The sequence below is a fragment of the Vigna radiata genome, chromosome 7 (genome assembly GCF_000741045.1).
Source record: "Vigna radiata var. radiata cultivar VC1973A chromosome 7, Vradiata_ver6, whole genome shotgun sequence".
NCBI classification, from domain to species: domain Eukaryota; kingdom Viridiplantae; phylum Streptophyta; class Magnoliopsida; order Fabales; family Fabaceae; genus Vigna; species Vigna radiata.
Genome location: NC_028357.1, coordinates 9,026,698 through 9,087,377, shown reverse-complemented (window position 1 = coordinate 9,087,377; position 60,680 = coordinate 9,026,698). Strand labels below are relative to the sequence as shown.

The window sequence follows — 60,680 nt, the reverse complement described above, 5'->3', positions numbered from 1 at the left end:
CCTTTATTTCACACACTCAAACAAAGAGATTAGAGGTAAAAACAAGCATATACTAAATAAACACAAGAAAACTAGAAAACACACTAAACGTGAGGATAAAACAAGGTTATAAGCTAGAAAGGAGATTATTTTGCTACTAAAATGATGCTTAGATAATGGTAAGAATTAGCATTATCACTAGTCTAAACTAAAATTTGGTTGAAGAAAAAAAATGCAAGAAAAATTTAAACTGAAACCTAAACTAAAGCTAACTAAACAGATACCTAGAATTACATGAAACTAAATGCTAAAGTATAAAAGAAGTAAATCAGAAACTGGAAAAATGCATTAAACCTAAGGTGAAACAGTAGAATGATAGTAGCAGATTCCAGAACACAACTGCAATCAAAATGTAGAATTCTAAACTTGCAGAGAAAGTAAATGGAAACCAAGAATATTACAATGGAAACTAAGAAAGCATTTAAACTGCAGGAAATCAAAACCTAAAGTTACAATCTATATTCAACTATAAAATGTAATAAAACCTAATGACAATGAAAGTAAACTCTAGAAGCAATTAAAACATCACGAAAAATTAACTGGAAGTAGAGAACATAATCGCAATAAGAGAATCAACAGAACTTGAAATTGCATTGTAGGTAAAATGAAAATTACAAGAGATTACTACCGTAAAAGAAAAGTCGAGATACTCACGGGCTGTCACTCACTGTGAGTCTCGTTCACCAATCAAAGAGCGTCAGAATCTATACTATGAAAAGCTTGAAAACCTAGAACTAAGAACATGAAATCAGAAGAACACGAGAAACCCTAAGCGTGCAACTTCTGTCACCCACTGCTCTCATGGAGTCTGTCACCCTCCACACGCTCTCCAACTCTCGGAATCTCAGTCTCGTTCGCGGAGTCTGTCACCCTCTCGCGATTCCCACTCAAAAATCTATACAAGTTTCTTTTTTATAGGCAAAATGAAAAGGAAAAAAATAGGAAAGTGGAAGAAGGCCTCTTCGACGTTTCGTGCTTCATGATCCAACGGTCGACACTTCATCTGCTTCTATCTTCCTTTCTGACCATCCGATCATCTCCAGCGGTCAGTTCCGGTCAGGGTCCGGTCAGTGGCAAGACGTAAGCTTTTCTTCCTCCTTCATTCTCTCTCGCGAAACCCTAAGGCGATGGTTCTCTTTTCTTTTTTCAACCGCTTGAAATTACTCCCTTTCTGCCAAATGAAGTGTAAAGCGAGACCCCTTAGAAGTTGCAGGTGAAACGCACTGTTTCACTTAAGCTGCAGTCCAAGTCCAGTAACAACAACGTTACAATTTTAGCAGCCCAAGCTGCTTTCTTTTTCATCATATCAGCAACGCTCAACTCTTCTTTTCAGCATTAAGGCCCACTTCAACCCGTGCAATGGCAGTCCTTCAATTCATCAACGCAACCCAATTATAAGCAACAACATTCAGCATGATTATTTAATTAATTTCAAATGGTGGTAGCGGCTTCTAGCACGTAACAACCATTCTAAAAAAATGAATTTATAGAAGGGTTAAAAAGGAATTAAAGGAAAGTAACCTACTCTAGAAAAATTATTTTTATTAAAGAAAAAGATTAATTTCCTAATTATTTACAAATGTACTAAAAATACACTAAAAATCTATTTTTGACTAAAATTATACAAAACTAAAGAATTTAAAGAAAAACCTAAAACTAACCTAATTCTAGACAATTAAAAACAAAAATACACTAACAAGGACTTGTTGACACAAAGAAAGATGCAAAATTGGAGAGTTATCAAGGAAGTCTTGTAATGTCATATGGTTTGTCCCAATTGGGTACAAGCTTTCATTTTGCTAAAAGTCTTGAGCATCATTGAAGTTTCTCCAAAGTAGGTCTATCTTCTAGAGTCTGTAATGCGATATGATTCGTTCTAGTTGAGTACAAGCTTTCCTTTTGCTTAAAGTCTCAAGTATTGTCGAACACTCTCTAAACTAGGTCTACCTTTTTTAACATTCTTTCTTGAACTCGAATGTTGTAACGCCTAGTTATTGTGTACTTAACCATTACTTCCTTTGCTGATTGCTATTTTCCTGACATGAATTAGCGGCGCAAGGATGTCCCACTAGCTATTTTCCTGACATGAATTGCTATTTATACTCGGGTTTTGAAACACTAAGTTGCTTTTATACTCTGGTGTTGGAATGCCAAACTACTCTTGAATCCTGTACTCGAGTATTGCCACACTGAGTTACTTCTATACTTTGGTATTGAAACATTAAGTTAATCCTATACTCAGGTATTATCACACTGAATTGCTCTTTGGTTGATTAGGATTGTGCACCCGTTAGTTGGCAACAATGATAATGGTAACCTTGGATCATATTGCTTATGGTTAAGAACTATGGTTGATGTAACCTGATAAACCTCTAGCTGCATAGAGATTCAATAACAATCCTAGTTTGACCCTAATAAAGTAAAGTGAACTACTTAAGCGTCAATCCAAAGAGATTGTAAGGATGTTGAGTGCATGAACTTAATATACTTTTTATGGGGTAAATCTAACTAAACTAATCTAGACAGTCTAACATCAACCTAAGATGAGTCCTAACATGATGCATTGTTATAACTCTACACAAATCAACCTAAAATGAGTCCTAACATCCTTATTGATTAAATCCATTTTGAGAACTAAATGGAGATCCATGAAGGGATCATCAACTTAAGATAGGGCTAGGAGATTGGAAGAAGAAGAAGGACTTTCAAGCTTGTTCTTGCTTTCCCTTAAGCCTTAGAAGACATTAAACCTCTCATAAAGAGCCATGGTCAAAGAAGATGGAAGAAGAAGATGGAGCTTAAAGGATTCTACTCTTGTGGAGGGTCACATTTTAGTCTTCTTCTTTATCTTAAAACACTTTTTGAAAATATGTAATATAACTCATTTTTTAGGCCTTGTATTTGGCAAGACACTTTGTTTAGCTTTGTTTAGAAGGCTTGGTAGCTTTAAGAGAGAGCTAGTGCATCATTAGGTCCTTAGTTAGAAGGTAGCACCTAAAATGTGTTAGAAATAGGTTAAAAATGGGTTTTTGGAAGGAGTTACTTGCAAGAAGCCTTTGCATTAAATGCTTTGATTAAGTTAGTTACAAAACATAAGACTCCTCATAGAGAAACATTAATGTTGTTGTATAGAAACACTTATGTTGTTGTTATCATAAAAAACAAAACATACAGAGAATTTAGTTTACATTGCTCCCCTATCAACAATCTTCCCCTTTTTTTGATGATGCACAACTAGAACACAACCAAAAATTGTTTTACTAGTTATTTCGAATTTCACCAATTTCTCTAGTTTCTAATTTCACTCTAATTTCTCCAATTTCTCTAATTTCTCCCTCTTTGGGCATTAGCAAAAAAGATATGAAGAAACATAAACAAAAGTGCATAGAGAGATACATCAATATATATTTTTACAGATCAATATTAGAAATTGATGCTCCCCCTATCATTATGCAGTAGCTCTATTTAAACATTTCAAATACAAAACTTAGTTCAGTATCAAATACATTGTTTCAGGCATGAAACAGATTAAGAATTGCAGGATTAGTTTCAAGCATGTAATCATGTATCAAAGTTAAAAAGTAATGCTTGATGTCAATGCATTTTTGTGAGAAATATTCAGAATACTCAAAATGATTAACAACGAATATGAAATAGCGAGTATTAGAATGCATGAAATCATACAACATCAAAATGAATGTTTCAGAATGTATGATTTAGCAGAAAAGAAACTCAAACCACATTCTTGATTGTTATTCGATTTCACTGTTTTTGTAATCGATTAACTCGTGCAGAGCATTTGTTAATCCATTTTAGATCAGTGGAATGTTCAGTTAAACATATCATATTCAGTGATAGACCTGCAAATCACAATTTTCTCAACTTTGTTGAGTGTTAGTACAATGATAAAGTACAATTGTAAAACAAAGAAAAATAAAATCATCAAATGAGTATGATATGCAATGATGTATATGACAGTGAATTGGCAGTTTGCACTCATACAACATATATCCAATCTTATTTTATACAACTTTGGTCAAGTATACCAAGTTCATTTCGTATAGTATAAAATCTCTCTTTAGCAAAGGGTTTCGTGAAAATATCGGCCCACTAATGTAATGTATTAATAAACTCAATTTTTATTTCCCCTTTTAAAATACGATCCCTTATAAAGTGGTGCCTTATTTCAATATGTTTAGTTTTGGAATGCAAAATGGGGTTTTTGGTTAGATTTATGGCACTAGTATTGTCACACTTTAAAGGTATATGATCCAAGTGAATACTATAGTCTTCTAACTAACTCTTTATCCAAAGAGATTTAGCATAGTGACTTCGTGCTGCAATATACTCGACTTTTATAGTGGACAGTGCCACACATGCCTGTTTCTTTGAATTCCAAAATATCAGAGAACTACCTAGTAAATGACATGCACCACTAGTGCTTTACCTATCAAGCTTGCAACCACCAAAATCTGAGTCACTGTATCCTTCAAGGAACAGACTCGTTCCACTAGGATACCATAATCCGAGACACCTAGTTCCTTTTAGATATTTTAAAATTCTCTTAACAGCAGTAAGATGAGACTCTTTTGGATTAGATTGGAGCCTAGTACATAGGCAAACACTGTGCATGATGTCAAGACTACTGACAGTAAGATAGAGTAAAGAGCAAATCATACCTTTGTACATCTTTTGATCAACAACTTTACCTTTTTCATCCTTGTCAAGATAGCAGTTAGTTGTCATAGGTGTTGTTGCTTCTTTTCACTCACTCATTTTAAACTTCTTTAGAAGGTCAGTGCAATATTTTGATTGATATATAAAGATGCCCTTTTCTTCTTGTTTGACTTGTAGTTTTCTTCTTTAGAAGGTCAGTGCAATATTTTGTTCCCCCATCATGGACATTTAAAACTCTTCTTGCATAGTTTTTGAAAAATCCTTGCATAGAAGTGGATTAGTAGAACCAAATATAATATCATCCACATATATTAGTACATATAATTGATCTTTTCCAAATTTTTTGATGAAAAGAGTTGAGTCAACTTTACCCCTTAGGAAACCTTTATTGATTAGAAGTTCACTCAATCTTTCATACCATGATCTTGGTGCTTGCTTCAATCTATACAGAGCTTTTCTCAGTTTGAACATATGGTCCGAAAATTTAGTCCTGGAAGCCAGGGCACTGTTCAACAAACACTTCTTCCTTGATGTAAACATTCAAGAAGGCGTTTTTCACATCCATTTGATATAACTTGAACTTCATCATCGATGCAATAGCAAGGAGAATTCTGATAGCTTCCAATCTAGCCACAAGAGCATACGTCTCATCATAATTGATTCCTTCCTCCAAGCAGTGACCTTTTGCTACTAATCTGACTTTGTTCTTAATAGTTCTCCAGTCATCCATCTTGTTGCGAAATACCCATTTAGTTCCAATGACTTGTTAAGTCTTTTCCCTTGAAACAAGTTCCCAAACATTATTTCTCTTGAATTGATTCAACTCATCTTGCATGGCCATGAACTGGTTTTCATCTGACAGTGCATCATTTACATTCTTTGGCTCCATCCGTGACATAAAAGCAATATTCATACAAATCTGGTTTAGCTGTCTTCAACACATAAGGTTCGTTTATTATATACTTTATAGGCTTTTCTAGTAAGAGAATAACTAATGAAAATAGCCTCATTGGCTATTGAGTCAAATTTACCAAGACTCTCTTTACCATTGTTGAGCCCAAAGCACTTGCTGCCAAAGATTCTTAGATGAGTGATGTTGGGTTTTCTTCCTTTGAATAACTCATAAGGTGTAAGCTTCAACATTGGTGTAATGATTGTTCTGTTGAGCACGTAAAACGCTATACTGACTGCATCTGCCCAAAAGTATTTAAGCATATCCCTCTCATTTAGCATGATTCGTGCAAGCTCTTATAGGGCTCTACTTTTTCTCTTTACAATGCTATTTTGTTGGGGAGTCCTTGGAGTAGAGAAGTTGTGAGATATCCCCATTTCAGCATAGTAGTTGTCAAAGTTTTCATTCTGGAATTCCCTACCATGATGACTTCTTATTGACTTGATCTTGAGGTCTTTTTCATTTTGTATCATAGATGAAAAATTCTTGAATATCCTGAAAGTATAACTTTTGACAAAAAGAAAAAAAGTTCAAGTATATCTGGAGAAGTCATTTACAATTACCAAACCATAAAGTCCAAGTATATATAGAGAAGTCACTTTTAAAAATATTTTCTGAAATCAACTAAAACAAATTTAACTTTTATTACAACCATGCATAATAATTCACATAAACATATTTTAAATCTATTCTCTAAAGCAATAAAATAATCAACTAAAACAAATCATAACACACATAGAATAAAACATAAGACCACAAGTCCAAAAGGAGCTCTCACCAGCTATGCAACTCTTATGGAAACCATAGTTTTTTTTTTTTTATTATTATTAATAAACATCTAATACATTCACATCATCCTCTTATTATATTAAATTTTTCCAAGTCTTGCATGTAGCATATAAAAATTTTGTGGAATGTAATTTAACCTTTCGTCGACAAGTTAAAATTTCAAAATTAAACGCTATTTTGAAGTATAGGTATGCTTTTTTTAAATTTTGATGAATATAGGTTAAGGTCAACGAATCATAACCTATACTCATATACCTAAAATATATGCTATATTTTTATCTGAACCGTAATTTATACTTATGAATAGTTTAAAAAATGTCACTGTTTTTTAATAGGCTACATTTTTTTCCCATCATCTTAGGCTATAATACATAGTTAAATACGTTATTTAAGGTAGTGAATTCATTATAAATTGTACGATATTGTATGGTTAAATATTTTTTATTTGTTTTTTTTGATAATATTTCAACTTTCTATGTTTAAGAGTTATTTTGTTCTTTAGTAGGAGTTTTTATTTTTTTTTTACGTGAGTTTGGTTTGGTTATTTTATTTTTTAATAAAATTTTCATTAATAACAAATAATTGATGTGTTAAAATATTAGCATAATTGAAATGGAAAAATACATGATGATATAAGTTTACTAAATATCAATTATGAATTGTTACAGTTTTATTACTACTTATATATCACTAGCTGCTTAGTTACTAATGACAGTATCTCATATGGTATTCACTTATTAGTTTATAGTTAAATATCAAGTGGTTTTATATTTTAAATATGATCAAATATAATAACATCAAAATATAATTTTCATAACATAATAATACCGGTTTTTTATTTACTCATCCTAACATAGATGTATTAAATAATATTACAATCTAATATTTATATATTGCCACCTAAAAAGAAACAATACTAAAACTATTAAAATTTGAGTACTTTGCTAGAAAGAAAAGAGAGTAAAAGAAGCATATATGACTTCCATTCTCAACTGAATGCATCTATTTCTTATTATGTCAATAATAGTATAATGTTTAAGAATATAGACTACAAAAAATGAAATATAAACTTATTAATACTTAAATTTATGTGCTATTCCAAAAAATTTAAAAAGTATAATCTCCTCATTTATATTATTCCTAGTGATCACAGAATAATTTGAATTGGATATAACTAATAGTATGTTAAATATTATCACAAGAACTTGACATGATTAAACATTATATTATTCATTCAATCTTTTCTGTTTTAATTCCATGATCAACCTATTCAAATTTCTAATCAATATCTAAATCAACATTTGATGAATTAAAAAATATTGATTATCTTTTTAAATGTTAATGCAATAAACATTTAAAAAAATTAATGTTATTAATAAAATAAATTAATTGTGGTGATAAAGAAGTTAATAGTAATCTACAATATTACGGAGTTATTTCTTTCATGTAATACACATGTTGTAAAAAGTCAATGTCCTCAAGTGCACCTTTAAATCACCTCTAAATTACAAGTACATTGAATAAGTCATCTAATTGATTGTTAACATTTTTAATTGGAATGACAAGAAATGCATCACATCGTTCTAGAGTACTTGTTTCAAACAAAAATGTTGACTAGGTCACCAAAACATTAAAAACAAAAATTACCCACATGAAAATATGGAATTAACAAAATGCCTAATACTTGTGAGGGAATGAAGATCTTCTGTACATTTTTATTTCTCAGTTTTAATTTTAATCTCTATAAAGTGAGCAAGAGTGTGTAAGTTAATATAATAATAACTAATTATTTATTATATATGCATAATAAAATTAATTAAATAAGATATGTATAGATGGGTATCTATAGTATGCTTAAGGGTGGACTTAATTATTTACATATTGAAAAAAAAAAGTTAATTTTTTGTTAAAGAAAAATGAAGCAGGTGAAAGAAAAGTTGAAAAATGTGAATTTGTCTTAAAAGGATGAGGGAGAAAGTAAGTGTGAGATGGAAGGGATTGAAAGCAAAAGAGCATCTTAATTTAAAAGGAAAAACTTTTTTTAACAATATTTTTTAACAACTTTTTGACAGCGTATATGTGACAGTTTGTGATTGGTCTGTTTTAAATATTTTTTAAACATAAATTCAAATAGACCAATAAAATGATGACACGTATCTCGTTGTTAAAAAAATTGTCAAAAAATATTATCAAAATATCATATCCTAATTAAAAATAAGTAATATCCTATCTACACATAAAGGAGGTAATTGAATTATGATAGTGAGAAGAAAAAGTGGGACCAAAAGAAAGAAAACCCTAATAGGTTTGGTAATAAAGGAAGCAGCCCTAATATGTATGACAACCACCACATAGAAGTCACAACTACCTTAATGAATTGAAGATATAAAAGTGATTGAGCTAAAACAGAAAAGCAAAACCATGTGACGCTATCCACTAATCAGAAGAACTATTTAAAAAAGATGCATATCTGTGGTCCTCGTCTTCCATTTGGTCTGTCCATATGTCGTTGTTTTTCAACCAAATACACCAAAGACAGAGAAACAACCCAAAGCTAAAGACAAAATGAGGACACACTCAACTCATTCCACCAACCTTCTCAATTTATATACCCTTTTTATTTCGTATAATTACCACACATTATCTCAATGTAGGATCCAAACCACATGCAAACATTATCTTTATTACCTATTTTAACCACCATTAATCAAATCCAACCTAACTTCAAATCCTGTCAAACATCATCACACACTTTCTAGTAACGCGCTTCTATACTATTAACAAATTTCATTTAGATTCTCTCATCTTATTATTATATCATTAACAACATATTACTACCTAATTCAATCATAACAAGGTTTTACTAACTAATAAAAGTTGATTAGGACAATCCATTGCCATATCAAATGAATGTTAGTAGTATCAATAATAACATGAATAAGGAATTATTATATTGGATCAACAGTATGATCTTTTTCTGTCAATAATCATCTGTGAGTAATTATATCAAGTTGATTTTGTATACATAAACGTTTTACACACTTTCTGTATTCAAGTACTAGCGTTGACATTGTAACATTTAATTCTCTTTTTTTAATTCAATGATTTAGATTTTGAGAGGATAATACTCTGCACAATTTTGAAATAAATACTATTATTAATTATTGGTTATAAAAAAATTACTTTTAAGTTTGGATATAATATTAGAAACTTTGAGGGCCTCGTTTTAAAACTTTGATTAATTTTTACCACTTTTTATAGTAAAATTATATATATATATATATATATATATATATATATATATATATATTATGATGAATGTGACTCAAATCCAAACAACATTATTATCTCACAGTTGTGCAAAACTTCAAATTGTAAACTATGTATTGTATTATAAAAGAATGAATTGGGCAGTAATTTAGGATTTAGATAGTACTAGGAGACAGATATTTTATCGCACAAATTATATATGGTAAAAATCTATCTTTTTTCCCCCAAGAAGATGATATTTCATCCAAGATCATGCCAGTGGTATTTTTTTTCCAATAATAGTTTAACTTGTAATACAAATTTTTGGACAATGCGTTTAAAATTTCAAAGGACCATTATGTGGTCCCATTTGATAGCAGTTATAATATGATTAACAAATGTAAACCCTACAGAGTGCGAGGGAGACAGAGAGAGAAAAGAGTCATTGTCAATAGCTGTAAGAGGACCAAAACCTACCATTAAATACTCCCTCTTTGGCACAGTGAAAGAAAAGAGACATTGAACTGCGGCACAGGCATTCATATGGATCGGTGGAGATAAGAGGATCACGAGACCCTTCTTTTAATTACTCCAAACATGCATGGCCTGTTCCCTTTTTTGCTAATTTCTATGCATCAACATATCGCTACCTTCATCACAGGAATGGAGTTTCTTCTCTTTTCATAAGTATGTTGGTTTGAGAGGTTGAAGCTGCCAGCATGATCTGGTAATCAACCATACTCTTTTTCCCTTATTTCATGCCTGATTTTAGCCACTACCCATTAGATGAAATAACTGTTAAAATTGGTATCTACTCATTTTTTAGTTCAAATTCAAGGTTTCTGGTGTCAATCAGTGGTGAAAAAAGAGATGAATTTTTTTGGAACAGGTTTTAAGTTTACCTGGCTTGTTCTTTTGTTTAATCTTTTGTTCTTTCAAAAAAGACTTGTTCTAAACTGGAGTTAGAAAACCTACCAAAAGGGAAAATTTTTGCTGTATAAGATGTGGTTCCATCAGGTCATCTTGCAGCTTCAATCACTCAATAACCAACAGAGTATTTCTTCACCGATGATTTCTTGTGCCTTTTCAACCGCAGTCTCCATTTCAGGTACTAGTCTTTCTCTTACTTCTTTGAATTTCAACTGTATGTGTTTAAATACAAGTCTTCTAGTATCTTCTCAGTATTAATTATCAGTCACCTTCCCATGCATACATATTCAAGCACAAATATTTATCTGTTAATAAGGGAAGAAAGTGGTGTCTGTAAAAATTAGCAAAAAGAAGAATATGGAAGAGTATATGAACATATATAAGACAAAGTATCTGTTTGAGTGATAAATAGACAGTGAATAATTCATGACCTCAAAGACTTTAACATGTTCTGGATAGTACTATACTACATGTATTTGTGTGGTTCTACAAAACATGAAAGTGATCTATCTAACAGAAACAATCCTTCACGTAATTGCTTACAGTCGTACTCATTTGTCTCATAATCTCAACAACCTTTCTTTAACTTTTTTTGGGATGCGTTGATGTGAGTTAGAGACAAACAGAAGCGGTTCAATTTGTTAGTTTCTGGGTAGACAACTGTATGTGGTCCAATATTAGCTAGAAAACTTGAGATATTCATGTGTAGATATAAAGATCTACCGACTGAAAGATCTGAAGTGGATTCAATGCAATGGACTATTGTGCATTTTCTGTTTGTTTTTGCCTTAAATTTTGTTTAGGTTGATGGGTGTTGCTTCTCAATCGATTCAAGTCTCATGCTATAGACGCATACACAGTTTTAAATGATGGTACAGTTGCATTAATTTGGAACTGTTACGAGTTGATATCATGTGCTACAAGTATGGTCCTAAAACATGACCTCAGGCTCACTCCTGCTAAGAAAATGTTTATGAACATTAAGATGAGACACCTAAAAGTTGTCCTTCTTAATATATTTTTGAGATATGAATATATATATGCATAAAAGGTTAAAAATAAGCAAAAAGATAAATATAGTTGTATTCAGTGTTTCATGCAGGTAATGTTAAAAAAATTAAACTACTGCAGTTAAGACATTTTGCAGCAACATCATGTAACAATGCAAGTCTGCTAAGAAACTGGCTATCCATTACAAACGTAAAAGAATGTTCTGAAAAATTCTATTTAAATATCTTAAGATTTCATTCAGATTGATGGCAATTTTACATGACAGATTCTTCAATTAAATGGTCATCCATATACATGATTCTTAATTTCAGTATAATGTAGCTCTTTTGAGCTTGTCCATGTGCTGTTTGAAGAAGCCAAGACGTCTTAAAATCAAATTTCTATACTTCAACTTTGCTTGGAGATTGCTAATTAAGTTTTCATGACTATTAATCTTGCCCTAAATTGCATTTAATTAAAACAAAATATTTAAAAGTTGAAGTAATTTATTTATGTGGCTATGCGTTCCTCTCATCCGATTACATTGGGAACTCTTAGTTTGGCATGGATTCTTATAATGTGTGTGATATCCTATTAAATTCTTACAGCTGTTGTAGATGGTTGCTTTTATTTTAGGTATATGACAGAGGAGAATTAATCAGTGAAAATGGCGTGACAAATAGGTTGTGTTTTAAGGTACTAGGTGGTTATAATTAGCATGTATTGCTTGCCAGTGGTTGGTATAATTAATAATGTGTGAATCTAAATTTCTTGCTGATAGATATGTTCTCTCTTAAAATGTTTTCCTGCAAGCTACTGACGTAAATATCATTTGGGCTAAATAATACAAAATAAAGCAAAAATGTTCTTAAGCAAAAGATTGGTCCTAGTTCAAATCATGCATCTATGCTTATTTGCTTTTAAGAAGTTAAAACCAGGTATATTTCAAATTGAATTATAGTTTCTGCTAAATCATATATACTTCACATTATTTGAGTTTTCTGAATTTACTTTCTGACATTTTCTTTGCAGACATATTGCATCGTGAGATGTGCTGCTTACACCAAATTATTGTAATGAAAAATTAAAGAATGAACGAAATACTGCAACAAGCTAAAAGTCTGTATTCTACTATAATGTAGGATCATTTTATTTTTTAGTTTGTTCTATATTTGTTTCCCATCTACTGTGCCAAGCCGTCAAATTCATTGCTAATCCATAAAAAAAAAAAAAATCCCTGGTAAAGAACGATCTCTTTTAATGTGTCGAAAAATAACAATGACATAATAATTTGTTTTATATATGAATTTATTTTATTATAATCTAATTTAGAGTATGTAACATGTTATATATATATAACAAGTTCTGATTCTCCTTGGAGCACTTCAATGGTTAGATGGAACCTCCACATTGTTGTATTCATTCTTCGAACTGTGGGTGATAAGTATTTAATTGCTTTGTATGATTCAGTTGTACCATTAATTGGAGTGATAAATGGTTATCGGTGAAAATGGATAATAAAAAACTTAAATTTGTTTTTAATTTATTTCAATAAATTTCACAAAGATACCAAAAGTAGCTGTGAATGAGCTCTTAGTTAATAAAAGTTATTATTGTAATAAATGATTAGTTAAATGACATGCAAGTTATAGAAACTTATAAGAAAAACATGAAATCACATGGCAATGACCTGAGAAACGTTATGATGATTTGTCAATTGTCAATATGCAACTAAGTATTAGTTATCATATTGGATGCATTGATGTATAAAGCTCCATAATGTTCTCTATGGTCTAATTTTGCACTGATTGCAAATAGTTATTATTTTTTAATGGATTTACTTGATTGGTGAAAAAAGAGGTTCCACAAAACGAAACATTTATGCTCTTTTAAAAAAATAAAAGAAAAGAATTTCAGGAGTAATAATGGAATGAAATTCATTTGCATGAGGCATTATGATCATGAACACAGGATTTTTTTCAGATTGAATATATTGAAATGCAATAAAGCAATGGAGTTGATAAAAAAACACAAATTCTCAATATAGCACATGATTTGCAATTTCTTTGGTACTTTTTGTATCCATAATTTAAGGGTGAGTGTATTTTCAGGACAGGGTTACGAATAGGGTTGAAAAAAAAAATGTACCTGCGGATATTTGCGGGTAAAATCCGTTTCGGGTATTTAGTACCTGCGGATAAGATGTACTTGCGGGTAGTGGGTATTTTAATACTCGCTTATTAACTGGTGACCATCGCGACGTTGATGACCTCCACATCGCTCGAACCCCTCCGTCATCCTTCATTGACGCTCTTGCTCAAATCCATGGCGGCCCGTTCTTCCTCCTTCACGCGTGAACGTCTTCCTTCCATCCTTGGATCGACCGCTCACATTCTGCCACCAAAGGCCGCTAGACACGACTCCTTTCACCAATCAAAATAAAATCACTAGCGACGATGATTGACGCAGGAGGAGGAGATCAGACCTTGTGACTCTGATTGTTGGGTTGCGAGGCGGCGACAGAGCGGTTAGAGGTGAAAGAGGAGGCCATCATCTCCATATCTGCTTAAGTGAAGATGGTTCTTGCTTTGTTATATTTTTTTAGAGATGTGGTGGAGTTTGGTGTTCCTAGTGATGTTTAGGGTTTGCTAGAGGAAGCTGCCATTGAGAACTTCTCTGGTACTAGAAAGAAAAGAAACTTAGGGTTTGCTGCTTTTGAAAACCCAAAAATTTAGGGTTTGTTGCTTCTCAAATTTGGGCATCCAATTCTGATTTTGAAAATTATATGTTTTTTTTAATTTAATTTGGATCGTTTTAGAAAAGTCATAAAATAATTTTTTTCTTAAATATTTACAGGTTGAAAACGCGTATCAAACGAGTATCCGCAGGTTGAAAAAAATCTGTGGATATTTTTTATACGGGTATCCAACAGGTAGCGGAGCGAGTAACGAGTATGTTTTTTGCATACAGGTCGGGTTCGGGTATCACACTATTCGTGTCCGATCCGACCCGTTGTCATCCCAGTTACTAAACATAACTTTTGTAGAACTTATGAGTTGTTGTGTGACAAATGTTTAACCTTGAACATAGGAAATGAAATAGGTTTGACAATGAGAGCAAAAACAAGTGTTCTATATTATACAAAGAGATGAAAAAAACATTTGATCTTGAAATCAAATAATATTTTGACAGTCTCTCATATATATATATATATATATATATATATATATATATATATATATATATATATATATTCAAATGACAACCCAATTTAATAATATAATAATATAAATTAGAATTTTGAGTTAAAAAGTATAATAAATTTAATTAAAAATTAGGTTTAAACTCTTGGATCGTCCTCGTATTTGTTGGGGAATTCTCGTTTTTAAACTGTCAAAATTGGATCCATATACTTGTAAAATTGAGCCAATTTTTTCCTCTCCGTTAAGTTTTGACATGACATTGTGTATTAAATCGAATGGGTTATGTAATGTAGAATCAACAATTCCACGTGGAAAACTTAATTCTTACCATCAGAAATTTCCATTCACAAAAAAGTACAAAAATTCTCCCACTCTTGAACTTCGTCTTCTCCATAGAAACCCTAGTCATCATTAGCCATGCACTACCACCATCCTCGCCAAAACCACCACCGTGCTACACAACCATCAACACCGTTAAGCCACAACCTTCCACTGTCAATAACCTCGCTAGATCCACCATCTTCTTTTGACCCAACCAAAAAATGCGCCACAAAAGAATAGAACCCACCAAGGAACCTTCTTCTCCATCTTCGTCAACCTGCAAACTCAAACCAAAGCCAGAAAAAACCTTAAATCCGAAGTTGCTCCTCAATGACCTCCATGCGAAGCCTCCATCATCTTCCTCGTGAGAACGTGAAACAATAAACCATTAATTCGCCTTCATCGCACAGATCACGGAGAAGCCTCATCCCTCCATCAACAATTCACAACATCGCGACCTGCAAACCCAAAAGAAAAACACCTTCACACCTTCTTCACTGATCCAACCTGCAAATAAGAAATTACAGAACCAGACAATAGGAAAACCCTTGAATCGTGAGTCGACCGCGGGAGCTTTAGCCGCAAATCGAACCTGCAAATAAACCTTAAAATCCAAAATCGTGAACTTCAAATCAACACCACAACTTTGCGTCTCAAGAGCCACCATGAAAAATCATCACCAATCTTCGAACCTGTCAAGCAGTCCCACTACTCAAATTTCAAAAGCCCAAGACTTTACTCATCGATAAATAAATAGCTTTTTTTTTCTATTTGAGAAGGTTTAAAATTTGAATTTTGAGTTCAACATTGACCTGAGAATGAGTTCGAGAAGAAGGGTTTTTGAGTTCAGGGTTTGCAATGTCGGGCCCCCCCAGAGTCTAATCCATGAACTTCCCAGTCGCCGACCCCGACGCGCGTCCAATGCTTGTCTCGGCAGGCAACAAAGTTCGACCCACAATTAATGGACGCAAGCTGGTGAAGAAATTGACGTCAGAGACCCAAGACCATAAAGAATTTACTTTTCCACGTGGAATTATTAATTCCAACACATAACTCATTCAATTTAATACACAATGACACGCCATTTGAAAAAAAAAAAATATAGCTCAACATCTCTCAATGAAAACTTAACAAAAAAGACAAAATTTGTTCAATTTTACAAGTATATGGATCCAATTTTGATAGTTTAAAAAACAAGAACCCATTTGAGATTTTCCAACAAATAAAAGAACAATCCGAGGATTTACACATAAAAATTATTATTTTGAGTTGTTAAGTATATATTTTTTATTTTATAAATGTCAACATATTACCACTTTTCAAACTATATATATATAACAGGAAATATCAAATTTTCTACTAAATATTAGCGCCGACCACATCTCTAATAAGAAGTAAATAATTAATTTTTTTAAAAGAATTAAAAATATAAAACTATTTTTAAATATTTTAATAAATAAATATTTATATTAGTGTAAGATTAGCTAAGTTAAACAATTAATGTTCAAAATCTGTGAGTGTCTTGCATATTTTTTTACCATTCTTGTAAATCAATTTAATCACTAATTACTAATTCTTTTGATAACTAAAGTTTAGATAATCAATATTAGAAACTAATTTAAAAATCAAATTCACAAATTAATAATAATTTTTTATTTATAATAGAGGTTATTTAGATATTAATATTTTTTAATTTAGAAATTAGTATTTAAATTAACCAATATAATAATTAATTATTTTTTGTTACTACTATTTAAAAACTTTCTTATGATACAAGACTTTTTAAATTTTCTAGAATTGTCCGTTGGTAATTTCTTTACAAAGTTATACTATAATTAATAAAAAAAAACGTGAAAATTTATATGGAAAGTTTATATCATATTGAGGTTTAACGAAAAATTAAAGATAGAAAATGATTTAAGTTTTGGATGGATAATGGAGTCTCATCAACAATCAATCAGTTTATCGCCGTCTTAATCTTTTTTTTTATATAACAAAATAAATATTGTCAATGACTTAGTAACTAATTTAGAAAATTTGGGACTTTACTATGTTATTAATAATATGGATGTTATAGAAATATAAATAATAATGACATAAAAAAATAAATTATCAGAAAACATAAAAGGATATTGAATGTCATTACAAAATTATCGGCGACAACATCTGTGACGAAAAAAGGTCACTGGCATAGATAGAGACATTACAAAATCACCACAAACACATGTTTTTCATCACAAAGTAATAATATGCATTAAATAAAAATTAAAAATGTTTTCTATTGCAAATTGTGACAGTAGGATTCATCACATAATTGTTTGGTAGCTTATATGAGTCGCTTAAACGAGCTTGAATTGGACAAAAATTCTATCATTTTAAATGGAGAAAAGGTATTCAAAGAAAAAAAAAACACTTAAAAATAATTATACTTTTGAAATACATAAATTTTTTACATGATATCACTATTTTTTATTTTTTATTTTTTATATATTTTCTTTCTTAGAAGTATAAAAGTTTATTTTTTTTATAATTATTTTTACTTTTATAATGTGTGTTAAATAAATGTAACTATGTCACCCTATCATTACTCTTTATTCAAAGTGATATAACCTACTATTTAAGTGACTCCAAACACATATCTATTAATTAGGACTGGGTAAAAAGAATTTATTTGTACTGTGTTATAGATAATTGTACTATATTATATTTAAAAAAAAAAAACTTATTCACCCTTACTAAAAGTTCTGTATACTATTTTATGGTTCAATTTTTAAAAACTGAACTTATAACAGTTTTGGTTCAGTTAACTATGAGCACGGTATCTACTCTTTCCTCTTCTCTAGTTCTCATTCAACTGCTTCTTCTTACCAATAAAACGTAAATTATTTTAAAATAAAATATAAATAAAAAATAATTTTAAAATAAAATAAGTAAATAAAAAGATAAAATAAATTATATACACATATAAAACAAAAATATATAAACAAAAAATTAAAAAAATAAATATAAAAGTAAAATAATATTCATGAAAAAATAAATATAAATAAAAAATAAAATAAAATAAATAAATAAATAATAAAATAATTTCCATACACATATAATAATAAAAGAAATATAAATAAAATAGAAAATAATAATATCAAATAATTAAAAAATTAATTTATAAGACACTTATGAATAAAATAAAATAAATATTTAAATAAATTTCAATCAAAATGAACATGTATTGTTATACTATTTAGTTTAAAAATTAGTACAATTCAATTTAAAATTAGTACAATTCAATTTAAAATTAGTATAGTTAATAGTTGAGTTCAGTTTATATTGTAGTTTAGTAGAATTTAGTATAATACAGTTCAATCCAGTTTGATAAAACAAAAAACAGTTCAGTTTAATTTGTCTGAACTGTTTTACAGTTCACTTCAGTTTAAACAAATTAGTTTTTAGTTCAGTACAAATTTTAGTAGTATAGTGCAGTTCAGTTCTATTTGTCCACCCTAACTATTAACATGAGCTAACTCTTTGCTTAAAGCGAAAGATGAAATGATATTTGGTAAGTGTTTGGAAATCATTCAAGTGAGCTTAAGTTTCATATTAGATAAAAATGACAGATAAATTCCATATAAAAAGAATCCATAAACTCAACCTCTAAAGATTTTGAGTTAAAAAAAGTTGTACCAATTTCTAATATGGGTTAGGTTCATGTCACATTTTGATGCAAAAAAATGATCGTCATTAAGAACATCAATATCTTTACCCTCAAGAATCACCCTACTAATAGAGAAACAAAATCAACACAATCAATTTTATTATTTAGTGACAGTCAACTAATAATACTATGTGAAAACTATTACAACACATAAACAACTCTCAGATGTCCTTTGAACCCTAGTACACCCCTACTCTCCAAAGCAAGAATTTAACCCAAATCTCACAACACTATACTACAATAGTATAAGAAAAGTCAAATACAAGCTTAAAATGTCTTTTACTAAGGTAAGAAACAACATGAACTTAGGTCCATTATATAACGAATATCATCCACTCCCTTGCTTATCCTAGGTAATGTCAGACTTTCCAAGATATATTATTTTCATCAGCCCAACAATCTCATGTCTTATTAAAATAAACGCATCTTCATTGCCTATACCAACAATCATACCCCAACTTAAAGAGTATACTCACTTGTAATTAAAGAATCCAAAGAATTTCCTTTCATTGCACACCTACATCAAAACATACCAATCCTTGTGTATAAACAACACATAACCTACATCAATATTAACTAATGACCTTGCACAATTATCAAACACCCTAAATCAAACCTAACCAATGCTCATGTATAATTACCATACACCCTCCATCATAGCTAACCAATGCTTGTGTATGATCAGAACACACATTGCATCATTATTAAGCAATGTTCATGTATAAAAACCATACACCTTGCATCAATGTTAACCAATGCTCGTGTATAATCACACACCCTAAATCAATATTAGTCAATGCTTGTGTATAATTACAGCTGGAAAAAACTCATCCTAACATTCACAATTTGTTGAATCAGGAGATGTCACGTGTAATAGCCCTTCACTTTTAAATTTGACAAACAAAGAGATGTCATATGTCACAATTTTCCCCTCTAAAATCTAACTAACCAGGAGTTGCCACATCATCACCTTCTTCCTAAAGCAAATCTGCACACACAAAGCCTTCTTCATCTTCATTAGCCACCAATAGAGACACTACACCAGTAATCTCCGCTAGAAACAGTTAGTCGCCACCCTACCTCCATGCAGTCACTAGAACAATATAATTGAGCAACCATTGCACAATGCAACCCATGACGCAACATCACCAATTGAGCCATGTGAAACCCAGTAGTAGGCCGCACATCGTTGTTGTTGCACCATTTGACACCCACCATACTAGATCTGCAACACCATCGTCATTGCGTGTGTGTCAACACCACAAAAGAGAACCGAAATGCATTAGCAGTGTGAGACACCAACGATCTCCTCTATTACAGCATCCCAAACACCTTTATCTACTGATTCCAAGAGAATTCTCATCCTAATTTTCCAAAAAAGATAGTTTTGTCCTACAAACAGAGGGGTTCTGTTTGTGGAAGCTCCTTCACTAAAAGTTTGAGAAACAAAGGCCACCGGGATCAAAATAATCGATTACACGGAAAATCAAATCGATTAGTTTTCAAGTAACTTTCAAAAACCAGCTCTTGTGTCAATTTTAGAAAAGGATAGGCCTTGTTTCCTAACTAAGAGGGGGGAGGTGAATTGGTTCGTATTCAAAAAATTTTTCTTTTCTAAACCTTTGGAAAATCTTTAGCACTTTCTTGAAATACAAGAAAATAAAAAATGTAATGAAATAAAAGAGATAAGGGATAGAAAGACAAACACCAATTTTTTTATACTGGTTTAACCTCAATGCCTACATCCATATCTCTTACAATCAACCTAAGATTGAAAGTCACTTCACTATATAGATTGAGTTATACATCAAGAATTACAGAGACCATCTCTCAATGCAACCTCCTCTCCAACTCTAAATCTAATATAGAAACAAAACAACATAGAAAGAACAATCATCTTTCTGCATAAACCCTTTAAGACACCTCTAAAAGAAACCATAACCTCATGTTCACTTCCTTGCCACCGGCAATAGGAAAATCACAATCCACAGATTGAAAAATCAACACCGATCTTGGTTCAGAAACTTAAGAGTGCGGATGATGATCAGCCAATAAAAGTACACAACAATTCCTTCAAGAATCCTTTGAATCTTCCAAACTAAACGCTTCTTGATTCTTGGAGAATGAACACTCCTGCAATTTCTTAACTCAACTCACTTTGTCAGATATAAAAGATGAAAGATCAAAAGTTCTTGATGCAGAGAGTTATGCGTCAATATATAGTTTTCTCAAGTCTGATGCATCTTAATCAATTATAATATTAATATAATCGATTAAGCAATTTGATCGAGGTCGTACCCAAATCAAACTTAGTATGCAACTAAAGTGCAATATAGACTAGGAAAGGACTCTTAGGTCGTCTCTCAAGGACCAAACTGTGGTTCAGGAATTAAGTCGAACACTTGGTGGGAGGGTGTTTATGGATAGTTTTATGTATGGAAATGAAACAACTAAAACATGAATTGAACTATTAATTGAAAATGATTGGTCACTAGCTTAATTACAATGCTTCCAATCACAGAGTAACAATAATTACACACTACTCTAACCCCTAATCCAACACAAATTAACCAACTAAGCGAAGGTTAATATGATCTTCAAAATTACACCAATTAGGCAATTAAGCAAAGATTAAACACCAATTAGGTAACTAAGCGTATATCCAATCACAAGCACAAAACAGATTGAATATTGAGCCAAATCAGAGCAGCAAATTCACAACTAGAGTCCAAAAATCTCATTGAAATAATGCAATTTCACTAATGACCAACCAAGCACACTTAAGCTAACATTAAAACGTAATTGTAGCAGCAAAACCGAAGTGAATTCATTTTGGAACAATAGGAAACGAAACACAATTCAAAGCATAAAACAAACTTCAAAACAGAAACATAAAATGCTATTCAAATCTGGAAACGAATTAGCAAAGCAAAAGGGGATTTAAAGTGTAGAAAAGAAATGGATTGAAGGCACATAATAAAATTCGAATTAAAATAGAGATGATTTGATACAAGAAAAAGAGAAAACGAAAGCAAACCTAAAACCCCCCAAGGGGGGAGAAGAAAATGTCAATTGCTCCAAGACCTAAGAACCCAAAAAATGAAAAATGAGGGGAAGAGAGATGAGCTAAATCTGATTTGGGTATTTAAAAATCCAAAGACGAAATTGCCCTTAGTATGGACTTTTCCTAAATGTTGACCAAAAATGGGCCCAAAGTCATAAGTTTTGACCTAATTACATTATAAACAAATTTAAACTATATTGCTGACGTGGATAATGGAAAATGACGTGGCCACATTCTTTTTGTCCCAAAATATGATTCACAAACTGTCCTACAAATAATAATTGGAATAATTAGGCCTAAATAATTCAAATAATTAAAATAAGAATTAATAGTCCAATTAAGCCCAAATAGTGAGAATGAGACAATAATGGAAAATCAAACACAATTCACTAATACAATTTGATGCGAAAAGCTAAGTGAATAGTACAAAATAGGGATTCATCACGATTTACACTACAATACCAAAATTACATCAAAACACATTTAACAGATTACGCAATTAATGTAATCAATTGCACAATTAATGTACGTCAAAAAAATTCAAAATATGACTATTATGGTAGTTAAGACTTAACAAGAAAATAGTTTTCAGTGTACACAGGATTTAACGATTAAGAAGGCAGTGTAATCAATTAAGTATTACATTTAAGTAAATTTGAAAACTTTTACAACTGAAAACACATCATTGCACTCAACAATCCAGTATTAGCAAAGGTACGAGTTTTAATCGATTATGCATATAATGTAATCTATTAAAACTTGTAGTTTTCCACAATTAGGCATTTGTTGATCTCTGATGAATCTAATTGATTACATAAACATTGTAATCGATTAATTCATACACATATGCATTGTGCAAAGAGTTTTATCATTCAAAACTATGAATATGCATACCACATATATAAACTCATGTATAACCACAATAAGTATGCAAACCAAACAGTTCAAGCACAAACAAGCATATAAACACAACTGAACATTTCAGTTGTTGTGCAAGAAACTATTAAAATATTTATGTTGTTGTCATCATCAAAAACACACAAGGGTTTAGCTTTCATATAGCTCCCCTATCAACACATACCTTTAAAGTGTAGAAAGGAAAAAAAATTCCTATTTTCTAAATGTATTTCTTTCAAAATTTTAATTTCTAATAATTTTATATTTATTTTTATTCTTTATTTGAATTACTCAGAAATGAGTGTACATGACGCTAGTGATCGGACAAACACCAAAGTAAAAAATAATATATTTTTTATTTGTTGAAATCATTTATTTAATTTTGTTTTATATATTCTTTTACAAAAAAAAAAATATATGAAAATGGTTGTCACACAATGCAAGGGATTGAACCAACACCAAAAGAAATAAGGAAAAATATTCTTTTTATGATTTTTTAAAACTCTTGAGATTGTTGATAGGGGGCACATGATTAGCTGAACCCACAGTTTCTGTGATATTTGTTTTAGACGATGATAACACGTTGTTTAATAAAAACACATGCGTGTGTTATATGTGATATATGCTTATGCTTATTGTGAAAAATTGTACAAGCATATCTGTGAACATATTGTGATGGTTAATTGCATACTACTGTGTATGAAATGTGATTGTATCTATGTATGCATAAAATGTGCTTTGGAAGTATAAAACCACATGCACCAAGCATATTTGCATGACCAAATCGATTACAATATTGTGTTAATCAATTAATGTCATCAAACAACTTGAGTTTTAAATTGTGGTAAAACAACAAGTTTTGAATTGATTACGTTAGTGGTTAAATCGATTAAAAGTGGTGTGTTTGCACAAATATTTTTCAAAGTGTGTTGTAATGAATTTGAGAAGAAAAGTTTTCAAACTATGCTAATTGTTACAACTTAATCGATTGCATGAATCATGTATTCAATTAAGTTAGTTAAAAATTTGAAAATTGTTTCATTGTTTGACATAACTGTCACAACGGTCATGTTTTTAAATATGTTGACCAAGCATTTATTGCAAATCGATTACATTAATTAAGCATTCAATTAATGGCTTTGATTGCTATTATTCTGTTATAACTGTGAAATGTATTCGATTAGATTAATAGCATAATCGATTAAAACGTGTCTAATATAACTTATACTATAAATAGACGCATGATTTGAATTCTGTAAGACAATTGGAAAATTACAATTTCATATCTGGTTTCAAATTAAAGGTTTGAGTTTTACAGAAGAGAGAAAAGCTCCAAGAACCAAGAATTACCATGGTGATCAAAGTCTTGAAGGTTTCTTGTGAAGCAAGATTGTTTGTTTTGTAATGTTTGATCGTTCTGCACATAGAAGGTGCTTACTACTTGATCAGGAGCTGTTGCAATCGCTGAGAATTGTTGTTTCCCTGTGGTGTATACAAGAAGAAGAACGTGGTTCTTGACTTTGAGGGGGATCTCAAAAGGTTGACTGCAGAAGAGGATTGTTCTTGCTGCTAGTTTGTTTTTGTTTCTACCTATATTAAATTAATGAGTTATAGAGGTAATTTACATTTTGACGTGAGGTCCTTGTAAAGCTTTGTTGTAAAAAATCATATCTCTATAATGCATTGGCTTCCATCTCGGGTTGAGTGGAAGGACGTTGGATGTATGCAGGTTGGTCGAACCAATATAAAATCTGAGTTTGCACTTTATTCTCCCTAATTGTCTGCATTTAATCGATTGCATATTACTTGTATTTGAATATGCATATTGTTTCATTGTATACGCTTTTGACTTGCGATTCAAGAAAAACTTAAAGACCTATTGTTTTCTGAAAATGATTTCAAAAGCATTCATTTTTATACAAAACCAATTCAACCCCCCCCCCCTTCCTTGGTGTGAGAAACAAAGCATATTTTTTTTAACAATTGGCACTAGAGCTAGTTTTCAAAAGATATTTGAAACAAACAAATCGATTAACGTTTTTGTGTGATCGATTAATTGATCCTATGATGGCGTATGTTTCTCAAACAGTGAGGAAAAGTGAATCTGTTTTTGAGCTTGTGCATGTTGCTTGTAATGATAAATATAACTCTATCACTAATGGGTTTTATGAGTCGTTTGAAGCAGGTTTATTGCGAAACAGGAAAAATAACATGGAATCCAAATTTGAAAGGGTGAACATGTAGAATGAAAAATTCACTAGATTTTTCTACAAGAAGAAAAGAGACGAGTATAAAAATGATGATGAAAAGAAGACCAAGAACGAGAATTTTTCAAGAACAGATCTCATCATGATGGCCAAGTCTGAAACAGCGAAAGCATGTATAGAACATGAAACCAAAGGGTCCATGTGGTATCTGGACAGCGGATGTTCAAGGCACATGACAGGAGATCCAACGAAGTTCATAAGCATCTTTTACATGACTACTGGTCATGTCACATATGGTGATAATAACAAGGGTAAAATCGTCGGCATTGGTAAAATCCAAACACCTTCTTCATATGAAATTGATAATGTGTTGCTTGTTGAAGGGTTGAAACATAATCTACCTAGCATTAGCCAATTATGTGACAGAGGACTGAAAATAACATTTCAACCAAAATAGTGTTTAATAAGCAATGTTCAACTGATGAGTTGTTATTAATAGGGAAGAGATACAGCAACGTATACATAATTGACTTTAGAAAAACTTCATTTAAATCTGTTTTATGTCTTATGTCTAAAGAAGATGATGCATGGTTATGGCACAAGAGATTAGCTCACATTAATATGGGTCAGTTAAACAAGCTTGTGTCTAAGAATCTTGTTATTGGTCTTCCAAATATATGCTATGCTTCTGAAAGATTATGTGATGCGTGTCAAAAAGGGAAACAAACAAGACAATCTTTTAAAAATAAAAGACAGATGTCTACTACTAGACCTCTTGAATTATTAAATATGGATTTGTTTGGTCCCTCAAGGGTCAGGAGTCTTAAAGGTAATTGGTATGGTTTGATAATTGTTGATGACTATTCTCGTTTTCCTTGGACATTCTTCATTTCTACCAAAAGTAAAACTTTCAAGGTATTCAAGAAATTTGTTGTTGTGATACAAAATGAAAAGGAGCTCAGAATAAAATCCATAAGGAGTGATCATGGCAAAGAGTTTCAGAATGAAGTGTTTGATGACTATTATGTAGAGATGGGAATCTCTCATAACTTTCAGCACCAAGAACTCCTCATCAAAACGGTGTAATGGAAAGGAAGAATAAAGCACTAGAAGAGCTGGCAAGAACTATGCTCAACGAGAGAGACTTACCAAAGTATTTCTGGGCAAATGTTGTGAGCACGACTTGTTATGTACTTAACAGATCTATGATAAGATCTATGTTGAAATTGACTCCCTATGAGTTGTTCAAGGGAAGGAAGCCTAACATCACACTCCTACGTATCTTTGGATGTGAGTGTTTCATTCTCAATAGTAAGGAAAGTCTTGGTAAGTTTGATTCCAAAGATGATGAGGCAATCTTTATTGGTTATTCTCTTACAAGTAAAGCTTACAGAGTATATGATAAAAGGATTATATGTTTGAGGAGTCTGTACATGTAGCTTTTGATGAATATATTGATACTGCCACTAATCAAGTGCACTCTAGAAAGTCTATAGATGCAGGTGATTCTGGTGGAGAGGAAGAGGAAAACGTAGAAATTCAAGAAGAAGAAATTTCTAAAACCACACTCATACTTCAAGAGCGGAATCGATTAAGGAGTGGAAAACACCGAGAAATGTCTTAACCAGTAATATCATTGGAGATCTAACAAGAGGAGTTTCCACTAGGAGGTAGCTCAATCAATTATGTATGAATGTAACATATGTGTCTAAGATTGAACCCAAGAATATTGAGGTTGAACTTGAGGATGAAAATTGGATAATGGTCATGCAAGAAGAGTTGAATCAGTTTAAAAGAAACAACGTGTGGGAACTAGTTCCAAGAACTAAAACTCTACATATGATAGGCACAAAGTGGGTTTTCATAAACAAGATGGATGATTCATGAGAAATCATCAAGAATAAGGCCAGATTAGTTGCAAAAGGCTACAGTCAAGAAGAGGGAATCGATTATGATGAAACTTACACTTTAGTGGCCAGACTGGAAGCAATAAAGATTCTACTAGCCATTGCTTCTGTAATGAAATTCAGATTATACCAGATGGATGTTAAGAGTGTGTTTCTAAACAGGTATATTAAAGAAGAATTCTACATGGAACAACCACCAGACTTTCAAGACTATAAGCATCCAGATCATGTCTTCAAACTAAGGAAGGCCTTATATGGACTGAAACAGACACCAAGATCTTGGTATGAGCGTCTAAGTGAATTTCTAGGAAAAAAGGGATTTAATAGGGGTAAAGTAGATTCAACCCTCTTCATTAAAAATTCCAAAAATGATAGATTGTATGTACAAATTTATATTGATGATATCATTTTTGGTTCAACTAATTATGCTTTATGCAAAGAGTTTTCTAAGACAATGCAGGAAGAGTTTGAAATATCCATGATGGGAGAACTCACATACTTTCTGGGGCTTCAAGTTAAGCAAAGTGAAAATGGTATCTTTATTCATCAATCTAAATACTGCAATGATCTGTTGAAAAAGTACAAGATGTTAGACTGCAAAGAAGCTGAGACACCTATGGCAACAAATTGTTATCTTGATCTTGATGAAAACGACAATGTTGTTGATCAAAAACTGTATAGAGGTATGACCGAACCTTTATTGTACTTAACTGCCAGTAGACCAGATATCATGCATAATGTTTGTCTTTGTGCTAGATTTCAGTCACAACCAAAAGAATCACATTTAACTATTGTGAAAAGAATTTTAAAGTATCTAAAAGGAACCAAGAGTCTTGGACTATGGTATCCTAGTGGAATAAACATTTTCCTTGAAGGTTACAGTGATTCAGATTTTGGTGGCTGTAAACTAGACAAAAATAGTATTAATGGGACATGTCATCTGTTAGGATGTTCTCTAGTATCTTGACATTCAAAAAAACAAGCTTGTGTGGCATTATCTACCACAAAAGCCGAGTACATTGCAGCTGGGAGTTGTTGTGCTCAGTCTCTTTGGATCAAGAGCCAACTAGAAGATTATGGCATATCTTTATATCATATTCCTCTAAAATGTGATAATACCAGTGCAATAAACTTAACTAAGAAACTTGTTTTTCATTCTAAAACTAAGCATATTGAAATAAGGCATCATTTCATAAGATGCCACATTCTTAAGGGTGAAATTAAAGTCGAATATGTAGATACCTTACATCAATGGGATGACATCTTTACAAAACCTTTAAACAAGGAAATTCATTGTTACATTCTTATCATTGCATGTTCATACTTTAACTGTGATAATTGATATACTACATTGATTACTAAATTGCTTGATCTAGAAAAGCCTAAAAGGTTATGCAGGAATACAATTTGTTGACTGGGCTAAGATGGAAAATCAACATTACTCTGCAGCAAAAATTGATTAACAAGAAGTTCTAATCGATTGGGTTTCGTCATTGGGTTTGAAGTGTTTATACCTTTGATATGTAATACTTTGACTCATGATATGTTATATGTTAACTCATGATATATTTATTCATCTTATATCTCTTTATGCTTAATTCGTTGTGAAACTGAATATGAGATTATAAATGATTAAATTGTTGTGATGTTTCAACATGTATCAAACTTCTCTGATATTAAGTGATTAAAATTACTATGATACATTGATTGAACATGTTTAGCTCATACATAACTCTGATATATTTGTATTATGCATCTATGCTTTGTATAATAAGCATAATAACAGGGGAAGTTTTGTATGTTATTAAATGGTTCACATGATACTGAAAAGGGGAGAAAATAATTAAACATGTGAAGATTATTGACAGGGGGAGCATCAAATTTATTTTGTTATACTAATTGATGCATCTCTACTTGTTGTATTATCTCTGTTTCAATTACATTAAACTAAATATGCCTTTTTTGCTAATGTCCAAAGGGGGAGAATATTTAATGTAATTGAACTATGTTATATGAGATAATTGAACTATGTTTTATTGTGGATTGTATAAACATGGTTTTGTTAATCATGGTTGTGCATCATAAATAAAGGGGAAGATTGTTGAAAATGTTGATAGCAGGAGCACAAATTTAGCTCCACCCACAATTTTTGTGATATCTGTTTTTGATGATGACAACACATTGTTTAATAAAAACACATGTGTGTGTTATATGTGATATATGCTTATGCTCATTGTGAAAAATTGTACAAGCATATTTCTGAACATATTGTGATCATTAATTGCATACTACTGTGTTTCAAATGTGATTGTATCTGTGTATGCATAAAATGTGTTTTGGAAATGTAAAATCGCATGCACCAAGCATATCTACATGACCAATTCGATTACACTGTCATTATAATCAATTAAGGTCATCAAACAGCTTAAGTTTTAAATTGTGGCAAAACAAGTTTTGAATCGATTACGTTAGTGGTTAAATCGATTAAAACTCGTGCGTTTGCATAAATATTTTTCAAAGTGTGTTGTGAAGAATTTGAGAAGAAAAGTTTTCAAAATAAATGTTACAACTTAATAGATTGCATGGATCATGTATTCAATTAAGTTAGTTAAAGATTTGAAAATTGTTTCATTGTTTGACATAATTGTCACAACGGTCATATTTTTAAATATGTTGACCAAACATTAATTACAATTCATTACATTAATTGAGCATTCAATTAATGGCTTTGATTGTTATTATTCTGTTATAACTGTGAGATGTATTTGATTAGAATAATGGCATAATCGATTAAAATGTGTCTGATATGACTTATACTATAAACAGACGCATGATTTGAATTCTGTAAGACAATTGAAAAATTACACTTTCATATCTAGTTTCAAATTAAAGCTTTGAGTTTTACAGAAGAGAGAAAAGCTCCAAGAACCAAGAATTATTGTGGTGATCAAAGTCTTAAAGGTTTCTTGTGAAGCAAGACTGATCATTTTGTAAAGTCTGGTCATTCTGCACACAGAAGGTACTTACTGCTTGATCAGGAGTTGTTGCAATCGCTAAGAGTTGTTGTTTCCATGTGATGTATACAGGAAGAAGAATGTGGTTCTTGACTTTGAGGGGGATCTCAAAGGGTTGACTGTAGAAGAGGATTGTTCTTGCTACTAGTCTATTTTTGTTTCTGCCTATATTAGATTAGTGAGTTAGAAAGGTGATTTACATTTTGATGTGAGGCCGTTGTAAAGCCTTGTTGTAAAAACTCATATCTCTATAGTGCATTGGCTTCCATCTCGGGTTGAGTGGAAGGAACTAGATGTTGGTAAGTTGGCCGAACCTGTATAAAAATCTGAGTTTGCACTTTCTTCTCCCTAACTCTCTGCATTTAATCGATTGCATATTACCTGTATTTGAATTCGCATATTCTTTCATTGTATTTGAATTCGCATATTCTTTCATTGTATTTCAAAAGCATTAGTTTTTTATACAAAACCAATTTACCCCCTTCCCCCAATATTGGTGTGAGAAATGAAGCACGTCTTTTTTAACGAAAACAACATTTGAAATAAGGAAAAATATTCTTTGTATGATATTTTATTTCTATTTCTAAAGACCTTTTTTGCTAATGCCCGAAGGGGGAGAGATATTAAAAATTGAAATTTGATATTTCTGAAAATAACTGATAGAACAATTTCTGGTTATGCATCATGGTTGTGTTGTACATCATGGTTTGCATCATCAAAAAAGGGGGGGATTGATGATAGGGGGAGCAAAGTGAATGTTAAACTCAATCCTTCACGTGTTTGGTTTTTTATGATGACAACGCATATATGTTACCATGACAACAACATAAATATATCTTTATGTTTTATACATATGTTGCTAAACTTATTTTTTGCATACGCTCTATGATCATAAATGTATTTTACATTTGTTGTATGCATTCTCATGTTTTCATATGCTAAAACCACTTGCACAAAGCAAATATGTATGAAGTAATCGATTACACTGATTTAGTAATCAATTAAGATCATCAGATTGCTTATGCTTAAAACTGTGACAAAACAACAAGTTTCAATTAATTACATTATGTGTAAAATCGATTAAAACTTGTGTCTTTGCAAACACCTTTTGAAAATTTGCAGTTATGTGTTTTTAAGAAGAAAATGTTTTCAAAATTGTCTAAATGTAGGACTTAACCAATTACAGTGTTTACGTAATCAATTAAGCATGGTATTCTTTGAAAATTGTTTTCAAGCTAAGTCATAACTGTAATCTTGGTCATATTTTTAATTGTTTTGACTTACTGTTAAGATGCAATCGATTACATTAAATACTTAATCAATTAAATATGTTTCAATGTAATCCTGATATAACTCTGATAAAGCGTAACCGATTACATTATTTTTGTAATCGATTAAAGTGCCTCTAATATGTGAAAAACTATATAATATCATATTGTGTGTTGTATTAAAGACTTTTTACACTTTGATCAATTTAGAATTTTCATATCTGATATCAGAGTGTTTGAGAAATAGATTGTAGGTGTGAATAGTGCTCAAAGAATCAAGAATCAAAGAGCTTGCAAATTTTGAAAAGGCTAAAATTGAACACTTATTGGCTGATCAATTTTGCATAACTTAGGTGTATTCTTTACTGACCAGGTTTTGTTTTGAAATCAAGAGATTGTGGTGTTTCCCTATACGTGTTTCCAGGAAGAAGAGCTTGGTGTTTTTGGTACTTTGAGAAAAGTCTCAAAGGGTTACTGTAGTGAAGGGGATTGTTCTTCTGCAGGGTGTGTTTGCTATAATAGATTGGTGTGAGTTAGAGAGGAGATTTACATTTCAGAATGATCTATATAATTCCTTGTTATAAAAACTCAAAACCTTTATAGTGGAAAGTCTTTCAATCTAAGGTTGATTGAAAGAGATCGGATGTAGGCACTGAGACCGAACTAGGATAAAAAAACTATGTTTGTTTTCTATGCTTAATCTCTCTACAACATTATTTTGATATTTGTATTGTGTGCTTTAAAGATCATCTAAAATTTCCAAAAAGATTCAAAAAAGAAATAGTTTTTGTTGATTACCAATTTACCCCCTCCTCCCCCCTCTTAGTAAAAGAAACGAGCCATAACTTTTCTTACAATACTTATGTCTTCAAATTCTATTCTCTTTTCTCACTTTTTGTGATAATCAATCTACAAATCAACTAGCTAAAAATTCAACCTTATCTCATGAATAAATCAAACATATTGAAGTAGATTGTCATCTCATCCGTACTAGGATTCTTGATGGCCTCATTGTCATTTCTCATGTTCCTTCCAAACATCAATTAACATATATGTTAGCCAAGTCACTTTATCCTAACCCATTTCATGATAATTTATCCAAGATAGACTTAGTGAACATTCACTATCCATCTCAAGGGAGGATGTGAGAAAAACACGCTTTTATCATAGCTAGCACTATTTCCTTTGCCTCACTGGATATTCTATTTGTTGCTTTATTTGTTAGTTTGTTAGGATAACTATTTAACTTTTTTATAATCATTTCTTGTATTTTACTTTGCTGTATAAATTGAACATTTTGTTAGGATAATTATTTAACCTTTTTTATAATCATTTTTATTTTACTTTGCTGTATAAATTGAACATCAGACAGTCCTTTACTATTCAGTTGGAATAACGAGAATGGAGAAATTTAGAAACCAGAATCATCTTGCTTTCTCTATCAGGGTGGGTTTCTGTGTTGTGTTGTGGGTGGGTGAAAATGATAAAGCGTTGTGGGCGATTGAGAAAGAAGCAAGAAAAACATGTTGTGGCGGGAGCTATTATGGATTGACTGGACCCGACCCGTTTTGAAAAGCCCGATCATCCGTAATTACTGATTCAATACCCTACTGTTTTAAATATTGACTTTTATGCAATTGTGGCTGCTTACAAGGTTATAAAACGAAGTGACAGTTTTTCCCTCCATTTCCATAACTGAGTACGAGGATATAACATGATACTAAATAGACCGAAGCTGCTTAACAAGGATATATTTCACATTCCGTTAACTTGCAATAGCTGCTTCTCCATCAGGAGTGCTTATAATACAAAGTCTACAAAAGTGGTATAAATCATTCAACACAGAACAAGCTAATTGTCCTCTATAAAATATTATATAACCCACAAGTGAAATAATATCACTTTGCCGAAACAAGATTTATAAAAGAGAAAAAAAAAAAAAAGAATAAGAATATCATCCAGAAGTGAACCTTGTTTACCCTTTTCTGCTGAAGCTCCTCCCATGATAGGCTGGCTCCACATGCTAAGGTAATGCGTTTCTGTAGCATATTGAATGGCCATGCAAATGAGACAGTCGCTTCATCTAGTATATATGCTGCATCTTACTTCATCTTTTAACCTACTACTTACTTTAATTCTTTGATGCAAAAAGAAGGATCTGAGTGCTTTCTTCTCTTCATTTCCGGCTCTCCTAAATGCAAGGAAACAAAATTTTCTTCACCAGGGCCACTCCTAAGTTCAGCTAGACTTTTTAGTTCCATGTCTTCTTTCAGGTAGCTGTGACGTACTGGAGACTTGCCAGCATAACTTGGTATGAATTGGTGTTCTACATTTGGCACTGTTTCAATCTCATTTCTGATATGAAACCCACAGAGCCTTAATGATGGATTGATTCTCTGTGAGGGTTCATCTTCAACTTGAGCATGTGGGATATTCAAGCAAATAGGCTCAAAGCTCTCTTCAAGCTTTTCTTTTATTATCACAGTTGGAGAGGATTCTGCAACTGTAGAGTCAATTCCAGCAGCGGGACCATTTCTTTGCTCTACCACCGCAGCTACAAAAATGACACAAGAAAGGAAAAGTCAGCTGTAAATGTTCAAAATGAAATAAACCATCCTAAGCTAGGATATTTCCACTGACTCTCCAAATCCATTTCTAAAGGTTGGCAAAATGAGCCATGCCTTAAATCCTCTATATATGGCATTCACTATATCAGAAGTAGCAAACTTTCAAATTTCATCACATTTTTTCTCATCGGAGCTTGAGATTTTAAGGGGCTTAAAAGTCATTCAGCCATGTGGATGAAAATTAGATATCATAATGGGCTGGTAAATTGGACGTTCCATATGATCTGATGGTCTCAATCTGAAGGCTCGCTAAAACAGAGGCCTTGGAAGATTCAAAGTTTGGTGTTCTCAATCTGAAGGATCACCAAAACAGCGGCTGAATGGTTAGCAGGAGACAAACTGTGTGTACACAAATGACTTGGGAGATCTAATTTGGCAATCATCAGTTAAAAACAATTCTTAGCAAGGGTGTCCAGTGTAACAGATCCAACTGATTAATGCCAACAAGGAACGTGAGCGGGATAATGTGGAGACAGGGCAAATTGGTAAAAATGATGGTCAACAGAAGAATAAACAGCTGGCACAGGATCCAAGGCACATGGAAGTGCGTAAGTGTGAAAGGAAGAGAGAGGGGGCTGATGTAAACACATAAACAGGTTTTCTTTATTAGAAAAAGAAACATTAAAATTACACGAGTAGACAAAAATAAAGACATCAGTCTTAATATCTAAATCAAAAGCCTCCATGATCTAGAGTTGAAAGTTGAACCAAAAACAGTAAAGAAAACGGAAGTAGTTGTTTTATATCTAATGAATTGAAGAACGAATGGGGGGAAAGACAATAAAGAGAGAGACAAGAAAATTGATTGAAAATCAAATCAGTAACTCGTTAAAGATTCTACTCATGAGAATCAGATATTGTTAGGTTACTTTACGTGAATAACCTAATCGAGACTCTCCCCTCACCACAACTCTTGAATAAAGAATGGAAAAGTATGTATATATGTATTAATGATGCATGAATGAATCAGGATACAAGAATCACTCCAAGGAAGCCTAACCTTCCTCCTCTGGAAAATATCCAGTCTAAACTCTCAAAATATTTACTGCCCCTCTCCCCCTTGGATTATTATTTATACTCTCTCTCTCTTCTAACAAACTATAACATATTACTCTCCTTACCCGTGTCTCACACGTGTCTAACTTACTCTCTATTATTCCTAACTAACAAACTATAACATATTACTCTCCTTACCCGTGTCTCACACGTGTCTAACTTACTCTCTATTATTCCTAACATTACTCCACCCCTCAAAATCAACCTTGTCCTCAAGGTTTAAGTTAGGAATTGTTATTTGCAGTCTGGAGGCTTGGGTGGTGGCAAATCCTCCTCCATTATCTTCCATTCTTCTTGAATTCTAGTAACTTCCAACATTTCATAAATGGACTTAGCAAGGGAAGATTGAGCTGATCCCATTGCATCAAGTCTCTTTATTATATCCCTCCCTTCATCCTTTCCGGTGTCTGACTGTCCCCGTGTAGCTTCCAATGCTTCTACCTCCGCCATATAATCCTTTCCAGTGCTCAAAACGTCAATTATGCTAACAGCTTCTCTTAGTCCACTCATAATTGTACCACAAACAGTATCTGGTTGCTCTTGGCAGGCTACCCAATTAGTCATCACATAGGCANCCTGTTCTGGAACTGAATCCTGTCCAACAAATTTTTGGAGAACCTTCAAGGCATGTTTAACATGATCAGAAGTGCTCAAGCTTTGACCCTCTATGGCTGCCTTACTAACCACTAATGCAATAAGGACAGGAGCCCCAATTATTTTCCTAACATTCCTGGACATAAAGCAGGGACCTCTACTGTTTCTCTCCTCAGCTGTTGCTCCAAAGTACTCATTCACTGTAGAAACGTTGATTTTATAACTTTGACCAGGCTCCTTAATGTAGGTTGCTAGTCCGAAATTTGCCACTGAGCGAGTTCCAACACATGGGAAAAAATTTGCATACTTGCTGTGTCCAACAAAAGATTAGTTATCCACATATGTGGCACACATTATGTGAATGTCGCCAAAATGTAAACCTGGATTTCTGTAGACCAACACATCCCTGGTAATTTGGTCATTCCCATGTATTATACAATCTTGATCCTTCTCTAGGCATCCAGTGGGATCAACAATCCCCATTAAATAGAAACATTCAGGCATATATAGCTTTCCTCCTCTAAGCTTTTTGCGTTCCTCCCTTGCAAGTATAGACAAATGATACTGCAAAAATGGCTCATCCAGAGGAATTCCATATAAAATCGTTTCTGCCGCAATGTATTCATCAATGGTGCCATTATTAATGGATGAAGTGCAATCCGCTTGTTGGAGAAAACATGATTTGCATCTTCCAAATTACTCTCTAGTAAAGCCTTGAAGAATTCATTTGGCACCCCTCCATAGCTCAAAAGTGTAATCAGATTTTTTGATAAATAAGTTCTATTTGGCTTGATGCTTGTGTTCACTACCTCCAATGAATTTATGCTTTGCATATTCAGACTAAGGTCTTTCTCAACTTTAATCATTGAATGCCTAACCTGTATTATCCTAGGAAAAAGCTTTTTGTTAACCAAAAGAGTGCCCTTAATTGTGCGACCTATGTGAAAGAGACGGTACCGAAGCAGCAAAGGCGGTTGATGTGCACTCAGCTTCAGCTCCGTTTCTCCCATTCCCTTACCCATATTCTCCAGATCCAAGAGATTGTTAATTTTCTCATCTTCTTCATCTTCCTGCCCTCCGCCGGCATTGGCAGATCCCTCCTGTCGCACCTCTGCCATCCTCTCACCCACGCCCGATGCTTGTGCCACCAAAATTTCAAACTCCTGGGTGTATTCGTTGACGCTCTCCTTCTGCTGCACCGCCGCCAACTTCTAACGGTGCCTCGATTCAGTCTGCCGAACCTCCACGTCAGCGCTTCCGTGAACATCTTCCAATTCGGATGTCTGGTCTTCTTCCGCCAGAAGCGGATCCAATAGTAGCTCACGCCTCTCTCCATACAGGTATATACCAGCTTCATCTTCTTCCTCTCCGTCACATTTTGTAGATCGAAAAATTTCTCTACCTTCGCGATCCAGCCCATGGGGTCCACTCCTTCGAACGTTGGTAGTTCAACGCGCTTCATCCCGCTACGTTACACATCTCCTCTGTCCTCTTCCGCTTCGTCCTCCGACTTCTCTGGTGGTCGCCGTTTGCGTTCAGCGTTGACGGAATCGCGACTTCCTTCAGAGCTCCGACGCTGGTTCCTTCTTCTCCCACGGTCGCGATTAATGTTTCGTCTTCCACGGTCGCCATTCGCATTTCGAGCCTTTCCTTTCATGGCTTCCATGGACTCGAACTTTCCTTCCTACCTTTCCTCCAGGGCATTCATCTTGTTCTCCATCGCGCAACTCCTCCGATCTGGATCCGGCAGGTCGAACCAAATGTTAGGTTACTTTACGTGAATAACCTAATCGAGACTCTCCCCTCACCACAACTCTTGAATAAAGAATGGAAAAGTATGTATGTATGCATGTATTAATGATGCATGAATGAATCAGGATACAAGAATCACTCCAAGGAAGCCTAACCTTCCTCCTCTGGAAAATATCCAATCTAAACTCCCAACAAAATATTTACTGCCCCTCTCCCCCTCGAATTATTATTTATACTCTCTCTCTTCTAACAAACTATAACATATTACTCTCCTTACCCGTGTCTCACACGTGTCTAACTTACTCTCTATTATTCCTAACAGATATAAACAGATATTTGAACTTTGTCCATAAACGAAGTTGCTTGCTCTTAGATACTTTTCAAATAACAGCATTATCAAATATAGGAAATGATGTTCGAAATTGAGCACACAGCCTGTTTCTTACAAATATATGTTTAATAAAAAATGAAAAAATTATTTCCCATAATGAACCTTGAAATTGAAAGAATAGAAAAATTGGTTGAAGAATACACAATAAATTGTGGGCAAGGATGATTCTCTAGGACTGTCACGACACCAACAGACTCATGGAAAATCTTGGGATGTGGGAAACTAGCTGGTTCAAGCTGATTTATCTGGGAAAGCCGCAGAGAAAATAAATAATTCTAGCGAAGTTGAGGGGCCAAGCTAATCTCTCAAGGAAAGCCATGAGATCAACTGCTTTCTCTCATAATGCCCAATACCAAAGAGGGAAAATTTGAGTAGAGACACAGTAAACCAAACATTGGCAAAAGAAAATAACAGAGCAGGGAAAAACATAGCAGGTTCTAGGATGAGGTTGCCAAATAGAAGTCTAAACAGGTCAGGCTTTGGCAGGGCTAAACATGGCCCATGGCCCACATCATCATTATTATTAAACCCGGGTCTGACTTATTTATCTATTACACGTACTTTTTCTGAAAGCCTCAGTCTGCCAGTTTAAAAATCTTTCTTGAAAGTGTTAATGGAAAGGCGTACAAACAAGTGAACAAGTCTAACTAGGTCAACAAACCTAAAAACACCAATGGGCCTTGTTCTTTTTTTTTATTTTTCTATTTTATAAATTCATATTAGACATCACTATGTATTTTGACATCTCAGTTATGCAGACATCCCAAAACACAACAATCATTTTCCTTCACATGCAAAAATTTATTAATAAACAAAAAATAATATACAAAAAACATGGAGGGCTAAACCCATCTAATAAAAACTTAAACAATTCTAAGCATAGGTAGATGAAAATTATTATGAAAAAAATCATGTTGTAACCTAGATGACATCCCATCATACCATTTATACAAAATTTGATTTTCTAACCCTATAGTAGCTAGTTTATCCACACAATGATTATTGAATGTGAACTTTTAAGCTCCATGTTTTTACAGATTTCCAAACATTTCTGCCACCGTCCTTTAAGAGACCATGGGACAACTTGAATAGAGGAATGGGCCTTGTTCATCAAATAAATATCTTTTATTTTCTAAAAACTAATACTAAAAAACATAAGACATTCAAAAAGCAATAAGCCATTACATCAAAAAGCAATATACTTGTCACATTATAAAAAAAGTGAAAAAAATTCCTAAGCTAAAATAATTAAGCAATGAAAAATGTCCTAACATAAAGGGAAAAAATGAAAAGTTTCAAATTTCAATCATAATCATTGAAAATTTGTAATTATAAGATGAAAAGGTCATTCCCCACTATACCCTATTTTCTAGCTCCCATGGGACTTGGATTTTCCCCATACAACCCTTCACCGCCCACACTATCAGGCTTAGAGCATGGGTAATATAGTAAGTGACACTACCTTTCAACGCCTACACTGTCCAGGATGAGTTTCGACATCATCTTCTTAGAATGTGGGTTTTGGAACTAATTGAATCCCACCAAACTGATTTTATTGTCTCAGTCCTATCTCCAAACAAAAACTGAAAATACGGAAATTGATCTTTTCTTTGTCCTAGAGAAGGTTCTGTATCTGTTGTTCAATGTTCCAGCCCAAGATCAGTAGGCCGTTTCCTCAGCTCACTTTCTTTTACCAAGAGACAAGATAAATGCTACTAAGATACTTTCTTCTCATCCCCATTGAGATTTCAGGGGTTGTGTAAGAGATATAATTCTTTTTATTTTTTCTGTTAAACAGTCATGCCTATCTTCATTTTTCGGTTTTGACTGAGCTGTTTTCTGTTAGACAGATATAACTTCTTCATGATAGAAATACAATAATATTGTTCTTTCCTTCAATTTCTATTTCAATAAATAATAAATGACATGTAATAGTTTCTGCAAGGAAAAGGTATCTGCTTTGTTTGTATTTGTTAAATTATGATAGCTATTGTAGTGTACAGCTTACATAAAGGTGTTTTTCAGTGTACCTAGATTTGGGTTAAGGAACATAGGCCGTAGCATTCCTCTTTGAGATATGCCTGTACTACACACACACACATCAGCTGAGTATACAAACTGACTTTTATCATTCAACTTCAAGTCGATATCAAAGCACTGTCACCAGTCAACCACTGTCTGCTGTCTCTGGTCAACGGCTGCCACCGCTGTTCTGTCCAGCAAAAGGTTAGGTATGCCTCGAAGACCGTGACCCAACCCTGGTGTTTGCTTGACCAAAGGCTCCACCACGTACTTTGTTAGGCTCTCAGCGAGCACATATATCTCCAAAGATGTTTGGTTTTACTTGTTTTATTCATATTATCTCTCTAGCTTTAAACAAACTCTCTACAAAGGCTATTAAATTGTTTTCTAGATACTTTTGCCTTCAGAAGGATACAAATGCTACTGTCCAACTACCAAAAGATACTATCTTATGTTACATTTTTTGAGAACACCCTTTTTTTCATCCTACATGGAAGCTCATGTGGCCATTCAATAGGTTCTACTTATTCCAAATTTTGGTCCTCCAATAATTTTCGTTTCTTCTACCTATCTGTTGGAAGTTCCACATCAACTAAAGATAAAACCAATTTATAATAAATAAGTGGGTACAAACCTCAATTTACAAACCGGTTTTGTGGAATTAAGTTAAGCTTAAAATTCACTTTTAACATAGTATAAGAGTTATGGTTAAAGTCTATTCTAGCAGTATTTGTTATTTGTTGGACATGTTACACTCGCTATCGGGTCATTATGCTTGTACTCGTCTTTTATATATACACAAACATACATCAGCTGAGTACATACTCACTGGTTTTTATTATTCCAATTCATGAATACTGGTGCAGTGGTGTTATGGGAAAGTCACCATTTAATGTCTAGAAATTTCTCAACTCTAGGACAGCAACGGAGTGTTTAAATTTCTGTAATCTGATGTCATTTAATCCTACTTCCATGTATTTCAAATGAATGATCTGTTAGCTGAGGAAACGAATTTGGAGCCAAGCTATTTGAAACATGCTGGTAAAATGCATGGTGGTGGAGATAAAAACTCAGACAAAATTCAAGCTATAAAGATGACACGGCAGGAGAAACAGTTAATTTCAAAGAAGAAAAAGAATAATGGAGTTAAAATACAATTTATTAGGGAACTCAGAAGTGGAGTAGTGATTTTGAACAAATTATTCTAATCATGATGAAAGACCAGAGAAATTTTGTAACAAATCCTGAGATGAGAAAATATGAAAATTAATCATAAAAAATAGTCTAGAATGTTTTAACAGAATATATAAACTTAAGTCTTTTGTTTGCGGTGCCCAAGGAGAAGAAAGGTGTTATCCAAGGGTGTGGTCGAGGTTTTGATGCAAAAGGTTGATATAGTAGTAGTTGAGATCACATATCAACTACACATATGGCTAAAGTGGGGCGTATAAAGGCTTGAGTAATCCTCGCCTCATGTACTAGCTTTTGTGGTTGAATTAACCTAAACAAATCCAAGAGTAGTCATCCCAGTGCATATTTCGCAAATTTTTCATCACTTTTCCGGTTTTGGTAGTTACTTGAGAGTTTTGCTGACAAAGCAAAAAGTCATTAGTTGGTCTAAAAGAATAGAAGGGTCTAGGATAATGTATAAATAGCATTGCCCAAATCAATACAGGGCATTCAGAAATACAATCAACAATTTGATCAACATTTATCTGATCCAACAGGGTGTGCAGACTTCTGAGTTACATCAGTTAAATACTAGTTTCAAATTTCTTTGAGATCAGTTCAGTCGGTTTAAAAGTTTGCAATGCTCTTTGCTTTAGTTAATGGGTTTGGTACCTATAATCAGCTTTGGCTGGAGAGGTGTTTAGAAAATATATTAGTAGTTTTCACTCAGTATTAATGGGTGATTGTACTACAAGTACTACTAATCCAGTGCTTGACCTAATTAAAAGTATACATAGGTGCATTGCGCTAATGTATCATCTAGATGTAACATCTTACTATCAATCTTAAAATACATACCTAACCTTTTTATCTTCATTTTCTTTGCCTAAATCATAAAGTTTCAAACAATTGTGAAGTAATAAAACACTAGAAAGTGCAGCCTTTGAATATTGAGGTAACTGCATTATTAACTGAATGTTAGCAAACCTTGGAGAGCTTCATTTGTAGTAATGAGATCAAGTTCAAGGAGATCAAGAAGTCGACCAAGATCAACTCCACTTGTCCAATTTTCTGGGGGTTGACCAACTTTTAGTTTCAATCGACCCCGATTAGCTGTCCCACCCCAGATAATGCCAACAGGACGCGGCTTCTCCCCATTTTGTCCAGTCAAAAGAATAAGGCTTCCACTGTCACCTTCAAGGTCAAATGTCTGCTGGTTCTCACCAACAACAAGAAAATCAGTGAGAAAACAAATCCCCTTCTCATCATTGTACTCTAGGGCATAGGCCATTATAGTCCCTGTAGTCAAACCAGAACTTCTTCCGACTTTAACCACTTGTCTTCCAATGAGACTGTTGATTGGAGACTGCAAGTCTATGATGTTTACATCACCAATCTCACCTACACCTTTTACAGTTGTAATTACATTGTTCATATTGAAATCTTCTGCAAATGGGATGAAGGCCCCATCAGCTCGCACAAATGTTTCTGCAAGAATACAAAATTGTAATGTGCATGTGCATCAGTCAAGGGTTGGGATCCAACAGAATTCTAAGCCAGAATCATAACCAACAAAATCGAAATGAGAATATCATGAATTTGACAATATAAGAACTTAAGTCACTACTAAAGTGAACCATCTCCAGGTATGGGGAAAGAATTAGATTTAGCATATAATGTAATGTTGGGATGAAAATGAAACCAAAATTACACTATAGGGCTCATCAGATCTCAAGCACAACCAAGACAATAGATCAGTGTAGTCATTACTGTGGAGGAACTGCAGGAAGAACACCATGGATTATTCAGAACAATTTTTTCATGTCGAGCAAAACAATATAATGCCTCAAAGAAATAATTAGCAGAAAAACTCCCAACATTACATTTTCCTTCAACCGTAACAGATTTCACTTTTCAAGATAATTCTCTAAACAGAAACACCTCTAACTGTAAAACCATAATTGTTAAAATCTTATCCTAAGCCTTTCAAATTCTGAGTACAAGTCATTCCCTTAGGAAATTAAGATGTAGCTTTCGTCTGTATGGTACTTCTTTACAGTACTCTTTTGCATCTATAACTAAATAGAAACGGGATATAAAGTCTTAGCGTACACATTTTGTATACTCTATTTTACCCTTGTAACTATTACCATGTGAACAGTTATTTCTCTCCCACAATCTTAATTTTTTATTTAGTCTTTGTTCTCTCTCGTTTACTTCAGTAATTACACTCCCCAAATAATTCATATCCTCCAGCAGACACCACAAACCACCCACCTATTTATTAATTAACCTTCAAATTGCTCTTTTATTTTTCATTTATTTTTTAAAGGATACAAAGAGGCACAGAGTTCCTCTTTTTTCCCAGGTTAGTAGTTTCTAATAAAATCAAAACACTTTCTAAAGAAACATCTTGCTATGCGAAGAAACTCAACTTCATCATGTATGCAATAGGAACAAAAGTTTTGTTCCTATTATTTGCATTAAAGACGAGCTAGACCCCAAATTTTAAGATGGACAAATAGCTTGACTGAGAACTTCAGCTTGCTGATCACCACCAGTAAAATATTCATGATAATCTACAACTTAGAACCACATTACCTGGGTTTGTTCCTGCAAAAATTCCATACCAAAGATCATCAGTAATAAATGATGTTGCCCTCTCAACTGCACCAAGATATACACCAGGTCCGAGACTGGGTGGTAATGGATGAAACATCTTCTGGTTTGGATAGTCTAAATCAACAGCCACATGACGATTTGTCAGAAAGCCAACTTCTCGATTTCCTGTTCGGCTTTTGACAATAGCACCCAATGTTCCATATGTCTCTTGGCTTGCAACCTTAAAGGAGAAGAAATTATAAAGGAAGAAAGGGAAATAATTACCAAGACTTCAGATAGATGCCAGCATTTCATCATTCATATGCATACTTCAATCGTACACGAATAACACATCATTGAGAATTTACCATCATAGACCAATGAATGGGTGGAAGCATAAAATAAAATCTATAATACGTATAACAAAATTAATTCATTGTCATGCCATGATTTGATTCAGGAGGAAATGTCAATTTTTTTAAATAAATCCCAATTATATTAATTGGTACCATTATAATCTATTTGGAAAAGGAAAAAGTGCTAAATATCAAAATATATGCTACTTTCAACACAAAAATAAAAGGATAAAGACCATAACGGAAAGGATGATAATCTCTTCTCTAGTATCAAATTAAGAAACACGATTTTCCTTTTACTTGAATTTAGTAGGCAGAAAATGTAATACAGAGGAAATTGATTCTTCAAAGCAGAGGTACCTGAGAACCTGAGCCAACACATGAATCACTTCCTCTTAAGCCATCAGCTAGCTCCGTATATAATTGTTCTTTACTGGTTTGTGCAGGTGCACCGTAATAGGAGAACTCCACAACATCCACATCACACCAAACACCTCCTGGTCCCTGTTTCGAAAATTAAGAAATGACTTCAGAATCATTAAATAGAAAAGGCCAACTCATTGAAAATTACAACAAACTTTAGATCGTAAATAATAGTGCAAAAGTTCCATTATTGATTTAAAGTGGTAACTTTGGAGGAAAATACATTTTATAATAAGTTAGGTTATCACCAAAAAGAAATAAGTATGCTTACTCCTCATCCATAAAATATGTTTAAATAAATTGCCAAAAAACTAAAAAGAAAGAACACATTGTAGTTTGGTAGACTATTGTATCAGCAATCGATACCTAAAACATGTAGAAAAATTTTATGTTAATGCAACCAGATTTCCATACACATAATTTGAGAGAAGCTTATTTTTTTATACTAGAAATTTCTTAATCATTTTCTGATAAGAGACCATTGTAGGCCAAAAATAACTAAATGATATTGACTGTGCCTTATAAGCATGTGGAGAAGCATACTGCTTTTAGCCTTAATAACACATTCATTGGGTATCCCAAGAATTTCTGAATAACCAGCACCTGTTTCTTATGTTAAATCGTTGTTTATTTGCAACATAATCCTGAAAAGTTAAAAAGAATAGTGAAAAGTTTTAGCAAGCCAACATTTTAAAAATTTCCCATATCTAGCATCTATCGTATTTTCTCTTTTTCTCCATTCATAAATCCACAAACCATAGTAGCAATACGTTACCTATTTGTAAAATACTAAATACATAACACAAAGACAACCAAATTGAAACAACAAAAGTAAATAATCAATAATTTGATTGAAAAGTGTGAGGAGATGCACTAAAGCCATGTAGAAACCTGCAACATAGCCAGAAGAACCAAAATTCCCCACCTCAAGGGCAGCAGGCAGACACTGAACATGGTTGAGCCATTGCCTGTGAACTTTGTGGGCAACGAAGACAAGAATTGCTGGAATATCAGTCAAAACACCTCCTCTAATTCGAAATCCAATTGCAGTGCCCAGACTGAACCGGCGTAAGATCTTGCTATGAAATGCCCTAATAGTCATCAATTCAAGCAAGGTAGTAGCCTGCTGTCCTGTTGGCAATCCACCCAAAGTTTCAGGCAGCACACCCTTTTGAAGGTTCCCAAAATAGTTGGCTCTATCTTCTGCTGCATCATTCCAGCGACTCAATGTAGGCCATGAAAAGTAGGCAGCGTTGCTCTCAGAATGCTGGGTACCTCCAGCAAAAGGTTGCAAGTGTGAGGGACTAGATGAAGGGTTAAGATGACCATAGTAGCTCCTTTCCAGGTCCAGAGCGGACTCCTCTGATTGCGTCGATCCAGAATGATGAGCTCTTAAGTCAAATCGGTTCTGATTCATCGGTCAATTCTCCTACATCACACCAAACGTATCTTCAATCAAAAATGAAGGACCCGAATCCAATTATCCAAATCAAAAACATCATGACCTGTTATGCTCAAACTACAAAGTTTTTTCAATTAACAAACCAGTTTCAACATAGGTGGAGAAAATAGTTCAGAGAATATATTTTATACAGGTCTGTCTATTGGCTTATACAGTAGAAGAAAATCGTTTACACAAAGTAAACTCCATCAGGATAAGTAAACCTAACAAGTGAAAAATTACTATTTCATGAACATAATATAAACAACATAAACGGGAATGCCCCAGTACATCTCAACAGGAAGCTTCATAAGTTTTCACAAAATATAAGAAAAAAATCAACACACAAGCAAAATACAAACTAAGGGAAATCGAGATCATTAGGCAAGTTCTTCGGTTGTAAAGGCCAGTGCATCTACAGAAATTTATCATGCGAAGACATAAAATATAAGCTCTCAAGTATAACAGTGGTACTCTAGAGTAATCGATTATACATTTTCGTACAAAACATCAACACCTCTTTGGCAATCCCCTTAAAGCCAAAGCCATACCAAATCTTCAACTGATATATTCAAAATGAACCCACCAGAAGAAAAACTATAGGAAACAAGCGTCTCATCATGAAGTGTACAAAAGAGAATACAGAACCTCCACATGCATTAACAGCCTAGAAATCCGAACCCCATCACAAGCTAGATGCTTTCATCGGAATAAAAAAAGAGAAATTAAAACAAAGCAAACAAAGAAAGCCATTCCAAGAAATAGGTACCCAAAATGGAACAATGGCCGAACAGTGAGAGCAATAACAGACCCGTCCCAGAAAGAAAGAAAAAACAAACTCAAATCTTCTGAGCTCAGGCACAAGCAGTGCGAAAACAAAACGCAACCCCTTCTTCGAAAAGGGTTGCGAAAAAGATACAATTTTTGCAGGCCCGACGAGAGAAAACTCACCGATCAGCAATGTTGGAGCAATGGAAATGGAGTCGAAAAAAAGGAGCTTGAAGGTTTTCATGCCCTAGTACATGTAAATACTGTATCAATCATCTAGGAGATTAAGATTGCAGAAAAAGGGCATCTCTTGGTCAGAGCAAAGTCCAATAGGGTGCATTAGAATAGTGAGAAGGATTCCCAAGCTTGGCTGTGTCGTGCAGAGTGTGCGAGTGAGGATTGAGAGATAGAGAGAGAAAAAAAAAAAAGAATGGTGATGGTGATGGTGATGATGATGAAAGAGCACTAGCTAATAGCTATACTTGTGGATTGTCAAAAGCATTAATATATGTGTATGTAGTATCTACCATCTAGTATGTTACATGTCAATACAATAAACTATGATGTATTATTAATATTAATTCTTTTAGCCCTTTTCTGGTGTTTTTTAATTAATATTTAAAAAGTGTTTGAGCTATGGAGATCCTATTCCCGTCACAGGTAACAATTATGAGTGGGAAATTTTAATGGAGGAGACATGGGCAGGCAGGCAATAAGGAAAATAATAATATAGATTTATTGGATACAGATGATATGATATTTATGAATTCATTTATGTGGGTGGGGTTTAGGGGGCCATCCCTGTTTGCTCCCCAAAAGTTGCACACCCTTTCCATCTTAATAATTCATTTCTCATCTTTCTATCTATTTACCTATAAACAAAAGGAAATCATTTTTCCCTTCTTTCCTCACATGCTCATACATTGTTTTTTCTTACCTTAATTTCTTGAAAATTTATACAAATATTAAGCAATACATATGACATTAGCAAGAACTTGTATTTGTGGTTCACCATCAAGTGTTCTTGAAAACAAGTGCATCTTCTTGTTGCATAATATAATATTCAAGTTAAGTGATTCTTGTAAAGCACATACGATTTTATCTATTAATCATATCCACTAGTTTATTTTTTAGTGTGACCCCATTATTATGTTTGGTTAAGAAAGCATGTAATGAATTTTATCTTTCTATTCCTATATTTTGGAATAAACTCAATGTTGATTCTATCCAATATTCATTATCGGTATCAAATTAACTCATTATACATGTGTCAAACATGTAAGTCTCAACATAAGGAAAATATGTATTTTTTTTTTAATTTTTAATAAAAAGTAAAATCAATTTTTTGAATTAATTTAGTTTTTTATCTTTAGAATTATATAAATTTAGTTTTTTTAACCAAATTTTATTAAATTTATTTGAAATTTTAAACGTATTTTTTAATTAACATTGAAAAAAAATTGTTAAATAAGGTAAACAACTCAAATGTTATGAAGTGTATTTGAAACATCAAATAAATTTAACAAAATTTGGTTAAAAGGACTAAATTCACACATAACTAAATTAAATTGGGTCAAAGTTTTGAAGAGAGACTAATTCTAAATTTTACTTAAAATTAAGGGATGAAAAACATATTTAATCCTTTTAAATTAGTTTTTCTTTCCTTTTTTAAGATGAGTTAAGGTCAAGATAAGTGGGTTTGGATTTTTATTAATTTTTAAACACAAGACTTTCAATCCAAACCAAAGATCAAGTCAAGTGGGTACATATCAAAGGTCGAGCTAAGTTAATATGTAACAAAGGTTGAATTGAGTTAGTATGTGTTCAAAATTGAGACCAAATATGTAAAATATATTCAAACATAAAAAAAATATTTATATATTATTTTATATATGTGAAAAAAAGATTTGGAGCCCAAAGTCCTCTAAGATTATACTAAGCTCTACCATTGTATCCAAACCAGCCTAGGATGAACCTCAGGTCAAGTTTACTCATGCTAAAGGGTTAAGACAATTTGAATTGGGTAGAAGGTTTAGACAATTTAGCCCAACCTACACATCAAGATGGGCTGAAGGGTCGAACCGAATCGACTCCAGCCAAAGGTTAAGCCGAATCAACATAAGTCAAAGGTCAAGATAAGTTTATCGTGACCCAAAGTCTAAATGAGTCATCCTGGGTTAATAGTCTGAAGGTATGGCAAATTCAATACAAGTCGAAGATCAAGATAAGTCAACTCATGTCAAAAATTAAGACAAGTTGGCTCAAGCTTAGTCAAGGCCAAAGGTCAAGACAAGTTGACCTGATCCAAAGGCTGAGCCCAATTAAGGTAGGCTAAATGTCAAGTCAAGATGAATCGTTGAACCATGTCAGACTAGGCATAAAGTCAAATCGAGTCGATGTAGGCCAAAGGTTGAGATGAGTTAGTCCAAATTGAAGGGCAAGACAAGTTGGGTTGACCGTAGGTCATGACGAGTCGGCCCAAGTCAAAGGTCAAGTTAAGTCAACCCGAGTTTAAAGTCCAGACGAGTTGGCAAAAGTCAAAGGTCAAGCGGAGTCAGGTTAGGTCGAAGGGTAAGCCTAGTCTCTCCTCTAAGAAAATGAAAGAAACACGTTGCTGAGTGTTGAGTACAAACATCTGTTTGGCAAGGCTCAAAATGAGCTACAAAATCTCGTTTAAAAACCTCGAACACCACTCATGACGTTAACTGCAACACATCAGTCAGGAATGATAGATAAGATAAACGACAAAAAAAAGACTCCTAACAACCTCAAACAGCCTCAAGAGATAACGACTATATTAATAGTTGTGGTAATATGTAGGTATTGACATAATTTGAAAGGTTTTCAAAAGGGCCCAACTATTGGGATGAAGTTGACTTTAATGCCACTTTCATGGATGTTAACACTTGGCATTTTAAAGCTGAAAAGAGGAAAAGAACAACAAGGTTTTTTAAAAAAGTACTTAGACAAAAGTATAATCATCCTCATCAACACTCAATTTTGTATAAACCTTATCGTTAACATGCATGCCTCATACAAATTATACTCAACCATGTTATTAGGACATACATAAGATGAAGAAATAAACTCTTCAATCAATTTTCTAGAAGAAAAACTAAAGGGATAAACAATGACCTCCCCAAGAACCTAAAAGATCTCAAGAGCATAGATTTGAAGGAACTTATCCTTTTCTTTTCTTTTTAGCCTTTTTAGACACGGGTACTTCATTGGAAGGTGTTTTCCATTTCTTAGAACCCACTCTACCTTTGCTCACCGGCAACATGGTGGAAATTTTTGCACTAACAACTAGGGAAGGAGAGAATGCATCTTGAATTAATAGGGAACATAAGGGGTACGACTCAAGGATGATTCTCCTCTAATGGACCACCTATTTACTTTATAAAGGATTATCCTATAAGGGAAATTTGAAAAAGAAAAAAGAAGACATAGAAACGTACCTAGAGGAAGGAAGCGAACAAGACATAACTAGGAAGAAAGTTAAGGTATCCTTATAATAAGGTGGACAACTAAAAGAAGAAATATCCAAATGAGAAGGTTTATATAAGAGAAAAAGGGAAAACGAAACACTGGAAATGTTTGAAGTAACCCCTTGGTAGGAAATGATGGCAGCTGAAAGACATATCCTTAGGTAATGTCAATTTTTCATCCCTAAGATTGCGCGTCATGAAAAAGTATAAGCTTTAGTGTCATAAACAATATGTTTTTCAAACAACTCATTACAAGAAAACCCCTTGCCACTTTAGCCTGACATCATAATAACTTTAATGGCCAACCAATACCTTTGCATGTCAAATACTCATAGAAACTCAACCTTGTTCACAATCGCAAAGTCTCAAACTATAAACTCAGTTGTAAGGTCTTTATCTTATTCTTTCAAATGATTGAAAAATTGCAATGTCAAATTAATTACATATGTTGAAATTAAGATAATGATAAAATTCATTCATTCATCAACGCAATCCACTTGCACCTTATTTTTGGCTTCCGAGCTTAGGGGTCTTATGTACCTATTTAGCTTGAAATACTAGGATATTCGGTCCAAAACACTCAGATCCTGATATACCCAAGGCAATATTGTTGTTAACTAGAGTGAGTGAGGTCCTAATATACCAAGAGCAATATTGTTGTTAATTATAGTAGGTATGTGTGTACAAAGGAACATCTTGGCTCTCGAGAACCTTATGCTTCATCTTAAAGATACATTATCTAAATTCAATAAGAATAGATTAAGTTAACACCTCAGATGTTTTGTTCTCTTTTAAATCATTTTAATAATATTTTCATATGATGGAAAATACCTAACATGAGTTAAAAAAAGAAACAATTAAAAAAATCATACAGTTCATTATGTTTTGTTGTAACTTAATCATAGATGAACTAAGATCATAATTGCGCTGAACACACCCTACAAAGATGTCATATTTTCACAGTCTCTTCATACTACCAAGTAACCTTCCTCCGAGCCTCCTGCTCCCGTCACTGAAAAGGGTGAATACCTACAAAGGACTCTCTAAAGCTCAAGTCAACACTTGGTCAGAAGTTAAATCTTAATTAATGCAAACAGTGAATAGTAAATCATCAATAATGTGTTATTTATGACCATGGGCCCATTCGAATAGGCCATAACTTATGGGTCCATTGGCCGCAATTGTCAAGCGAGACTCACATTTAGCTAAGTCTTTTCACGCTGCACCATCAATAGACTATAGGAGATATCGACTTGCGGTGCCCAGTTTGTGACATCCAATTCCTAGTACCGAGTCCCGATTACACCTAAACTATAAACCTCGATTAGTAGGACCAATTGGTCTCTAGCCATAGTACAATAAAAGAGTTACAAGAAACTATTTTATACCAAATTAAAACTATGAAGAAAATATCACTTAGTAAAAATGCAATATTAATTAGCATGTTAACAAGTTACAGTATATTTGGCTTTTAACTCTTCTCACTTATTAAGATACCATAAAATGAGAATCACTACTTTCTATATTAATATTAGTATCACTTAGTTTTCTTCTCTATCATTATTTTTTCCTAACAAATATAGTCCCTAGCTTAGCAAATGCGTATGAATAACGAACATTTGACTAGAAATTCTTCATTTCATTAATGCAAAATCATTATTTAATTAAAAAAATCAAGTCATGTTGAGTCATACTAAGTGATGATATAAATTTTCTAGATTATAAAAGTTTTGAGTTTATGAGATTTGGTTCTCCAGAGTTCTAAAAATATACCAAAATATTTCAAATGACTTACATTACATTTTTATTTTATTAATATACCCTATAAACCCCTTATTTACGAAAAAAAAAAAAAAAATTGTCTCAAATGTATGTATTGTATGTTAAGTCACACAAGAGTAAACAAACAACATAAAAAAGAAAATTGTAACTTCTATTTTGAAATAGAATATTTATTGTTCGATATAGAACCATTTTTGCTAAACATATAATTTTGGTGTTTCCTTTAATCTTAGAATTTGTGTGAGAAGGAATTGTTATGATGTTTGTAATTATCCTATAATATGTAATTATATTAAGTTTGCATATGTATGTCGTTTTGTGTATATTACACATAGCGGACAAAATTATCAAACAGAATTGAATTGTTAAATAATTGTATTATATTATATTAAATAAATTTAAATTATTTATAAGAAAAACTTAACTGAATATTTTATTGTTCAGTTTTAAAAAACTGGAGTTATAGTTTAATTAATTATTTATTAACTACTTTATTGATGAAATACATAATATTATATAAATATATAGGTCGACAGTCAAAACAGGTCGATTCAGGTCAAAGATCGAAACAAGCTGATTTGGGTCAAGATCAAGATGAGTCAGTCTGGACTGAAAGTAAGATGAGCTTGTTGGAATCAAAGGTTGAGATGGCCTAGGCCAGGTCACAAGGTTGAGATTGGCCACAATCGAAATTTGGTCAAATTCAACATAGTTTGCCACGATTAAAATTTTGTCGAATTCATCCAAGTGATCGCCAATTGAAATTCATCCAAATTTGGTCAAGTTAGCCTTGGCTGAAATTCATCTGAATTTGACTCAATCAGTCACTATCGAAATTCGATTGAATTTGTTTGAGTTGGCCTCAACCAAAATTTAACCCAATTCGACAAAGTTGGCTACAACTAAAATTTGGTTGAATTTGGGTGAGTCAATCATGATCGAATTCAACAAATTCGACCCCGATCGAATTAGGCCAAGTCAACCCTGATTGAATTTGGCCGAGTCTACCCTGACCAAGATTAGGACAAGTTAGCCTCAACCGAAATTTGGCCAAGTAGGTCGTAACAGAAATTTGGTCGAATTCGACTAAGTCAACCACAACCAAAATTTGGTTGAATTTAGCTGTCTCGACCCCAATCGAAATTTAGCCTAATTCAAACGAGTTGGCCCTTACTTAAATTTGGCCAAATTCAACCAAGTCGATCCTAACCAAATTCTGCTGGATTTGACCCAATCAGCTCTAGTGAAAATTTGGTCAAGACAACCGAATTTGACCGTTGGGTGTTAAAAAATAAATTAACCATTTTTAATGTAGTTTAGTATATTGTAGTTTGGTAAAAGAAAAAATAGTTTATTTCAGTTTGTTTGAAGTAGTTTTTAGTTAAGATTAATTTAGGCAAACTACTTTTTACTTTACAACAGTTTTTAATAGTTTAGTTTAATTTTGTCTACCCGTAACTACACATCATAAAATAAACCAAATATAAAGAACATAATGTCTACTTTAAGCTGTCAACCATAAATGAAAAAATATTTTCTCCTCCTTTATTAGATACAGTTATAATTATTAGATACAATTATAAGAGTCATTGCATAACAAAACCCAAACAAAGGTACTTTACTTAATAATTCATTATTATAGTGAAATCAAAATAATATTAAAGTTCTCTTAATTATGTAGTACAGATTATAACTTAAGTTATCATTATGTTAAATAAAATTATAATCAAATATGAATGTATATAAAATTTATAACTCAATCCTTCTTCATCATATTTATCTTGAACAATCACAAATAATCGTTAACTATATGATCATAATTCACTTCATAATTTTTATACAACCTAAGAATCACAACATCTAACAAATTAAACATCACTCATTTTAAGCATTAGCGATATGCAAATCTCAATTTCATGAAACAAGATAATTCAATACAACTTGATACCTTTGTAAAGACTTAGATTGAGTATACCCTACCAGAGACTAACACGTCTCATTATAAGTGTGTATAAAGTTATATGCTTTTACGTACACTTCATCCACTCTTCATATGCTTCTTATCTTTTAGACTTTGTATAGTCTTTATGTGTTTATTTCTCTGTTCATACTTCATTTAATTCTTTAACCAAACCTTGTCTAGAGTCTTTGGTGTTTTAGGCTTTTATATATATATATATATATATATATATATATATATATATATATATACTTTAATTATTATATATCTCAATTATGATATTATTAAAATCATGGTTGACATAAGCAAGACTCTAAAATTTAGACATGTATGGACTACACAATTAATACATCCACCCATACACATATATTAACTCTGTGCATTTACCTAAAAGTTTATCACTTTTTTAAATTAAACTTTATTAGTTTTAATTTAATTCTATAAGAATTATTTTTATTATTAGTCTACTCTTTTTCTTTTAGTTTTATTTCAATAATCACATTTAGAAAGAAGAATTTTTACTATGAAAAAAATTTGAACATGAAAAAAAAATCACATGTCTTTAAAACATGTTAGAGTTATTAGGATCTTATGTACATCAAAACTATTTTGAACTTAACCTAAAGGCAGAATGATGGGCCATTTTTTCATCCTTATGATGAAAGACTTTAAAAGGAGATTGAAATTAGGATTCTTTTTTAATAAACATTCCTTGAAAAAGAAAATAGAAAAAGTAGTAGTGTAATGACCTTAAGAATAAGAATATTCTTTTCAAAAGAGAAAACCAATTCTCATTCAATCAAGGTAGGTTTTTCAAGACACAAGAGGTTCTATATATAATTTCATAGGTCTCCTTGCACCTAAGTTATAAAAATTGTAGGCCTAAAAATATAAAATTTGCTCTTAGATTCAAATTTTAAATTTATTTATTTTTTATAGTTAGAGATAATTATATAGTAAGTCTGGTTGATTTCATACTTCAAACTTTGTCCATTTACTACTTGTGACAATGCTTGTCAAGAAGTCATCATTAATCATAAATTTTTTTTGTCTATGCCTTAATAAGAGTATTGGTATATCTAAACTCTAGATAATGATATAATTTATCACTGATTACTCAATATAATGCTTAATAATAATACCATCAAAGAAAAATAATTAAGTTGCTCAATCAATCTAAATATGACTTGAGTATTGGATATCCCCATTTGAACTAGATATAATATCTTAAGTGTGGTCAACAAATTCCACCAAATAGAATGTAAATCACAATACTTTCTAAATCTAAACAATTTCTTTTACATTTATTATTCCACTTATACATGCTTTTCTTCAATTAAATTCAAAACACTTAATATATTAAATAACATAATATGTAATCTTAACAATTCAAATACCACGTCAAGAAAACTTTGATACATATGAGACTAAATGTGTGTAAAAGAATAGCTAAGATATATTTTGCAACAAATTAATAAATTGGTCATAAAAGTGTAATTAAACCTTTTATTTTAAAAGGAAAAACTAAGCTCCGAATTTGTTTTAACACCACTAAGGAAAATGAGTTTTGGAAGAAGAGAAAAAAAAAACATAACGAGTTTCAAACGTAGAAGAAAGAAAACATATTAGTGGATTTCAAAATGTTTTATAAATATAGGGAATATGTAAAAGTGTTAAGTTTAAAATATTAAAAAATTAATTAATATGATGTTATTTCATGTATTTAAAACAAAATAAAGAATTGCTAAACCAAATTTAGTGAAAAAAATTGATAACAAATTTTAGTACTGATTTTTTTTAAAATGTATATTCTTTTTTACTATAGGTAGCAAAATTCTCCTTCCTAATTGACATGTTAAAATAAACCCACCCAGTCGGTGGCTAATTTAATCTGTTTTATCCAAAGATTATATATTAAAAACTTTTAATAATAAAAAATAAATTATAATATGTTTCGTTTTGCGTTCAACTATACAGAATCTGCAGCTGTTATTAAATAAAATAAAATATAATATAGGGTCGTACCAGACCAGAAGCTTCTAAAGTAGCTTCTGTGATCTTTACCCAATTTATCATATTTTTTTACTTACTTCGTCGACATGTGGCCAAAACACACTTACTAGATAGAATATGTTAAGTAGTGATTTATAAATACTTCTATCTTTCTCGAATTTCATTGAATTAAGTTTTATGTTGATCAATAGTTAGAAAAAATAGAAATATCTTTAACTGAATTAATATTTAAAATAATTATCCAATATATATGAGAAATATTATACATATATATGCTAATAAACATTTTAATTATTGATTTTGAATTAAATTAATCGTAAAACTATAGAGAGTGAACTAAATGCATTTATTACTTCTTTTCATTAAAAAAGTAACCTAATGATTTTACATAGAAAACATTTTTGGTTTATCCGCGGATCAAACAGTAGTTTGACATTTGGACTCGTTTGAAAGGAACTTTTAATTAGAAATGTTAAATATTTTATGTTGTGTAAATAAGTATTGAGCAAGCAGAATATTAAGGATGGATTGCAATTCAATGCTAGTCATTGAATATCTTGTTAGGATCTACCTAAATTTTCGTTTATGTAATTTATCTTTTACCAATTTTGTGATAAAATTATAAATTTTGGTTTTGATGGGTAGCTTCACGTATCAATATTGTCTAATTTTGCACTTTGTGCGGGTATAAGTTTAATATATATATTTTTTTAATTTTTAAGGGTTAAATATGTTTTTAGTCCTTATACTTTGGGGCGATTTTGGTTTTAGTCCATTTTTAAACTAAGGTACAATTTAGATATATCATACGGAGTGACTTTCCTAAATTTATTGGCACACATATATAATATATTTAAAGTAATTTTTAGATAGTCTTTTCTTCTTTTACTATTTCAATTACTTAATCATTTAATAAAATTAAATTTTAAAAAAATATATTTTACTTTTATTACTTAAAATAATATTATTTAAAAAGTAATATATGTTTGTTGATAAAAAATATAAAAATTTGTGATAAAAAAATTTTGTCTTAAAAAATTAATTATTAATTTTTTATGTGAACGGTTTCTTTTATTAATATTTCATTATTAAATAAAGTTTTCTTGACAAGACAAAACAGTTGAATGAGAATTAGAGAAGATGTAAGAGCAGATACAGTTCTCACAGTTAACTGAACTGTAACTGTTATAAATTCAGTTTTTAAAAACTAAACCATAAAATAGTATACTGAACTGTTAGTAAAAGTGGATCAGTTATTTTTAGTATAATATAGTTCATTTAACAGTACAGATCAATTATTTTTGCTCAGCCCTAACTATGATGGATCATCTTGTATAGGTATTAGAGTCTATATGGTACATCATATGTATATCGATCAATTAGACACTATAACTATTAAGATAATATCATTTATAAGACTGAACTATTCAAAAGTTCTTATAAGTTTTAAAATTTAACAAATAACATTAAAGAAAATGAGCATATGACAATATTATCATTAGAATAACAAATAGCTGAAATATAAGTGATGCACGAAAATACTCTGAGAAAACCAAATAACTTAGGTAAAGTCTTATAAAAACACTTAGGTATAAGCAAGATGCACCATGTTTCCCAAATTAATGCGTCAATGAAAGTTTTATTTAATGCAAGTGTTATACATCGTTAGATGATAATCGAACAAACTCTCAATATGTCTTAGAAGGAAAAAGTGTCAAGACAATGGTTTTGGAAAGCATATATTGAAAGTCTCAAGTGATATTCCATAAACTTGTGATAAAAATCATCTTGCTAAGCGCATGCGCTAAATAAAACAGAGAAAATTCTTAAGCGTTTACATAAGCTAGACGATACCATGTGTCAAACGACTCACTTCATCCAACAATGAAGTCTTAAATCAATTGTTTGGTATCTTAGTGTAAAACTTAAATGATAAAATTCTAATTGAACAACAGAAAACACAAAAAACACTTTGTTGTTCTGAACATGCATTAAATGTCATTAAATGCTCAATGTTTAAAAACAACAAAAGTAATAAGAAAAAAATACATATATGCTGCATGAATATCTACTTTACTTTATGTAGATTGCTTATTACACACATCCACCTGCTCTATCCTAAATAGATTAGAAGTGGACTTTAACCAACAACTGCTTCATACGGCAAGACTACGAAGACTCAAAGATCAAGGAAAAAAACTTTGTCTAATGAATATCTCTTTGAGAATCATTTAAATAAAAGATGATTCGAAAAGAGAATCAAGAAAATTACACATAGAAAGAAAGAGCTCAAGTGAACATGGTTGAGAGAAAAGCTCAATAAAGCGCACTATTAGAAATGAAATGCCTAATATCTCAAGCAAAAGATTTTGCCTTAAAAACATGATCTTTTCAAAAGATTTGTAAAATCTTTGGTTTTCTTAAAATCAATTAAATAAGAAGTGATGAATCAACAATAAAAGAGAAAGAGTAGAGAAGAAAATCAACATGGACAATCTATATTGGTTCGGTTAATCCCATGCCTACATCTAGTCCAACAACCTTAGTTGAAGGAAATCCACTATAAATTGATTGAGTTTACAAAAATACAAAGACACCCCTCTCAATGCACTTCTCACCACACTCAAAATCAAATATAGTAAAACAAGAGATGAATACCTTCACTCTCTTACAACCCTTGAGAACAATCACAACTCTCAACACCTAGCCAATACGCACAGGTAGAAAAATACAGATTATCGATGATGATCCTAATCTTCCAGTCACACTCTTCTTGGTGCGGATTAAATTAAAACACTTCAACCCACTTTCTTGAAAGAATCTTGATGAGTAAGTAACCTAATTTAAACTTTGATTCTCCAAGTCACTTCTTGATCGCTCCTGTAATCAAAACTTATGAAATAGTTAGTATATGAAAGTGATAGCAATTGTATGGATTAAAACAAAGCTCAAGACATATATATATATATATATATATATATATATATATATATATATAATTTTATGAATCCTGACGAAATTTAATCGATTAAGTTATTTATGTAATCCTTTAAGTTTTTCTTTCTATTTTAACAAGTTTGTTTTAACATATTATCCAAGCATGTAATCGATTATTTAATCATACTAGCAAGTTATAAATTTATTTGACCGTTATGACAATTAGAACTATTAAATGAAATGGATTTAAACAAAGTAAATTGATTTAATCGATTATATAACTTATGTAATCGATTAATCTTGTACTTAAGCAAATTTTCAATCCGATTTCCATTTCAAATAGATCAACTCACTAATGAAACATATAATGACATAACTTTCTATTTTAATCGATTATATGACTTATGTAATCAATTACTACATAGTAGTTTGCTCCTATTAAGCATACAGTGAGATATGGTGAAATATAACCGATTATATACTATGTTAAATCGATTATTTCATCCATAAATGATATATTCAATATGTTTAAAGTAAGATTCATTTACCAATAATGAATTCTCATATCAAGCACAAAATACAGATAAGACAATTGTTATGTCATTTATTGTGAAAGAAACTATAAACATGGATATAAAAGGTAGGTTTAGCTCCCCCTATTAACAATCTCCCTCTATTTTGATGATGACCAACAAGAAACATGTTTTCCAGTTACTCTCTCCCTTAGGCATTAGCAAAAAATGGCAGAACAAGTAATATGGAATTGTGCTTAAAGAACATCAAAATTACTTACAAACCATTTAAGAATATGATGTTCCACTATCATAAAGAGATGTAGCATTATAACAGTATGTGAGCAGTATATGACTGATTATCATACTGTGTATCAAAGCTCAATGTATCAATTTGAAATAGTATATCAGATGTATTTGACAGATATGTATCAGAGCATTTATACTGAATTCTCATAAAAATAGCCTTTGATATCAAGTGCATCTTTTAACACTCAAGTAATGTATGCACTATAGATAAAGCATATACTATTATTGCAGTAATGACGTAAGATATCAACTATTATGCAATAGAGTAAAAATGAATAAAAATGATTGTGTTTATTGCTCTATTCTCTTTAAACGTCCCTTTTATAAATCCTGTAGTTGCACCTTATTTTAATCGATATTAAAGCTTCTCCTACTAAATGACTCTTTACTAAAAAAACAAACTTTATCAAAATGTTGCAGCAAACCTTTTTCAACAACTGAAAAGCACTTACTAAAGAATTTTTTGCTTAAACTACTCTTTAAAGTCAAGTGTCTAAAGACTTACCTAAAACCATTTAATCCTCGACAAAAGCACTATATTATATTGTTTGTAAAAATGTTTTCCAGTAACACTATTCATTCCCTTTCCTTCTCTTTTAATGTTTTTCCAAGTACTTCAACAAATTTCGTAGGTTAAAGTGGTTGGGCTCTTCCATCGAAACATGGACGAAACTTTACATATCTAATCTGGATTATGGTGTTTCCAATGACGATATTAAGGTAAGATCCCTACTATGTTGGTATTTGGCTACTTACATGTTTCATATCACTAGTGCAGAATTGACTTTTAACGTCACCCCTTAGACGTCAGTTAAACGTGGGTCCGACGTAAATTAATGACCGGTGACACTTTCGTAAATAAGTTGCCAATATAGACGTCAGTTAAGAGGGGCCCCGACGTCTATAATATTATAGACATCAAGACCTTCATAACCGATGTCTATAAGCCCTCATATACGTCGACTCCCCCAAATAGACGCCAAAACTAAATGAAAAAGTTAATAAAAAATAATTTTTTATTTTATTTAGACGTTTGTTATGGGGGGAACCGATTTCTAAAGCCCTTTAGACGTCTGTTATTGAGGGAACCGACGTCTAAACCTTAAACCCAAAAATTTAAAAAGTCATTTTTTGGCTCCATTTAGACGTTTAATCCTATCACTCCGACTTCTAAAGCCCTTTAGATGTCTGTTAATAGGGGAACCAACGTCTAAACCCTAAACCCAGAAATTTAAAAAGTCATTTTTTGGCTCCATTTAGAC

General features: G+C 32.3%; 2 protein-coding genes across 5 annotated transcripts; one reads left to right on the top strand and one right to left on the bottom strand.

The window, feature by feature from the left end:
• The first annotated feature begins 27,067 nt into the window (after positions 1-27,067).
• On the top strand, positions 27,068-27,901 carry LOC111241944 (uncharacterized mitochondrial protein AtMg00810-like). The gene has a single exon (XM_022782699.1). It carries the CDS (start codon positions 27,068-27,070, stop codon positions 27,899-27,901), a length of 834 nt encoding a protein of 277 aa, XP_022638420.1.
• A 5,051-nt stretch (positions 27,902-32,952) lies between these two features.
• On the bottom strand, positions 32,953-46,900 carry LOC106768133. Of its 4 annotated transcripts, none has more exons than XM_014653098.2 (7): positions 46,601-46,900; positions 45,134-45,637; positions 44,146-44,289; positions 43,430-43,670; positions 41,816-42,316; positions 33,347-33,770; positions 32,953-33,255 (listed from the first exon to the last, which is right to left on the bottom strand). In XM_014653098.2, exons 2-7 carry the CDS (start codon positions 45,623-45,625, stop codon positions 33,240-33,242), a joined length of 1,818 nt encoding a protein of 605 aa, XP_014508584.1. In that variant the 5' UTR covers positions 45,626-45,637; positions 46,601-46,900; the 3' UTR covers positions 32,953-33,239. The 4 variants fall into 4 exon arrangements, with proteins under 4 accessions (XP_014508584.1, XP_014508585.1, XP_014508586.1 ...); XM_014653099.2 differs by lacking the exon at positions 46,601-46,900 and adding an exon at positions 46,419-46,568; XM_014653100.2 differs by having other exon boundaries at positions 32,953-33,770.
• Positions 46,901-60,680: the final 13,780 nt, after the last annotated feature.

Bases quoted from the DNA above. Each gene is read 5' to 3' on its own strand.
- LOC111241944 (XM_022782699.1), top strand. From the start codon at position 27,068: ATGGATGTTAAGAGTGTGTTTCTAAACAGGTATATTAAAGAAGAATTC.
- LOC106768133 (XM_014653098.2), bottom strand. From the start codon at position 45,625: ATGAATCAGAACCGATTTGACTTAAGAGCTCATCATTCTGGATCGACG. The intron at 42,317-43,429 runs GTAATGTGGTTC...GTATTCTTGCAG, and splicing joins TTTTGCAGGAACAAACCCAG to AAACATTTGTGCGAGCTGAT. The intron at 33,771-41,815 runs GTTTGCTAACAT...TCATTTTTGTAG, and splicing joins TACAAATGAAGCTCTCCAAG to CTGCGGTGGTAGAGCAAAGA.